The sequence below is a fragment of the Paroedura picta genome, chromosome 16, assembly GCF_049243985.1.
Source record: "Paroedura picta isolate Pp20150507F chromosome 16, Ppicta_v3.0, whole genome shotgun sequence".
Lineage (NCBI taxonomy): Eukaryota > Metazoa > Chordata > Lepidosauria > Squamata > Gekkonidae > Paroedura > Paroedura picta.
In genome coordinates this window covers 10647357-10717342 of record NC_135384.1, presented here as the reverse complement: position 1 = coordinate 10717342, position 69986 = coordinate 10647357, and the positions used below count along the sequence as shown (strand labels likewise).

Genomic DNA, 69986 nt, shown 5'->3' with positions numbered 1-69986 from the left:
AAAAAGGAATAAGGATCATAATAATACAGACAATACAAAAAGAAATAAGTGGCAAATTAGTAAACTGTGCAGTGACATCCAAATTATCCAATATGATCACTTTTTGCTAAAAAACGGAATCATTCCTTTCAATTCAGTAGTATTTTTAAAAATTTGGAGAAAAAAAAGGGTGAAAGATAGTAATTAATGGCAATTGTGGAAAGAAATAATTAAAAGAGATTAGTTGCTTGCCTTATCTATTTTTAATTATTTCTTTCCTCAATTCGGATATTGTCTGTCACAATTACTAACCTTGACACTTTTATTTCCCCAATGTTTTTGTGAAGATTCTCAGCACTCAAAACTTATGCATTGAATAAACCAACATTGATCTTAGAGATGCTACTGAACCCGAATTTTCTTCTGGTATTCAGACCAACATAGCAGTCCACTTGAATCTGTTTGAAATGCAATCTTTGAGAAGCAATTACCTGCCATGGTTGCACAGCACATATCTCCGGAATCTTCCCTTCTTCCATTCTTCTGCGTTTAAATGTGGATACATAGATGGCATGCAAAGAATGTGCTACAGCATAGACAGCATTGTAGACATTATAGCTGTGGCCAGTCATACTCATCTCAAACAAAATGTCTGGAATAGAATCTAGCTTCTCTGCTCCAGTGCACATTTCCTTGTTGTCCCCATGAATAGTGGAGAGTTTCAGGGTGCAACTGAATGCTTGCTCCCAGAAGTCCTGGATAAAACCGTCTCCTTTTGCCCAGGAAGGACTTACGGACTGCAGGAATCTGTTGAATCCTGGTGGTTGACTGGAGTGAACTGTAAAGGATAGGGCTCCATGGAAGGTTTCTATATCCCACACTCTTTGGACAGACACTGATGCAAAGTCCCAGTGGCATGTCACTATCCATACCTTATGCACGGGAGGAAATGAAAAGAAGGGACCTACAAGCAACACTATTCTCAAACTTATCATGGATGAGTCTTCTCCATACACAAACCACACATTAGCTTTGTTGTCAAAATAAGCAGCAAAAAACTCTTGGTGCCTTGAAAAATCATCCCCATCATTTGCAACATATTTCTGTGCTGGTAACCTTGCAATGAAGTCAACACAGATGTCATTTTCAGAGAGCATTGGCACCAAGACCTCCACGAATCTGTCTCCATTGTCATCTTCCTGAGCAAAGAGTGCAATCCAAGTCCATCTGAAGTGGTGAAATAGCCGGATGACCCCCATATATTGAGTGGCTTCATTGGGGACCATCTGATACATGGAAGGAAGCAGCAATTGGTTTCCTTGCTCTCGGGAAAATGATCCGTAAATGAGCTAAGGAAAATATATATAATTTTTGTTCAGAAAGAATGAAATATACTAATGAAGCATATGTCAAAGCAGTGGAATTTCCATAGCTCTGAACGGATGGCCTACCTGTGGGATTTTGTAAATGCTGAGTGTGGTGCCAATATGGGCAGATATTAGTGAAGTCAGTCCTCCAATGACTGCAATGAGAGTGTTCAATGCCCCACACTTGAAATTGGGGAGAAACTGGTGCTGTGAAGAAAGGAAGCTCAAGGTAGCTTTATAGGTCATCTTTGCATCGAAGTAGCTATTGAAGATACGAAAGCCCAAAGTGATGTTTGGTAAGAGGTTGGGGTCACCATTGATCTCCTTTAGGGCAAAAACTAAAGCCAAGTTATGCTGGTAATTCTTTGACACTGATCTACGAGGAGAATTATAGATGAGGTTGAAAGCATTTGTTGACCTTCATACTCCCTACCTTTCATGGCCTTGCATTACTGTACCCTGATATATCCTGCCTCTGTTGGTTATTTTTACACTGTCACAACAGAAACCATCCCCATCTTGCTCTTAATATAGATACTCCTATTAATATATTGTTCTCATTGCCTCTTTTTGCTTCTTCACCCCCAGAGTCATTTAAGCTTTACTCTGGCTTCAGATCCTTTTCTAAAATCCTCCTATTCTGTGAATATTTAGACATGACCTTTCAAATTAATACAAAGCCAAATCCAGATAATCTATATAAAAACTCATTCTTTCCCCTTTCTCTTTCACTTAGTGCCACCTCCCTCTGCTCCTTCTGCTGCCTCCATTTATCATATTAGAGATTTTGTTCTACAAGACAAAACGTAATTTTCACTTTCTTCTGAAAAAAAAACTTACCTTACACAAAGGGAGCATACTATAACAGATAAGTTCAAACTCTTGTCGGCTTCTTTGGTGCTGCTTTGATGAAATCTTAGCCTACACATTGATAGTTAGTGGAATAAAGAAAAGACATGAAGAGTTTGAAAGTGATACTTACAAAGGTTCAGAAATGAATAAATTGGTGGGCTCTTCGGTAAATGACGGGATACTGTATAAGTACATGACTTGAGAAACAATCTCACCCACAATCAGGTCACCTGGCTGATAAAATGCATGAGGAATTGGGAGAAGATCAACTGCTGTGGTGCACTGCATGGGATATTTCTTGCATGTCACATGGCACAGCAGTAAAAGCAGCAGCAACTTCCGTGAGAACATCTTTCCCTTAATTTCCTCCCTGGCTCATCAGCACCAGTTTTGTTCTGACTTTTCCTGGATCAGTAGATGTACGTATAACTTTGCTGGAGTTCGTTTAACCTATTTGGAAGTACAAACAGAAAGTTCAGGTAGTGGTTGCTTGTCTCTGTCCCTTGACCTTCATGGCTTTGTACAATAGGATCGCCATTCTCTCTCCTGTTCTCATCTCTTTGTCCAGACTGACACTAAAACAGCTGCATCCCAATCCCACAGCTGAAACTGATTCTCTTTCTTAAATGTAAATTTTAAAGCAAACCTTTGGTGATCTAAGCAGCAGATGAGTTGATGAAGGCCAAATTGTTGCAAAGAGTTACTACTCACTCTTCCAAAATTGCATAATATGCCACAGTTGGTGGGGAAACTGCCATGGTCCGTTTTCCCCCAAAATGAAGTGGATGAGAAAGGCAGAGGAGGAAAGAGAAGAGATCAGATGCTCAATCCCCCTTGTGTCTTTATTCAGTCTCATCTAGTTTCTTCTACACTTGAGCTTCCAGCTCACATGGCTTTTAGTCCTGGAGATGCCATGCCTCTGAACCTTTTGAAGGGTTAACATTGTGAGGCCATCAGCCTAAGACAATGTTGGTAGATAGTGCAGTTAAGCTGCACAAACACCCGAGAACCCCGCTGAGTTTTCAAGACAAGAACAGAGGTGTTCTACCATTTCCTTCCTCTGCAGAGCAATTGTGGACTATCTGGGTGGCCTCCCATCTAAGGAGTAACAAGGCAGAAGCTGATGAGCTTCTTAGAGATAATGACAGTGTTCTTGTCAGAACCATCCAGATCAGGGCAAGTGTGAAACTACCTCTTCTTAAAAACGTGTATTACGGATATCGATATAGAAGATTGACAGAACCCCCTCTATCCTTGCATCAGTACCCTGCTCATTGATGGGGATTGTAGAATGCACAATTTTTTTTAAATAGCCTCTGGCAATGTTTTGTCAAGCAAGAGAAAGAACTGTAATGACTGTGATGTGCCTTCCTAATTATGGTGGTGGCCTTGGTCTCAGATGGCCATTGAAATTGTCACAATTTAAATTGATATGTATGCCTGCAATTGTAATAATTGAAGGGAAAATCTGTGATGATATCAAGCCCATTCATTGTGGCTTGTTTAGGCAGCTTCTGGTTCTTCTGAGTTCCCCAAGTGACCCTTGGTCAATAATTGTAAATGAAGCAAGTCCTGTTAGGGATCAAAGCCAATGTCTGACAATGGAAAACTGAACTTCTGTGTTGAACTTGAGATATGACTTTACCAGAGGCGAAACCTTCAGTGATGATGCCGCTACATCCTATGATGTCATTTTCTGCATAATGCATAAAATAAGGTATAACCCTCCAACATCCGAAAAAGAATGATGCATATTGTCCTTGGAATTAATCAATCAATCATCACTTAGCAGCCTCTTTGCTTGATCTACATCATGATGTTCTGGCAACTTTTTAAGGAGTGGTTCAGTCAAGTCGCTATAAATGTCGACATAAGCAGGGCAATGGAACAATATATGCTCTAAAGAGACATCTCGCTTCACAATGAACCAATGGAAAACCAGAGAAAAGCCAGAAGTGATATCACGTTGTCATTAGCAGCCTTGACCAATGACACCGTCCAACCAGTTGCCCTCTGTTAAAATACTTGTGAGTTTTAAAACCAGAATGATTCTTATAGCTGGAATGTTTTTATCTTTTATAATATTTTAGTTATCAATGATTCTTTTATCTTGTTAATGCCAGATGTTTTTATGTACCTTGTAATTTGACTACTGGTCTATTACCGTAAAAACAAAGTCTTGACTTGACTTGACTTCCCTTAGGCATATGGAAGCTCCCAAGGGCCCATTATGCACGGTCGCCGAAACAGCGATTTTGGTTCACATGGAAAATGTGGAGGGGGAAGACGCGATGCACACCGGTTATGTACGGGGCGGGGCACAATGGCAGCAAAATCCAGAGTAACTGATTATGCACGCGGCGATCCGGGCGCTGCTTCTGGTTGCGCCCCGGTCACCCGGAAGCTGCGCTTTCTTCGCGAACGCGGCTTTTTCAGCAGCATGCACCGAAGCTGCGGCCTGTTGCAGCCGGCTCCATGCGTTATCAGTGATTTTAGTCGCCGCCACTCAATCCCGAATGTGTGCTATCCCCCCCCCCCCGGGCATAATGGGTCAAGGTGAAATTCATGGCACTGTAGATTTAGATACCTTTATTGGCATAAGATTTGATATACATAAAACAAAATTATGTATGCAATCGATGTACCAAAAATCAAATAAATAAATAAAGAGAAAAAGAGATAAGGAGATAGATAAAATATATATTGGAGAAATATTGTATTATTCAAATTTGTACTATATTGTTTTAATTATGCTTTGTAATGGCCCTTCGCTATATAGAATAAATGTTTCGTATCATATTGAGTGATTTGTAAGTCTTCTCCAGACAAGTAAAATTGGTTTCCATGGGGGATATGGAAACTTTGATGGTGAAATTCATGGCATTGTATTTCACTAAGGTCATGTGTGTCCACAAACTACACTGTCTCCAGGCTTTACCTTAAATCTACTGCCTCAGGAGGTGGTGAGCTCTATTTCACTGTAGCCTTCAAGCAGTGGTAAGACAGACAGTTGTCTTGGAAGCTTCAGGCTGATCGTAGATTAAACAGGGGGTGAACTGAGTGGCCTGTATGGCCCCTTCCAGGTCTAGAATTGTAAATCTGCAGGAATAACCCAACCCAGTGTTGGCTACAGTATTATGAAAGTAAAAATTATCTTCTATTCTTTTAACTTTCTTCTCCTTATTAATTGATCTCTGGTGTTTAGCTCTGGCCTCAGAACAATGATATAGCATTTAGGGGTAAAGATACAACCCAGTAAGCCAGTACTGGAGGCCAATATGGAAAAGATCTCCACAGCCACCATGAATTTCCCTTTGGTGCTCAAGTAGGTTGGAAGAAAGGACAACCAAACACTGCAAAAGACCAACATGCTGAAGGTGAGGAACTTGGCTTCATTGAAACTGTCCGGTAACTTCCTAGCAAAGAAAGCCACGGTGAAGCTGGCACTGGCCAGGAAGCCCATATAGCCCAAGACACAGTAAAACATGGTAGCAGAGCCCTCGTTACACTGCAGAATGATTTCCCTAGTAGCTGAATGCATGTCCACATCGTGGAATGGAGGGGAAGTACTTAGCCAAATAGTGCAAATGCCTGCTTGGATGAAGGAGCAGAAAAGGATCACAGAAGTTGCCATTTGCTTTCCAAACCATCTCCTTATCCTGAATCCTGGTTTGGTAGCCATGAAGGCCAAAACAACAGTGATGGTTTTGGCCAACACACTGGACAGGGCTACAGAGAAGACAATGCCAAATGCAGTTTGTCGGAGAAGACAGGTCAGTTGGGAAGGTCTTCCAATGAAGAGCAAGGAGCAGAGGAAGCAGAGAAGAAGGGAGACGAGGAGAATGTAGGTGAGGCTCCGATTATTTGCTTTGACAATGGGAGTCTCCTGGTGCTTGAAGAAAATCCCAAGCACCAAAGCTGTGATCACAGAGAAAGATATAGACAACAAAGCTAAGGCAATTCCTAATATTTCTTTGTAGGACAGGAAACTGAAGACTTTGGGGATGCATTGATCTTGCTTTATATTGGCATGCTGATCTTGTGGACATTTAATACAAGTGACCATATCTGAAAAAGAAGATTGATATTTCATGAATTCGATCAGTGATTATAGAATGGCAATATGTAACATATATATAACATCAAAGAGAACAACGATCAGTTAAGGATCCTAGTCGCTATTTGAATATACGTGTAATATAGGCATTATGTTTGCACAACTACTTCCTCTGATGACATGAAGTATTAAGATTTATAATTTAGAATTTATATTTGTCAGCTTCTGAGAAAAATCACAGATGGCATGATCTCACCTAGAAGTGACCACCTGCAATCTTCAAGGAAAGTTACACAATTTCTTGAGATAGGAGACTTTCTAGAGAGGAGATTGGGAGGATATATCACAGTCTCGCCAACAGCACTATCTTTGTGCAAGCTACACAAAACATTCGTCTTATAGTTCTCATGTACCAAAGATGAAAATCCACGTGTTGCCCCTTTCCACCCCTGTATATACAATCTGGAAGCACACATCCAAATATAGGGCAAGGGCTTCAGGGTATGAACTGGCTGTTTGGAGTCTTATGATCAGCACAGCTATGCAACTTTGGGAAAGAGGAAAAGATCAATAGGTTATAACATGCCCACATCCTGTGAGCACTTCTGAATTCTTGAAAAAACAACACAATCTCATTGTTCTAGGAGGAGAAAGTGTGGCTGATTGGCATTCCCATTCCTTCAATATCACAGAGCTATACAACTTCTCATTAAACCCATTTTGTGGAGCATACTCTTATGAAGGATATCTCCATCTGTTATGCTTCCTACCCTCATCCTGTGAAATGGTTCCTTCTGGACACGGAGCACAATCATAGCAGCAAAACGTCTTCCCTTCCTTCTTTTTCTTGCTATAGCCAGGAGGACAACGTTCATTGCAGACAGAAAGGGGCACCACCTGGCCATAATACAAAAGGATCATTAGTAACTTGTGCATCGACCCTTTTTACGATCTTTACCAGCATCTCAAGTCATACCTCTTAAACTCAAAAAGCCTCTGTCCTCAAACAGAAAAGTCAATGGTTCCCGAGATAAGTAGACCAAAGTGTGATGGAAAGAAATAAGCAGCAGAAACAACAATCACCTCAGAAAAAACCAACAATCTTTTCACCATGAAAGATTTTTGTGTTTATAACTATCTAGAGGGCCTCCTTGATCTAATAACTTGGGGTTGAATTGGCAGGCCTAAAATGGAAGATGTGCAAGATGAAAGGACTATACTAAAAACTAATATCACAGAGACTAGAAGATCAGGATACTCATATTCTGGGCTCCTCTAACAACAGTGTATGTTCTCCCCATTTCTGAGATATTCCCTTAACATACAAATCCATGCCCGTGTATCTCCAAATTTCGGAGACACACCAGTTAAGAAGAGCATTTCTAGTAGCTCGCTTAAACATCTTTCTCTCAAATGTTACTCGAGGTACATTTTTGACGATCCCTCCTCAGGACAGTTACTATTTACATGGATGTAGTGTCCCTGTCACATTGTACCATATACTTCTGGTGTGTCCTAAGTTTGAAGTAGATTGTCGCCCATTAGGGAATGATCTGAAGAAATTTAAATTCAGCTGTGTTAATGAGAAAGATCTTCTCACCAGAGAAAATTTTTATGTGTTTATAACTATCTAGAGGGCTTCTTTGATCTAATTAGTTGGAATTGATTTGGCAGGCCTAAAATGGACGATGTGTAAGTTCTTCTACACTTCATGCACTCAAGAATCTCCCTCTTTCTCTTACCTGGTTAAAGGTTCTGTGCCACACAATCTGATCATCATTAAGGGTCAGCTCATTGCCTGGAGTAGCCTGAGGATCCAGCCTTCCCACTTTCACTCTTGCAAAAGAGCCATTGGGGAATGTTACCCAGTTTGTAACGTCAAAACCAACATTCAGTTCTCCATTTTCATCAAAACTCACAGTGTCTCCAGCACTGTTGTTGAATTTGATGCTCCTTAGAAAATGATGCAGCTACCAGAGTACAAAATGGTCACAGAGAGGTACAACTGGTCACAACCATGCCTAGTGTTTTTTTTTACCCTGCCCCCAGCCTGGTGGAATGCTCTTTGAAGTGAGATCAGGACCTATAAAGTCCCATAATGCCTGTAAGACAGAGGTGTCCCACCAATGTTTTGGTTGAGGCCATCAAGTAGACCCTTGAGAACCCATCCAATTAATTGAAATCCATCCAACATGGATTACCTACCTGTTATTATTGGATTTAGAAAGGGGAGGTGATTTTAACAATAATTTTAATAATTATTGCTATTTAAAATCTTCTAAATATTAGAGGCCAGATTTTAAATAATAATAACAATAATAATAATAATATGTAGTAGTAGTAGTAGTAGTATGAGGAGTAGCAGGAGGAGGAGGAGGAGCAGGAGCAGCAGCAAAGATGGACAAGTATGAATAGATTATTCTGGCTAGTACATGTTAACCAAATCAGGGAATGGGTCATTGTCTGTGACCTGAGTGAAATTGTGGGGAATCTAAGATCATTGAATGTCATTAAAAATGATTTTCAATCTATGGATTACAATGGTAATTCAGTGATGATGAGACAATTTGGAACAAAAGATTTGGCCTTTTCGGAATTGGATTTCAGTCCTCCCGAAGGATTTTGTCTCCTATCTTGGAGGTGTAACTGGATTAAGCCTTTGTAGATAATCGTTCTCTTTATCAATTTTGATGAATTCTCGAGGTGCGATCCTGCCTGTAGAGCCTTCACTTGATCATGATTGTATAGACTTTGATTTATTGCAGGTTGGCTAGATATAGTGGCCAGATATTTCCTCTGTTCCCCAAAACTTAGTGGGACACTAGACATAGAGGATAAGAGGGATCTGCACTGGCTGAGATTGATTGAAGGAGAATATAATGGGCTGTTTTTCTTACCTATAAAACCCCCAGTTATCTAAGACCAGGTTATCCAAATAGTAGATTACCAAACACCTGAACATGATATTCCATCAACCTGACCCAGCCTTCCTACCTTGTCTCTTGCAAAAGATTAGTGGCCAGATCTGCAAGCCCTCAATGAAAGACTGAAGGGGGGGGACCCAGTTATCATTTCAAAGCATATTATTTCAGATCATTTCAAACAGACATGAAGAAATACTCAAAGAGAAATAATTAAATTATGATCAAGTGAAGTCTGCTTTTGAAATAGCAATTTACCTTTGAAATGCAATACAAAATCAGACTCCAAGAGTATCTTAAAGACCAACAAAGCTCACAATGGGAGCTTTCGAGTGCATGCACAATTCCTCAGACAAAATGAAACAAGCATCATAATAATGCAGACATAAGAAAAAGAAATTAGTGGCAAATTCGTAAACTGTGTCATAACTTCCAAATTATGCAAAAAGAAAATAGTTTGCTAAAAAAGTGAATCAGTCCTTTTGGTTTAGTTGTAGTTCACGAAAAAAATTGGAGAAATAAAGTGTGAAGGATAGTAATTAATGGCAGACATTATCCCAATTGTGGAGAGAAAAAATGTAAAGAGACTAGTTGCTCGCCTCTTCTATTTTTATTATTTCTTTCTTCAAATGGGACAGTGTCTGCCACAATGACTAACCTTGACATTTCTATTTTCCCAATGATTTTGTGAAGGTTTCCAGCACTCAAAAGTTCATGCCTTGAACAAACCAATGATCTTAAAGATGCCGTTGAACTCTACTTTTCTTGCAAACACAGCAATCCACTTGAATCTATTAGAAATGCAGAATTTCAGAAGCAATTACCTGCCATGGTTGCACATCAGAGAACTCTAGAATCCTCCCTTCTTCCATTCTTCTGTGTTTAAATACAGATACATACATGGCATGCAAAGCATGTGCCACAGCATAGACAGCATTGTAGACATTATAGCTGTGGCCAGTCATGCTCATCTCAAACAAAATGACTGGAATAGAATCTAGCTTCTCCTCTCCAGTGCACATTTCCTTGTTGTCCCCTTGAATGGTGGACAATTTCAGGGCGCAACTGAATGCTTGCTCCCAGAAGTCCTGGATAAAACCGTCTTCTTTTGCCCAGGAAGGACTTATGGACTGCAGGAATCTGTTGAATCCTGGTGGCTGACTGGAGTGAACTGTAAAGGATAGGGCACCATGGAAGGATTCTACATTCCACTCCCTTTGAACAGACACTGATGCAAAGTCCCAGTGGCATGTCACTATCCACACCTTATGCACAGGAGGAAATGAAAGGAAGGGACCTACAAGCAACAATATTCTCAAACTTAACATGGATGAGTCTTCTCCATATACAAACCACACATTAGCTTTGTTATCAAAATAAACAGCAAAAAACTCTTTGTGCCTTGAAAAGTCATCCCAATCATTTGCGACATATTTCTGTACTGGTAACCGTGCCGTGAAGTCAACACAGATGCCATTCTCAGAAAGCATTGGCACCAAGACCTCCAAGAACCTATCCCCACTGTCATCTTCCTGAGCAAAAAGTGCAATCCAAGTCCACCTGAAGTGGTGAAAGAGCCGGATAACTCCCAAATGTTGAGTGGCTTCATTGGGGACCATTTGATACATGGAAGGAAGCAACACCTGGTTTCCTTGCTCTCGGGAGAATGATCCGTAAGTGAACTAGAAAAATATATATTTTTTGTTCAGATTTAATGATATATAACATTGAAGTATATGTCAAAGGAGTGAAATGTCATAGCTCTGAATGGATGACTTACCTGTGGTACTTTATAAATGCTGAGTGTGGTGCCAATATGGGCAGATATTAGGGATGTCAGTCCTCCAATGACTGCAATGAGAGTGTTCAATGCCCCACATTTGAAATTGGGGAGAAACTGGTGCTGTGAAGAAAGCAAGCTCAAGGTAGCTTTATAGGTCATCTTTGCATCGAAGTAGCTATTGAAGATACGAAAGCCCAAAGTGATGTTTGGTAAGACGTTGGGGTCTTCATTGATCTCCTTTAGGGCAAAAACTAAGGCCAAGTTGTGCTGGTAATTCTTTGACAGCGATCTACAATGAGAGTTATAGATGAGGTTGAAAGCCCTCTTGACCTTCATATTCCCTACCTCTCATTAACCTGCATTACTGTATCCTGAAGTATCTTGCCTCTGGTGGATATTTTTACACAGTCACAACAGAAACCATCACACTGCCTTTTTAAAAATAGGTACCACTCTTAATATAGGGCTTCTACTCCCTCTGCTTCTCTGACTCGCCAGAGTGATGTCAGCTTTTTCACTTGCTTCAGATCTATCTCCAAAATCATCCTCTTCTGTGAAAATTTAGACATGACCCTTCAATTTAGACTAAGACCATTTACGCACTGGGAACCTTACTGCCCAAGCTCCTGTGCAGGAGCAGAAATAGGGGCAGATGAAGTACACCGGGCAAAATGCTCCCCTCTGTGGAGGCAGGAAGAGGTGGGACAACCTGCCATGACTACAGCCTGCAGCCTGGGATGAGACCTCCAGTGCAGAAACGGTCTAAGCCAAACCCAGATCATTGATAGAAAAACTCATCCTTCCTCCTTGCTCCTTCTCTCAGTTCCACCTCCCTCTGCTCCTTCTGCTGCCCTCCATTTATCATATTAAAGAATTTATTTTACAAGAAAATATGTAATTTTCACTTTATTCTGAAAAAAAACTCACCATACATAAAGGGAGCTTTCAATAGCAGATACGTTCAAACTCTTGTTGACTTCTTTGGTGCTGCTTTGCTGAAATCTAAGCCTACACATTGGTAGTTAGCTGAATAAAGAAAAGATACAGAGAGTTTGAAAGTGAGACTTACAGAGGTTCTGCAATGACCAAATTGGTGGGCTCTCCAGTAAATGACGGGATGCTGTATAAGTACATGACTTGAGAAACAATCGCACCCACAATCAGGTCACCTGGCTGATAAAATGCATGAGGAATTGGGAGAAGATCAGCTACTGTGGTGCACTGCATGGGATATTTCTTGCCCGTCGCATGGCACAGCAATAAAAGCAGCAGCAATTTCCTTGTGAACATCTTTTCCTTTATTTTCTCCCTGGCTTATCAATATGAGTCTGTTCTGAGTTTTCCTGGATCAGCAAATGTATGCACAACTTTGCTGGAGTTCGTTTAACCTATTTGGAAATACAAACAGAAAGTGGTTGCTTGTCTCTGTCCCTTTACCTTTATTACTTTGTACAATAGGATTGCCATTCTCTCTCCTGTTCTCATCCTTTTGTCCAGAATTATTCTAAAACAGCTGCATCCCAATCCCACGGTTGAACCTGATTCTTTTTCTAAAATGTAAATTGTAAAGCAAACCTTTGGTGGTCTAAGCAGCAGATGAGTTGACGAAGGCCCAAATGATGCAAAGTGTTTCTCCTCACTCTTCCAAAATTATAAAATATGCCACAGTTTGGGGGGTAAACTGTCCTTTTTCCCCAAAATGAAGTGGATGTGAAAGGCAGAGGAGGAAAGAGAAGAGATCATGTCTTCACTCAGTCTCACCGTTTCTTCTACACTTGAGCTTCCAGCTCACATGGCTTTTGGTCCTGGAGATGCCATGCCTCTGAACATTTTAAGAATTAACATCTGTGAGGCCATCAGCCTAAGACAATGGTGGTAAATGTTGGAGGACCCCCCCTGGTTTTCAGGAGAAGAACACAGGTGTTCTACCATTGCCTTCTTCTGCAGAGCAATTGTGGACTTTCTGATTGGCATACAATCTAAGGAGTAACAAAAGCCAAAAAAGGAGTAACTCTTTTAAGCTTCTCAGAACTAACGAGACTGTTCTAACCAGGGCCATCCAGATCAGGGCAAGTGGGAAACTACCTCTACTTAAAAACGTATATTACGTATAATGAAATAGAAGATTGACAGTACCCCAGTACCTCTATCCTTGCATCAGAACCCTGCTCATTGATGGGGATTTTATTATGCACGATATCTTTTAAATAGCCACTGGCAATGTTTTGTCAAGCAGGAGAAAGAACTGTAATGACTGTGATGTGCCTTCCTAATTATGGTGGTGGCCTTGGTCTCAGATGGCCATTGGGATTGTCACAATTAAAATTGATATGTATGCCTGCAATTGTAATAATTTAAGGGAAAACCTGGGATGCTATGAAATCCATTCCTTGTGGTATGTTTAGGCAGCTTCTGGTTCTTCTCAGTTCCCCAAATAACCCTTGGTCAGGAATTGTAAATGAAGCAGGTCCTGGGAGGGATCAAAGCCAATGACTGACAATGGAAAGCTGAACTTCTGTGTTGAACTGGAGATATGACTTTACCGGAGGCTAAACTGTCAGTGATGATGCCGCTACATCCTATGGTATCATTTTCTGCATAATCCATAAAATCATGTGTTAGAATTAAGTGGGAGCCCTTAACCCTCCAACAGCTGAAAAAGAATGATACATATTGTCCATGGAACTACGTTTCTACTCCAAGACAAAATAGGAAAGATTCCAACCAAACAAACAACACTCCCCCCAGTTACATGAGGTGGAGCATTTCCGTAGAGCATATATGTCCATTCACATTTGCCTATTGAATAACTGAGTCATTCTGCTGTTTTATATAGGTGCCAGGTTCATTTTAATTTTGAAACAAAAATGTATTTCAAGCCTAAAGGATCAGAAAACACAAAGTGACCCAAAGTTTGAACATAAAGATATTGTATTAATGGTACCAGAAGTTTCCTGCATATCAGTTTGTATTTCTAGCTGGAAGATTATATCCGGCTCTTCCTGCGTTGAGTGTACAACATGGAGTGGAAACACATTACACTATTGGTTTTTCACGCACAGCGGATGGTTGTCACATCTCTCTGGTCTGTACGTATACAAGGATCTACCTTTCCCATATATTAGGCATATATAATCAGAAATCGAAATTTTCAAAAATCATCAATGACAACATTGTGATGTCACTCTGGGGAAGGCTCTAAAGAGACAACTTGCTTCACAATGAACCATTGAAAACTCATAGATACAACCACAGTATGGTCACTGGTTACCAGAGAGAAAGGATCTCATGTCCAGAAACCCCAGAATGATGTCACAATGTCATTAGCAGCCATCACCAATGACACCGTCTAACTAGTTGCCCTCTGGTAACAGAACTGAGTCTGGCAACCAGTCACATTTTGAATTCAATCTTTCCTAAATCTCCCTGACCACCCAAATCTCATGTGGTTTTTGGTCCTGAAGAGCTTATGATACAGAGGAAAGATTTAGTGGGTGATCGAAAACGTTGCTCTCTTACTTCTCAGCAACAGAATGGGATATTTTTCATGATACTGAATGACTCTACTCAGGTAATAAAATGTATCCACCCCAATTTTTACAGGTCTCATATGGACCTATGATTTCTTGAGCTTTTGCACAAATAAGCCTGAAATAGGCCCATTATGCACGGCCGCCGAAATGGCGATTTCGGGTCACATGGAAAATGCGGAGGGGGAAGAAGCGAAGCAAACCGTTTATGCACGGGATGGGACGCACCGGGGGCAAAACCCAGAGTAACCAATTATGCACCCGGCGACTCCAGCGCCACTTCTGGTTGGGCCCCACTCACCCGGAAGCTGCACTTTCTTCCTTGTTTCACTAACGAGGCTTTTTTGGCGGCATGCACCGGATCTGTGGCTGGTTGCAGCTGGCACCGTGCGTTATCGGTGATTTTAGTTGCCGCCATTCCACCCCGAATGTGTGCTATCCACCCCGTGCATAATGGGCCATAGGGTTGCCAGCCTTTAGGGAACGGGCTGAAGAGATCCCTGATTTGTAAGTATTCTCCAGACAAGAAACATTAGTTCCCCGGGGGGGGGGGGAATGGCAGCTTTGAAGGTGGAATTCATGACATTGGGCCTCACTAAGGTCATGGATGTTCACAAACCATTCTGTACCCAGGCTCTACCTTAAATCTACTGCCTCAGGAGGTGGTGAATTCCCCTTCCCTGGCAGCCTTCAAGCTTGGATACTTAAGGCTGAACCTACATTGCACAGGCTGTAGACTAAGTGGTTTGTATGGCCCCTTTCCATGTCTAGGATTGTAAATCTGTCGGAATATCCCAACCCGAGTTGGATACCATATTATGAAAGTGAAAATAATTTTCTCCTTATTAATTGATCTCTGGTGTTTAGCTCAGGCCTGAGAACTATGATGTAGCATTTAGGGGTAAAGATACAGCCTAGTAAGCCAGCACTGGAGGCCAATATGGAAAAGATCTCCACAGCCACCATGAATTTCCCTTTGGTGCTCAGGTAGGTTGGAAGAAAGGACACCCATACACTGCAAAAGACTAACATGCTGAAGGTGAGGAACTTGGCTTCATTGAAACTGTCGGGTAACTTCCTAGCAAAGAAAGCCACGGTGAAGCTGGCACTGGCCAGGAAGCCCATATAGCCCAAAACACAGTAAAACATGGCCACAGAGCCCTCATTGCACTGCAGTATGATTTCCCTTGGAGTTGAATGCATGTCTATGTCATGGAAGGGAGGGGAAGTACTTAGCCAAAGCGTGCAAATGCCTGCTTGGATAGAAGAGCAGAAAAGGACCACAGAAGTTGCCATTCGCTTTCCAAACCATATCCTTATCCTGGATCCTGGTTTGGTAGCCATGAAGGCCAAAACAACAGTGATGGTTTTGGCCAACACACTGGAAAGGGCCACAGAGAAGACAATGCCAAAAGCAGTTTGTCGGAGAAGACAGGCCATTTGGGAAGGTCTTCCAATGAAGAGCAAGGAGCAGAGGAAGCAGAGAAGAAGGGAGATGAGGAGAGTGTAGGTGAGGCTCCGATTGTTTGCTTTGACGATGGGAGTCTCCCGGTGCTTGATGAAAATCCCAAGCACCAAAGCTGTGATCAGAGAGAATGAAATAGACAACAAAGCTAAGCCAATCCCTAATGTTTCTTTGTAGGACAGGAAACTGAAGTCTTTGGGGATGCATTGATCTTGCTTTTTGTTGGCATGCTGATCTTGTGGACATTTCATACAGGCAACCATATCTGAAAAAGAAGATTGAATATTTCACAAACTTGATCAGTAACTAAGAATGTCATTGGTTGTTGTTAGGTGCGAAGTTGTGTCCAACCCATCGCAACCCCACGAACAATGATCCTCCAGAGTGTTATTATATAACGTCAAAGAATTATCATTATAATTTCAAAATAGAATGAGGGCCTTCATTCAGATCTCATTTCTGTCCAGAATTTTCTATGCGGCCTTTGGACTGACATAATCTCAGCACTGCATCTCATGCACCAAAGCTGAAAATCCCCGTGTTTCTCCTTTCCATCCCCTGCATAAATAGTCTGGAAGCACACATCCAATTATAGAGCAAGGGCTTCAGGGTATGAACACCTGACTGACTGGTGCTGTATTGGAGTCTTATGATCAGCACAGCTATGCAAATTTGGGAAAGAGGAAAAGATCAATACCATAGGTTATAGCATGCCCATGTCCCATGAGCACCTCTGAATTCTTGAAAAAACATGACAATCTCAATGTTCAAGGAGGAGAAAGTGTGGCTGACTGGCATTCCCATTCCTTCAATATCACAGAGCTATAAAACTTCTCGTTATACCCATTTTGCAGAACAGACTCTTATGAAGGATATCTCCATGTTTTATGCTTCCTACCCTCATCCTGCGCAATGGTTCCTTCTGGACACAGAACACAATCATAGCAGCAGAACTTCTCCCCTTCCTTCTTTTCCTTGCTATAGCCAGGAGGACAACGTTCATTGCAGACAGAAAGGGGCACCACCTGGCCATAATACGAAAGCATCATTAGTAACATGTACATATTCACTGAGAACAAATGTTATTCTGGCCACCCTTACTGTCTAGATACAGAAAGATGACGATACAGTGTTCTAGTTGTAAAAAGGAGGTTCGCAGCACTTTCTTGACAATTATCAGAAAAGAGAATTGCATGAGTGATCAAATCTTGATACAGCAGCCATTGAAGTGTTCTGAGACTGGAATGTCAGCCAGCAGAATGGAATGTTATGCCCTAAGAGTAGCAAATGTGTTCTGGAGCTGGAATGACAGATCCCCATGTGGAATGACAATGTCTAAAATTCAAATCAGTGCAAGGTGCACCATAAGTTCTAGTGATAGAAATGTTATAAGTTCACCAAGCTTTCTTTATATTTTGCCATGATTCATTCATTGTAAACTGCCCTGAGCCGCAAGGGAGGGTGGCATGTAAATGAATAAATAAATAGGAAAATATTAAAAATTATGTTAAATTATGTTCTATTAAAATATATAAATTATGTTCTATTAAAAATTAAGTTAAATTATGTTCTATTTTTAAAAATGCCCCTTTTGGCCCTGTGGTGCAGCAAAGTGCTGAGTCAGCCATTTTTTTGTCCCTGCCAGCATGCTGTAGGCAGGGGGGAGCCAGGCTTAGAAGGCCTGGCTCTTTTGTGTTCACTCTGACCTGTGCCTGGCTTGGCCCCAATGGTCCTTGGAGTGGCTAAGGGGTGACGAAACATATCCATGTTCCCTTAACATTGGGCAACAGAACCCTAAAATGCACCAGAGACATTAAGTGACTTTAAATGAAGCCATTACTGGAGTCCTTACTCCTTTGAAGGCTATGACTTTTCTGTGGTTTGTTTGCTTCTGAAACTGTCCTAATTTGTTTAATAATATTAGTTGGAAAATATAAGAATCTGCCTTCTAGACTTCAAAAACTTTTTGACTTAGGAATGAATTAAGAAATTTTCCTTTGATAGTCATACAGCTGATTAAGGAGAAGCTGCCAAAATATCTCACCAAATGTTCACAGCACCCAGAGAGACTGAAGGAGATGGGGATTTTCCTTGCTTTGTATTTTGCTATAGCCTCATAACCCCCCTTTTAACATCAGACGTACTCAGACAGTCTCGAGAACAAGCTCCTTTAAAACTGGCCATAACTGACTAATCTAAAGATACATGGGAGATAAAAGTATCCAACAGCACATCATCATTATAGGATGACTTAGTTGAGGAAGACCTCCATCATTTGTTTGGAAACTTCCCTAAGTCTGAACAAACTGTAATTACTTCTTGACAGGAGCATCTTAGAGGTAAACTACTGGAAATAGGTAAGTGCAAAATAGACAGAGATTTGCATGATACAAAACCACATCAACCCTCTTTACGATCTTTACCTCCATCTCAAGTCATACCTCTTAATCTTGAAAAACCTCTGTCCTCAAACAGAAAAATCAATGGTTTCTGATTGAAAGAAATAAGTCAAGGCTTACATGGCACTATTGCATGCTCTTCCATAAATCAAGATCTCTCGATAACCAATCCTACTGTCTCAGAGCTAAAGCTGAATACCAGTCTCTTGTTGCCAAAAAAAAAAAAAAAAAATCCGAGTTCCACAATAGAAACTGGGAATCATTAAACAAAGCATTAAATTCATCTGATAACCGGATATTCTGGAGAACTGTGACCAATGCCTTAACAAATGAGTCAAATAAAACTGTATTTCCTATTCTAGCTTCCAAATGGATGGAACATTTTCCCACATTGTTCACATTACTGTCTTCACTAGACCCTCAACTGTCTATTGGACAATCCTCTTCCTTTCCCTGTTGGCCAAACATTGAACCTGCTGAGATTTCTGAACTGATAAAATCTCTAAAACCTCACAAGTCACCTGCTCCAGATGGGATTCCTCCAGACTTGATTAATCATTATGCTGATTGGTGGGCTGTGCCGCTAGCACATCTGTTTACAAAAATCAACCAAACAGGACTGATCCCAGATTCATGGTTAAATTCTAGCATAACCCCAATATATAAAAAAGGAAAAACTGACCTTCCTAGTAACTACCACCCCATCAGTTTATTGTCAGCTGTAGTTAAGCTCTTTGCAAAATATCTAGCCACTAAACTTATAAACTGAACATCCAACAATTACATCATAGGGCCAGAACAAATAGGGTTTAGGAAGGGATACACTACCTTAGATCATTGTACTATTTTAGCTTTTTTAAGCCAGAAATACGTCAAACCTAAGAGGGGTAAATTATTTGTTGCCTTTATTGATCTAAAAGCAGCCTTTGATTCAGTTTCCAGAGAGAAACTCTGGATAAAATTAGACAATCTATACATAGGCCAGTGTCTACTATTTGTATTCAAACAGCTCCATCGTAACAACCACTGCCAAGTCAAATATTCTGCTGAGGGAAATTTAACACCAAAAATCCAAATAAACATAGGAGTGAAACAAGGTTGTATTCTTGCCCCTCAGTTATTTAACCTTTTCTTAAGTGACTTACCCTTCTATTTTGACAAAGTTAATGGCCACCCCCCCCATTCTTGGCAAAATACCCACTCCACTTCTTTTATACACCAATGACAAAGTTATCTTATCTAGAATTTGACTTGGCCTTATACGCTATCTCCGGTCATTCAGTGATTACTGCAGTGACAATTAACTAAAAATAATCTTTGAAAGAACGAAGATCATGGTATTTGTAAAGACCCGATATAAGTTTCTCTGGATAATAAGTGGTAAACATATAGAACAAGTCAATCATTACAAGTATTTAGGCATAAAGTTTACTTATAATAACAGTTGGGCCAACCATAGTGAAAAAAACAATCAAATCTGCAAAAGGCCAGTTGTCCCTTTTAGCCAAGTTTATCATCAAAAAGGCAACAAAAAACTTCAAGCAGCCATTAAAATCTAAAATGCCAAAGTAATTCCTCAGATTCTTTATGGAACCCTAATATGGATGGATGCATTTAATAATAAATTAGAGAACATCCAATCTTTCTTTTTCTGAAATATACTAGGAGTCCCAAACTGTGTGGCAAATCATACACTTATCGCAGAACTTGGCCAACAGAGTCTAGAAGTCAGGCCTTGGTTTCAGTCCTTTAAATGCTGGTTAAAAATTCATTTCCATGTTCAAATGGGTAGTTGGTTAATTAGCATGCAAGATGAAAGGACTATACTAAAAACTAATATCACAGAGACTAGAATATCAGGATACCCAGATTCTGGGCTCCTTTAACAACAGTGTATGTTCTCCTCGCTTCTGGGATATTCTCTTAACATACAAATCCATGCCCATGTATCTCCAAATTTTATTCTATCAAAAATCTACCTCGAGTGACATTTGAGAGAAAGATGTTTAAGCGAACAACTAGAAATGCTCTTCTTAACTGGTGTATCTCCAAATCTCCAAAGAGCATTTCTAGTAGCTCGCTTAAACATCTTTCTCTCAAATGTCACTCGAGGTAGATTTTTGATGATCCCTCCTCAGGAGAGTTACTGTTTACATGGGTGTAGTGTCCCTGACACATTGTACCACATAGGCCCATTATGCACGGGGGGAATAACGCACATTCGGGGTGGAATGGCGGCGACTAAAATCACCAATAATGCACGGTGCCGGCTGCAACCGGCCGCAGCTTCGGTGTATGCCGCCGAAAAAGCCGCATTCGCAAAACGCGGAAGAAAGCGCAGCTTCCAGGTGACCAGGGCGAAACCAGAAGTGGCGCCAGGATCGCTGCGTACATAATCGGTTACTCTGGGTTTTGCCGCCGTCATGCCCCACCCCGTGCATAACCGGTGTGTGTCGCGTCTTCCCCCTCCGCGTTTTCCATGTGACCCGAAATCGCTGTTTTGGTGGCCGTGCATAATGGGCCATACTTCTGGTGTGTCCTAAGTTTGAAGTCGATCATCACCCATTAGGTAATTATCTGAAGAAATTTAAATTCAGCTGTGTTAATGAGAAACATTGAATTAAAATGATACTAAATATGAGGGAATCAGCAACTATTATAGAAATAGCAAAGTATTTGCTAGCAATTTTAAATGAAAATCTTTTAACGGTGGATTTTACATCTGGAACTGTTTGAAATTTTAATTTTATGCTTTGCAATTTGATGCCAATAAAGGTACTCTGAATCTGAATGAAATAAACAGCAGCAGAAACAACAATCACCTCAGGAAAAGCCAAAGATCTTCTCACCAGAGAAAAATGTATGTGTTTATAACAATCTAGAGGGCTTCTTTGATCTAATAATTGAGTTGATTTGGCAGGCCTAAAATGGATGATGTGTAAGTTCTTCTACACGCCATGAACTCAAGAATCTTCCCCTTTGTCTTACCTGGTTAAAGGTTCTGTGCCACACAATCTGATCATCATTAAGGGTCAGCTCATTTCCTGGAGTAGCCTGAGGATCCAGCCTTCCCACTTTCACTCTTGCAAAAGAGCCATTTGGGAATGTTACCCAGTTTGTTACATCAAAACCAACATTCAGTTCTCCATTTTCATTAAAACACACAGTGTCTCCAGCACTGTTGTTGAACTTGATGTTCCTAAGAAAATGATGAAGCTACCAGAGAAATAAATAGTCACAGAGAGGTACAACTGGTCTCAACCATGTCTAGTGTTTTTTTACCTGCCCCCAGCCAGATGGAATGCTCTTCCAAGTAAGATAAGGACCTGTAATGTCCCATAAGGCCTGTAAGATAGGGGTGTCCCACCAGGGTTTTGGTTGAAGCCATCAAGAAGACACCTGAGAACCCATCAAATTAATTGAAATCCATCCAACGTGGATTACCTGCCTGGGTATACTGCCCTGATCCCATTATTGAATTGTGTGATATAACAATAACAACAATAATAACAGCAGCAAAGATGGACAAGTATGAATAGATTATTCTGGCTAGTACATATTAACCAAACTTGGGAAATGATCATTGTTTGTGACATGAGTGTAATTGTGGGGAAGCTAAGATCATTGAAAGTCATTAAAAAAAAGATTTTCAATCTATGGATTACAATGGTAATTCAGTGATGATGAAACAATTTGGAACAAAAGATTTTGCCTTTTCAGAATTGGATTTCAGTCCTCCCCAAGGATTTTGTCTCCTATCTTGGATGTGTAACTGGATTAAGCCTTTGTAGTTCATCGTTCTCTTTATCAATTTTGATGAAATCTCGAGGTGTGACCCTGTCTGTAGAGCCTTCACTTGATCATGATTGTCTAGACTTTGATTTATTGCATGTTGGCTAGAAATAGTGACTAGATATTTCCTCTGCTCCCCAACAGTTAGTGGGACACTAGACATAGAGGATAAGAGGTATCTGCACTGGCTGAATTTGATTGACGTAGAATACAATGGGCTGTTATTAATTATCTGTAAAGCCCCCAGCTATATAAGACCAGGTTATCCAAATAGTAGATTACGAAACACCTGAACATGATATTCCATCAACCTGACCCAGCCTTCCTACCTTGGCTCTTGCAAAAGATTAGTGGCCTGATCTGCAAGCCCTCAATGGAAGACTGAAGGCTATTGATAAGGTTCCATATGATATTCTTGTTGGCAGTTATTTGTTCTTTTCTCATGTAGCTCCAGGCTCTGGCATTCCAGTGAAGAGAAACAGTCTTGGGAAAATGTTTCCAATCTTTTTAAAAGTAGCTAAAGACACACTCGTCACACTCTCTGAGATGAAAGTTATTTCTGGTGGGCTACTTTTAATGGATTTATTCTGCACAATAAAGAAAAGCTTCCTTTGTGATGTTTTAATTATTGCAGGAATTTGATTTTACTGTTGAATATGTATGCAGGTTTAACAGGTGCCCTGCTTTGATCAATTATTCTGGTTCAAGGTTTACATGCATATTGATGTGTTAACTGTTTCCTTGCTATTTATCATTCTTGTAGACCTTGTTTCAATGCTACTGTATTCTTATGAGACATGTATTTGGAAAATCATTTCAAATGGACATGAAGAAATACTCAAGATGAAATAAGAAGTGAACGGATTTAATTTATAACCAAATGAAGTCTGCTAAGGAAATAGCAAGGCTCCTCTGAAAAGCAATACAAAATTAGAGTCCAATTGCATCTTGAAGACCAACGAAGATGCATTCAAGGAATGATCTTTCGAGTGCATGCACAATTCCTCAGACAAAACAGAACCAGGATTATGAGAGTACAAGGCAAGAGCAAATTAGTGGCAGAATAGTAAACTGTGTCATAACATCCAAATTATGCCATATGATAATTGTTTGATAAAAAAGCAAATCAGTCCTTTTGGCTCAGTAGTCAGTCACAAGAAAATTGGAGAAATAAAAGTGTGAAGGATAATAATTAATGGCAGACACTTTCCCAATTGTGGAAAAAAATAATTGAAAGAGACTAGTTGCTTGCCTTATCTATTTTTAATTATTTCTTTCCTCAATTGGGACAGTGTCTGCCACAATTACTAACCTTGACACTTTTATTTCCCCAATGTTTTTGAAGATGTTCAGCACTCAAAAGCTGATGCCTTGAATATATCAATTGTTATCTTAAAGATGCTAATGAACCCTAATTTTCTTCTAGTATTTAGACCAACATGGCAATCCACTTGAATCTACTTGAAATGCAATCTTTGAGAAGCAATTACCTGCCACGGTTGCACGTCATAGAACTCGAGAATCCCGCCTTCTTCCATTTTTCTGTGTTTAACTATGGATACATAGATGGCATGCAAAGCATGTGCCACAGCATGGACAGCATTGTAGACATTATAGCTGTGTCCAATCATGTTCATCTCAAACAAAATGACTGGAATAGTATCTAGCTTCTCCGCTCCAGTGCACATTTCCTTGTTGTCCCCTTGAACAGTGGAGATTTTCAGGGCGCAACTGAATGCTTGCTCCCAGAAGTCCTGGATAAAACCATCTCCTTTGGCCCAGGAAGGGCTTACGGACTGCAGGAATCTGTTGAATCCAGGTGGCTGATTGGAATGAACTGTAAAGGATAGGGCACCATGGAAGGTTTCTATATCCCACACCCTTTGGATAGGAACTGATGCAAAGTCCCAGTGGCATGTCACTATCCACACCTTATGTATGGGAGGAAAAGAAATTAAGGGACCTACAAGCAACACTAGTCTCAAACTTAACATGGATGAGTCTTCTCCATATACAAAACATACATTAGATTTCTGATCAAAATAAGCAGCAAAAAGCTCTTCGTGCCTTGAAAAGTCATCCCCATCATTTGCAACATATCTCTGTGATGGTAACCTGGCAATGAAGTCAACACAGATGTCATTTTCAGAGAGCATTGGCACCAAGACCTCCACGAACCTATCCCCATTGTCATCTTCCTGAGCACAGAGTGCAATCCACGTCCATCTGAAGTGGTGAAATAGCCGGATGACCCCCATATATTGAGTGGCTTCATTGGGGACCATCTGATACATGGAAGGAAGCAGCAACTGGTATCCTTGCACTGGGGAAAATGATCCATAGGTGAGCTAGGAAAAAACATTTTTTTTGGTTCAGATAGAATAAAATATACCATTGAAGCATATGTCGAAGCAGTGGAATTTCCATAGTTCTGAACGGATGACCTACCTGTGGGATTTTATAAATGCTGAGTGTGGTGCCAATATGGGCAGATATTAGTGAAGTCAGCCCTCCAATGACTGCAACGAGAGTGTTCAGTGCCCCACACTTGAAATTGGGGAGAAACTGGTATGGTGAAGAAAGGAAGCTCAAGGTAGCTTTATAGGTCATCTTTGCATCGAAGTAGCTATTGAAGATACGAAAGCCCAAAGTGATGTTTGGTAAGAGGTTGGGATCTTCATTGATCTCCTTTAGGGCAAAAACTAATGCCAAGTTATGCTGGTAATTCTTTGACACTGATCTACAAAGAGAGTTATAAATGAGGTTGAAAGCCTTCTTGACCTTCATACTCTCTATTTTTCATTACCCTGCATTATTATTTCCTGATGTATCCTGCCTCTGGTTGATATTTTTATACTGTCACAATAGGAACCAACCCAATGTCTCTTGTCCCTTAGGTTATCATTCTTAATATAGTGATGTCAGCTTTTCACTGGCCTCAGATCCATCTCCAGAATCCTTCTCTTCTGTGAAGATTTAGACATGACCCTCCAAATCATTACTAAACCAAACCCAGATGATGGATAGAAAACTCATCCTTCCTCTTTACTCCTTCTCTCAGTTCTACCTCCCTCTGCTCTTTCTGCTGCTGTCCATGTAATGTATTAAAGATGTTATTCTATAAAACAAAACCTAATATTCCCATTCATTTTTTTAAAAACTCACCATACACGAAGGGAGCTTTCAAAAACATATACACTCAAACTCTTGTTGGCTTCTTTGGTACTGCTTTGATGAAATCTAAGCCTTGAATCTAAGCCACATTGATAGTTAGCTGAATAAAGAAAAGATACGGGGAGTTTGAAAGTGAGACTTACAGAGGTTCAGAAATGAATAAACTGGTGGGCTCTTCAGTAAATGACGGGATGCTGTATAAGTACATGACTTGAGAAACAATCTCACCCACAATCAGGTCACCTGGCTGATAAAATGCATGAGGAATGGGGAGAAGATCAGCTGCTGTGGCGCACTGCATGGGATATTTCTTGCACGTAGCATGACAAAGCAATAAAAGCAGCAGCACCTTCCTTGTGAACATCTTTTCCTTAATTTTCTCCCTGGGTTATCAGTATCAGTTTTGTTCTGACTTTTCCTGGATCAGTAGATGTATGTTCAACTTTGCTTGAGTTCGTTAACCTATTTGGAAGTACGAACAGAAAGTTCAGGTAGAGGTTGCTTGTTTCTGTCCCTCGACCTTCATTACTTTGTACAATAGGATTGCCATTCTCTTTCCTGTTCTCATCCCTTTGTCCAGACTGACTCTAAAACAGCTGCATCCCAAACCCAAGGCTGAACCTGATTCTCTTTCTAAAATGTAAATTGTAAAGCAAACCTTTGGTGGTCTAAGCAGCAGATGAGTTGACGAAGGCCAAAATGTTACAAAGTGTTTCTCCTCACTCTTCCAGAATTATAAAACATGCCACAGTTGGGGGGTAAACTCTCACAATCCTTTTTTACAAAATGAAGTAGATGTGAAAGGCAGAGGAGGAAAGAGAAGAGATCAGATGCTCAATCTTCTTTGCATCTTCACTCAGTCTCACTAGTTTCTTCTACACTTGAGCTTCCAGCTCACATGGCTTTTGGTCCTGGAGATGCCATGCCTCTGAACCTTTTGAAGGGTTAACATTTGTGAGGCCATCAGCCTAAGACAGGGTTGGTACATAGTGCTGTTAAGCTGCACAAACATCCGAGAAGCCCCCTGAGTTTTCAAGACAAGAACAGAGGTGTTCTACCATTGCTTACCTCTACAGAGCAATTGTGGACTTTCTGGCTGGCCTCCCATCTGAGGAGTAACAATAAGCAGAAGCTGATGGGTTTCTCAGAGCTAACGACAGTGTTCAAGTCTGGGCCATCCACAGCAGGGCCAGTGGGATACTATCTATAATAACAAACGTATATTCTGTGTAATGATACAAACCCCCTCCTATCCCTGCTTCGGAAACCTGCTCATCGATGGGAGATTATGCAGGGTTTTTTTTAAATAGCTGCTGAAGATGCTTTGCCAAGCAGAAGAAAGAACTGTAATGACTATGGCGTGCCTTTCTAATTACTGTGGTGGCCTTGGACTCAGATGGCCGTTGAAATTGTCACAAATTATATTGACATGTATGCCTGCAATTGTAATAATTCAAGGGCCATATGCAATGATATCAAACCCTTTCATTGTGGCTTGTTTAGGCTACGTCTGGTTTTTCTGCGCTCCCCAAGTGACCCTTGATCAGGAATTGTAAATGAAGCATGTCCTGGGAGGGATCAAAGCTAATGTCTGACAATGGAATACTGAACTTCTGTGTTGAACTTGAGATATGACTTTACCGGAAGCTAAACTCCAGTCAGCCTGGAGAAAAGGAGGCTGAGAGGGGACATGATAGCCCTCTTTAAGTATTTGAAAGGTTGTCACTTGGAGGAGGGCAGGATGCTGTTTCTGTTGGCTGCAGAGGAGAGGACACGCAGTAATGGGTTTAAACTTCAAGTACAACGATATAGGCCAGATATCAGGAAAAAAATTTTCACAGTCAGAGTAGTTCAGCAGTGGAATAGGCTGCCTAAGGAGGTGGTGAGCTCCCCCTCACTGGCAGTCTTCAAGCAAAGGTTGGATACACACTTTTCTTGGATGCTTTAGGATGCTTTGGGCTGATCCTGCGTTGAGCAGGGGGTTGGACTAGATGGCCTGAATGGCCCCTTCCAACTCTATGATTCTATGATTCTATGATGATGCCGCTATATCCTGTGATGTCATTTTCTGCATAATGCATAAAATAAGGTGTTACAATTAAGTGGAAGCCCTTGACCCTCCAACAACCAAGAAGGATGCCTATTGTCCTTGGAATTATATTTCTATTCCAAGACTATAAAGGAAAGATGCCAGCTGAACACACAACACTCCCCCCCTGTCACATGAGGTGGAATGTTTCTGTAGAGTATATATGTCCAGTCTGTCAGAACCCCAAGTTTGCCGCCATGATTTCGTATTGTACTTTTGAACCTGTGTGTAAATATTTTGAAATGTACTCTGTACTCCCGTTTGGCTGTCTGTATCGCTCTTAGAATTAGGCACTGCTCTCCAAGGTCATGGCTGCTGTTGGTTATCTTGTCTGGCTGGCCTCCCGGGCCTTGCACCTGCATCTCTAACGACTGTGTCTGGATGTAATGTGAATCTCAACAGGTCTGGGAAAGGCGGGAAACTGGTGGAATAAGAGCTGGGGGTTGACTTGTACTCATCAGATTCGTCTATGTGCATCCAGGGAGTTCTGCTTGAATAAACTACCATCTTTCACACAGTGGAGTTTTATTTTCAAGTCTGCAATCCTGACACATTGCCATTTGCGTATTGAATAACTGAGTCGTTCTGCTGTTTTATAAAGTGGCCAGGTTGATTTTCATTTGGAAACAAACATGTATTTCAAGCCTAAAGGATCAGAAAACACAAAGTGACCCAAAATTTAAACATAAAGATATTGTATTCATGGTACCAGATATTGCCTGCATATCAATTTGTATTTCTCGGGGAAACACATTACACAATGGTTTTTATAAGCAGAGTGGATGGTTGTCACTCTTCTCTGGTTTGTAAGTATACAAGGATCTATCTGTTCCCTGTAGCAGGCATGTATGATCAGAAAACCAAATTTTGAAAATTTTGTCATTGACGACATTGTGATGTCACTTCGGGGAAGGCTCTAAAGAGGTATATCGCTGCATAATCAACCATTGGAAACTCATAGATAAAACCACAGTATGATCACTGATTACTACAGAGACAGGATCTCATGTCCAGAAACCCCAGAATAATGTCACAATGCCATTAGCAGCCATCACTAATAACACTGTCCAACCAATCTAACTCAGGTAACAGAACTGAGTCTGGCAACCAGTCACATTTTGAATTCAATATTTCCTAAATCCTTTCTCCCTGACTACTCATATCTCATGTGATTTTTGGTCCTGAAGAACTTATGATACTCAGCAAAGATTTCGTATGTGATCAAAAACGTTGCTCTCTTATGTCTCAGCAACAGCAGGGGATATTTTTCATGATACTGAACCATTCCACCCAAGTAATAAAATGTATCCATGCCAGTTTTTACAAGTCTCATATGGACCTATGATTTCTTGAGCTCTTGCACAAATAAGCCTGAAATAGGGTTGCCAGCCTGTAGGTGGGGGCTGAAGACATCCCTGATTTGTAAGTATTCTATAGACAAGAAACATTAGTTCCCCAGGGGGGAAATGGCAGATTTGAAGGTGGAATTCGTGGCATTGTACCTCACTAAGGTCATGCATGTCCACAAACCACTCTGTACCCAGGCTTTACCTTAAATCTACTGCCTCAGGAGGTGGTGAGCTCCCCTTCCCTGGCAGCCTTCAAGCAGATACTTACCTTGGATGCTTTAGGCTGATCCTACATTGAACAGGGGATGGACTAAGTGATCTGTATGGTCCCGTTCCATGTCTAGCATTCTAAAGCTGTAGGAATTCCCCAACCTAGAGTTGGCTACCATACTATGAAAGTGAAAATAATTTTCTCCTTATTAATTGATCTCTGGTGTTTAGCTCAGGCCTGAGAACAATGATGTAGCATTTAGGGGTAAAGATACATCCTAGTAAGCCAGCACTGGAGGCCATTATGGAAAAGATCTCCACAGCCACCATGAATTTCCCTTTGGTGCTCAAGTAGGTTGGAAGAAAGGACACCCAAACACTGCAAAAGACCAACATGCTGAAGGTGAGGAACTTGGCTTCATTGAAACTGTCGGGTAACTTCCTAGCAAAGAAAGCCACGGTGAAGCTGGCACTGGCCAGGAGGCCCATATAGCCCAAGACAGAGTAAAACATGGTAGCAGAGCCCTCGTTACATTGCAGGATGATTTCCCCTGGAGTTGAATGCATGTCTATGTCATGGAAGGGAGGGGAAGTACTTAGCCAAAGAGTGCAAATGCCTGCTTGGATAGAGGAGCAGAAAAGGACCACAGAAGTTGCCATTCTGTTTCCAAACCATCTCCTTATCCTGGATCCTGGTTTGGTAGCCATGAAGGCCAAAACAACTGTGATGGTTTTGGCCAACACACTGGAAAGAGCCACAGAGAAGACAATGCCAAAAGCAGTTTGTCGGAGAAGGCAGATCACTTGGGAAGGTCTTCCAATGAAGAGCAAGGAGCAGAGGAAGCAGAGAAGAAGGGAGATCAGGAGAATGTATGTCAGGCTCCGATTGTTGGCTTTGACAATGGGAGTCTCCTGGTTCTTGATGAAAATCCCAAGCACCAAAGCTGTGATCACAGAGAAAAAAATAGACAACAAAGCTAAGGCAATCCCTAATATTTCTTTGTAGGACAGGAAACTGAAGACCTTGGGGATGCATTCATTTTTCTTGTTGTTGGCATGCTGATCTAGTGGACATTTCATACAGACAACCATATCTGAAAAAGAAGATTGAATATTTCACAAACTTGATCAGTAACTAAGAATCTTATTATATAACAAAAAAAATGAAGGCTTCATTCAGATCTCATTTTTTTTCCAGACTTTTTCTAACCAGCCTTTGGGTTGACATAATCTCGGCACTCCATCTGTAATATATGAGGGATCACCTCTCTGAATCTATTATCCAGAGAACTCTTTGATCATGTAACACCTAACAGTTAAGGATCCCAGGCCCTATATGAACACACTTGTAATATAGGCATTATGATTGCACCAAAACTACTTCCTCTGATGATGTGAACTATTAAGATGTATAATTTATAATTTAGGATTTACATTTTATAGCTTCTAAGAAAAATCACAGATGGCATGATGTCACCTACAGTTGAAGTCACACAATCTCTAGAGTGGAGATTGGGATGATATATCACAGTCTCACCAACAGCACTATCTTTGTGCATGCTACACAAAACATTCCTCTTTTAGGATTGAAGATCTCATGTACCGAAGCTGAAAATCCATGTATTTGCCCTTTCCATCTGCAAGCACAGATCCAAATATAGAGCAAGGGCTTCAGGGTACGAACACCTGAATGACTGTTGCTGTTTGGAGTCTTATGATCAGCACAGCTATGCAACTTTGGGAAAGAGGAAAAGATCAATACCATAGGTTATAGCATGCCCATGTCTCACGAGCACTTCTGAATTCTTGAAAAAACATGACAATCTCATTGTTCAAGGCTGAAAAAGTGTGTTTGACTGGCATTCCCATTCCTTCAATATCACAGAGCTATACAACTTCTCGTTATACCCATTTTGTGGAACACACTCTCTTGAAGGATATCTCCATGTGTTATGCTTCCTACCTTCATCCTGTGAAATGGTTCCTTCTGGACACGGAGCACAATCATAGCAGCAAAACTTCTCCCCTTCCTTCTTTTTCTTGCTATAGCCAGGAGGACAACGTTCATTGCAGACAGAAAGGGGCACCACCTGGCCATAATACAGAAGGACCATTAGGATCACATACATATTTACTGAGAACAAATATTATTCTGGCCACCCTTGCACTTTTCATATATTATTAAAACTAACAATATTTCTATGTGAAAGTGCATGAAACAGGTGATTCAAAAGGACATGATATACGTTATTGTTGATTTCAATGCCAGAGTTGGAAATCAACAAGAACAGGGCATCTGCAGTAGGTTTGACAAGATGAGCAAATTTAAACTGGTGACAGACTTATCCAGTTCTGTCATGAAAACAAATTCACTATCACTAACAACCTCTATGAACAATTGAAACACCATTTATACACCTGGACCTCTCCAGATGGCATACACTGCAAACAGATCAATTTTATCCTTTGCAGACAGAGATGGCGGAGCTCCATTCTAGCAATAAAAACATTTCTTAGAGCAGATTGTGGTTCTGAACTGTTGGTGTCCAAGTTGAAAGTCAGATTACGCAATATGAAGAAAAATGTACCCCCAAAGAAGTTTGATGTCACCAAGATTCCATAAGCATATGCCATAGAAGTGAAGAACAAATTCGAACTGCTGGAGAAGCTACCTGGGGAATTGTGGCAAGATTTTCAGTACAATTTCATAGAAGCTGCTTTAGAACATATACCATACAAAAAGCCAGAAAGAAGATGCATATAGTTACGATCTGACACCATCAAAGTTGCTGAAAAATGAAGAGCAGCAAAAGCTGCTGGCAAGAGAGATGAATTCATGAGGCTAAAAGCAGATTTTCCACTTGCTGCCAGACAAGATAAGGAATCGTATTAGCAGTAACAATGCAAGCATCTGGAAGAGGAGTGTCCTAGAGGCCAGACCAGAAGCCTCTTTGTTCAGGAGAAACAAGTCTGGCGTACCTTCACTGCTCGTAAAATGAGCATCAAAGGCAAGAATGAAAAGACTTGACTGACCAAGCCAACATCAAGGATTGATGGCAACAATATGCAGAAGAATTATATGCAAACACCAAGATGCCTCAGTCACAGCCAAAAACACCACATGTGAATTGGAAACACCTATACTGGAAGAAGTAATCTGGGCTCTGAAACAGCTCCCAAATAATACGTTCCCTGGCATAGATACCGTTCCAGTGGAACTACTCAGATCTGTTCCACCAGCAGCAATCATAGCATGCCAAAAAGTCTGGGAAACTGACACATGGCCTATAGACTGGAAAAAAGTCTCTTTTTATCCCATTACTAAAGAAAGGTGATGTTCACATTTGCTCAGACTATCAAACTATAGCCCTGATCTCTCATCCGAGTAAAATCTTATTGAAGATCATTCAGAATCATCTCAAATCAACCTCAGCTCAGCTACTGGATGTCCAGGCTGGCTTTTGACATGGTCATGGCACTCGAGACCACATTGCAAATTTGCAGTGGGTTCTTGAGAAAAAACCCATGAATATCAAAGGGCCATCTATCTATGCTTTATTGATTATTCTAAAGCATTTGACTGTGTTGATCACAAGAAGCTATGGGGTGCCTTGCATGAATTTGGAATGTTGTCCAACTTAACCAACCTTATCAGTTCATTGTACACCAACCAGTACGAACAACATATGGAGACACTGATTGGTTCAAGGTCAGCCAAGGAGTGAGACAAGAGTGTATCTTATCACCCTTTCTTTTTAACCTTTATACAGAGGTAATTATGCGAAAGCTTAATCTGGAAGAATCTATGATTGGAGTCAAAATTGGAGGTTGTAACATCAATAATATCCACTATGCAGATGATACAACGCTCCTTACTGAATCGGTGCATGATCCAAAGATCTTGATAAAGAGACTAAAAGAAGAAAGTGAGATGATGGGACTTTACCTAAATATCAAAAAGACCAAGGTCATGACAACTACTGGCAGTAGCACCAAAGTCTCAATTGACAACGATAACATTGAATGTATTGATGATTTCATCTTTCTTGGTCTCTGATCAATCAAAGTGGTGGATGGAGCCGTGAAATCAAACAGCGAATAACACTGGGCCGGAATGCAATCTTATGCATGAAACGAATATGGAAAAATAAAGATAACAGACTTAATACAAAGTGCCAGATAGTCAAAGCCATTGTCTTCCGCATAAAAAGCTATGGATGCGAAAGCTGGACCCTGGGGAAGGAAGACAGGAGGAGAATAGATGCTTTTGAATTACGGTGTTGGAGACGAATGCTGCGAATACTGTGGACAGCCAAAGTTACCAGCAAGATAGTTTTAGAGAGGAGCAAACCAACTATGTCATTAGAAGGCAAGATACTATGGCTAAAGCTCACTTAATTTGGACATATCATGCGATCTAACTCACTGGAAAAATCATTAATGCTCAGCATGGTCAGCGGCAAAAAATAACGTGGTCGCCAACGGATCCGTTGGCTCGAAATGATCAAAGCCCATACAGGGATGACCATGAACCAACTAAAAGAAGCAGTCATTGTCGGATGCATATGGAGAAAACTTTCCTTACGATCACCAAGGGTCGGACACAATTGAACGAATAACATCATCATCATAACAGTCTAGGGGGGCATCTTGATCTAATAACTTGGAATTGAATTGGCAGGCCTAAAATGGATGATGTGTAAGTTCTTCTACTCTTCCTGCACTCAAGAATCTGCCCCTTCGTCTTACCTGGTTAAAGGTTCTGTGCCATACAATCTGATAGTCATTAAGGGTCAGCTCTTTGCCTGGAGGAGCCCGAGGATCCAGCCTTCCCACTTTCACTCTTGCAAAAGAGCCATTGGGGAATGTTACCCAGTTTGTAACATCAAAACCAACATTCAGTTCTCCATTTTCATCAAAACACACAGTGTCTCCAGCAGTGTTGTTGAACTTGATGCTCCTTAGAAAATGATGCAGCTACCAGAGAAAGAAATGGTCACAGAGAGGTAAAACTGGGCCCAACCATGCCTAGGGTTTTTTGACCCTGCCCCCAGCCAGATGAAATGCTCTTCCAACTGAGATCAGGGCCTGTAATGTCCCATAAGGCCTGTAAGACAGAGGTGTATCACCAGAGTTTTGGTTGAGGCCAGGAAATAGCATCAAGTAGATGCTTGAGAACCCATCAAATTAATTGAAATCCATCCAACATAGACTACCTGCCTGGGTAATACCTAATTTACAGAGGTGGTTTTAAATATAATTTTAATAATTATTGTTATCTTTAAAACTTTTAAATTTTAGACTAGTTGCTTGCCTCTTCTATTTTTATTATTTCTTTCCACAACTCTGACAGTATCTGCTAAAATTACTAACCTTTACACTTTTATTTCCCCAAATGTTTTTGTGAAGAGTTCCAGCACTCAAAAGTTCATGCCTTGAACAAAACAATGTTCATCTTAAAGGTTCAACTGAGCTCTAATTTTCTTGCCAACACATCAATCCACTTGAATCTATTAGAAATGCAGAATGTCAGAAGCAATTACCTGCCATGGTTGCACGTTATAGAACTCTAGAATCCTCCATTTTCCCATACTTCTGTGTTTAAATGTGGATACATAGATGGCATGCAAAGCATGTGCCACAGCATAGACAGCATTGTAGACATTATAGCTGTGGCCAGTCATACTCATCTCAAACAAAATGACTGGAATAGAATCCAGCTTCTCCTCTCCAGTGCACATTTCCTTGTTGTCCCCTTGAACGGTAGACAATTTCAGGGCGCAACTGAATGCTTGCTCCCAGAAGTCCTGGATAAAACCATCTCCTTTTGCCCAGGAAGGACTTACGGACTGTAGGAATCTGTTGAATCCTGGTGGCTGATTGGAGTGAACTGCAATGGATAGAGCTCCATGGAAGGTTTCTATATCCCACAACCTTTGGCCAGACACTGATGCAAAGTCCCAGTGGCATGTCACAATCCACACCTTATGCACGGGAGGATATGAAAAGAAGGGCATTACAAGCAGCACTATCCTTAAACTTAACATGGATGAGTCTTCTCCATATACAAACCACACATTAGCTTTGTTGTCAAAATAAGTAGCAAAAAACTCTTTGTGCCTTAAAAAGTCATTCCCATCATTTGCAACATATTTCTGTGCTGGTAACCTTGCAGTGAAGGCAACACAGATGTCATTTTCAGAGAGCATTGGCACCAAGACCTCCATGAACCTGTCGCCACTGTCATCTTCCTGAGCACAGAGTGCAATCCACGTCCATCTGAAGTGGTGAACAAGCCGGATAACCCCAATATATTGAATGGCTTCATTGGGGACCATCTGATACATGGAAGGAAGCAGCAACTGGTTTCCTTGCACTGGAGAAAATGAGCCATAAGTGAGCTAGGGAAAAAATGTAATTTTGTTCAGATAGAACGAAATATACCATTGAAACATATGTTAAAACACTGAAATCTCCATAGCTCTGAAGGCCTACCTGTGGTATTTTATACATGCTGAGTCTGGTGCCAATATGGGCAGATATTTGTGAAGTCAGCCCTCCAATGACTGCTATGAGAGTGTTCAGTGCCCCACACTTGAAATTGGGGAGAAACTGGTGCTGTGAAGAAAGCAAGCTCAAGGTAGTTTTAGAGGTCATCTTTGCATCGCAGTAGCTATTAAAGATATGAAAGCCCAAAGAGATGTTTGGTAAGAGGTTGGGGTCCCCATTGATCTCCTTTAGGGCAAAAACTAGGGCCAAGTTGTGCTGGTAATTCTTTAGCACTGACCTACAATGAGAGTTATACATTAGGTTGAAAGCCTTCTTGACCTTCATACTCCCTACCTTTCATTACCCTGCATCATTATATCCTGATGTATCCTGCCCTTGGTAGATATTTTTAAACTGTCACAATAGGAACCATCCCAATGAAAGCCAGTTTGGTGTAGTGGTTAGGTGTGTGGACTTCCAATCTGGCATGCTGGGTTCGATTCTGCACTTCCCCACATGCAGCCATTTGGGTGATCTTGGGCTTGCCAGGGCACTGATAAAACTGTTCTGACCGAGCAGGAATATCAGGGCTCTCTCAGCCTCACTGACCTCACAGGGTGTCTGTTGTGGGAAGAGGAAAGGAAAGGTTTGGAGTCTCCTTTGTTTAGAGAAAAGCGGCATGTAAGAACCAACCCTCCTCCTCCTCCTCCTCCTCCTCCTCCTCCTCCTCCACCTCCTCCTCCTCCTCCTCCTCCTCCTCCTCCTTCTTCTTCTTCTTCTTCTTCTTCTTCTTCTTCTTCTTCTACGTCTCTTAGGTTTCCACTCTTAATATAGGGTTCCTGTTGCCTTTATCTGCTTCTCTGACCCCCAGAGTGATGTCAGCTCTTTCACTGGCCTCAGATCCATCTCCAAAATCTTCCTCTTAGGTGAAGTTTTAGACATGAACCTTCAAATCAATACTAAGCCAAACCCAGATCATGGATAGAAAACTCATACTTCCCCTTTCTCTTTCTCTCAGTCCCACTTCCCTCTGCTCTTTCTGCTGCCATACATTGATCATATTAGAGATTTTGTTCTACAAGAAACAACTTTATTTTCAATTTTTTTCTAAAAAAAAACCTCACACTAAGGGAACTTTCAGTAGCAGATATGTTCAAACTCTTGTTGACCTCTTTGCTGCTGTTTTTCTCAAATCTAAGCCTACTCATGGATATTTAGCTGAATAAAGAAAAGTTACAGAGAGTTTGAAAGTGAGACTTACATAGGTTCAGAAATGAATAAATCGGTGGGCTGACCAGTAAATGACGGGATGCTATATAAGTACATGACTTGAGAAACAATCGCACCCACAATCAGGTCACCTGGCTGATAAAATGCATGAGGAATTGGGAGAAGATCAACTGCTGTGGCGCACTGCATGGGATATTTCTTGCATGTCACATCGCACAGCAGTAAAAGCAGCAGCAACTTCCCTGTGAACATCTTTTCCTTAATTTTCTCCCTGGGTTATCAGTATCAGTTTTGTTCTGACTTTTCCTGGATCAGGAGATGTACGTATAACTTTGCTGGAGTTCGTTTAACCTATTTGGAAGTACGAACAGAAAGTTCAGGTATTGGTTGCTTGTCTCTGTCCCTAGACCTTCATTACTTTGTATGATTGCCTTTCCTGTTCTCATCCTTGGATGAACAAGCTGTTCCTCTGTCCAGACTGACTCTAAAACATCTGTATCCCAATCCCACGGCTGAAACTGATCCTCTTTCTAAAATGTATATTGTAAAGCATACCTTTGGTGGTCTAAGCTGCAGATGTGTTGACAAAGGCAGAAATGTTGCAATGTTTTTCTCACTCTTCCAAAATTACAAAATATGCCACTCTCGGGGGTCAACTGTCATGATTTTATTTTTTCCAAAATGCAGTGGATGTGAAAGGCAGCGGAGGAAAGAGAAGAGATCAGATGCTCAATCCTGCTCGGGTCTTCACTCAGACTCACCTAGTTTCTTCTACACTTGAGCTTCCAGGTCATGTGGCTTTTGGTCCTATTGATGCTATGCCTCTGAATATTTTGAAGTGTAAGCATTTGTGAGGCCATCAGCCTAAGACAATGTGGGTAGGTAGTGCAGTCAAGCTACACAAAATTCCGAGAACCCCCCTTGGTTTTCAAGACAAGAACAGAGGTATTCTATCATTGCCTTCCTCTGCAGAGCAATTGTGAACTTTCGGGACAGTATTCAATCCAAGGAGTAACTAAGGCCAACAAAGGAGTAACTCTTTTAAGCTTCTCAGAACTACTGACATTGTTCTTGTCAGGGCCATCCAGATCAGGGCAAATGGGAAACTACCTCTACTTAAAAACTTATATTACGTATAATGATATAGAAGATTGACAGTACCCCCTCTATCCTTGCATCAGAACCCTGCTCATTGATGGGGATTTTATTATGCACGTTTTTTTTTTAAATAACCGCTGGAAATGTTTTGTCAAGCAGAAGAAAGAACTGTAATGACTGTGATGCGCCTTCCTAATTACTGTGGTGGCCTTGGTCTCAGATGGCCATTGAAATTGTCACAATTTAAATTGATATGTATGCCTGCAATTGTAACAATGTAAGGGAAAACCTGGGATGCTATGAGACCCATTCATTGAGGCTTGTTTAGGGAACTTCTGTTTCTTCTGAGTTCCCCAAGTGACCCTTGGTCTGGAACTGTAAATGAAGCATGTCCTGGGAGGGATCAAAACCAATGTCTGACCTTGGTAAATTGAACTTCTATGTCGAACTTGAGATATGACTTTACCGGAGGCTAAAAATGCAGTGATGTTGCTGCTACATTTTATGAAGTCATTTTCTGCATAATCCATCAAATTAGGTGTTACAATTAAGTGGGAGCACTTAACCCTCCAACAGCTGAAAAGAGAAGGAGGCATATTGTCCTCGGGACTATGTTTCTACTTCAAGACAAAACAGGAAAGATCCCAACCAAACACATAACATATGAGGCAGAACCTTTCCGTAGAGGGCATATGTCCATTCCCATTTTCCTATTGAATAACTGAGTCATTCTGTTGTATTATAAAGGTGCCAGGTTCATTTTCATTTTGAAACAAACATATATTTCAAGCCTAAATAATGAAAAAACACAAAGTGATCCAAAATTTAAACATAAAGATATTGTATTAATGATACCAGAAGTTGCCTGCATATCATTTTGTATTTCTAGCTGCAAGATTATATTAGCTCTTCCTGTGTTGAGTGTATAGCATGGAGTGGAAACACATTACACTACTGGTTTTTCACACAGAGCGGATGGTTGTCATGGCTCTCTGGTCTGTATGTATACAAGGATCTACCTTTCCCATATAGTAGGCATATATGATCAGAAACCCAAATTTTGAAAAATCATCATTGACAACATTGTGATGTCACTTGGGGGAAGGCTATAAGAGACAACTTGATTCACAATGAACCATTGGAAACTCATAGATAAGACCACAGAATGGTCACTGATTAATAGAGAGAAAGGATCTCATGTCCAGAAACCCCAAAATGATGTCAAAATGTCATTAGCAGCCATCACCAATTACGCCGTCCAACTAGTCGCCCTCTGGTAACACAAGTGAGTCTGGCAACCAGTCACATTTTGAATTCAATCTTTCCTAAATCATAAATCTCCCTGACCACCCAAATCTCATGTGGTTTTTGGTCCTGAAGAGCTTATGATACACAGGAAAGATTTAGTGGGTGATCAAAAACGATGCTCTCTTACTTCTCAGCAACAGAAGGGGATACCGAATGACTCCACTCAGGTAATAAAGTGTATCCACCCCAATTTTTACAAGTCTCATATGGACCTATGATTTCTTGAGATTTTGCACAAATAAGCCAGAAATAGGGTTGCCAGCCTTTAGGTACGGGCTGAAGAGATCCCTGATTTGTAGCTATTCTCCAGACAAGAAACATTAGTTCCCCGGGGGATATAGCAGCTTTGAAGATGGAATTCATGGCATTGTACCTCACTAAGGTCATGCATGTCCACAAACCACCCAGTACCCAGGCTTTACATTAAATCTACTGCCTCAGGAGGGGGTGAGCTCCCCTTCCCTGGCAGCCTTCAAGTAGATACTTATCTTGGATGCTTTAGGCTGATCCTACATTGAACAGGGGGTGGACTAAGTAGTCTGTATGGTCCCTTTCCATGTCTAGCATTCTACATCTGTAGGAATTTACCAACATAGAGTTGGCTACCATACTATGAAAGTGAAAATAATTTTCTCCTTATTAATTGATCTCTGGTGTTTAGCTCAGGTCTCACAACTATGATGTAGCATTTAGGGGTAAAGATACAGCCTAGTAAGCCAGCGCTGGAGGCCAAGATGGAAAAGATCTCCACAGCCACCATGAATTTCCCTTTGGTGCTCAAGTAGGTTGGAAGAAAGGACACCCAAACACTGCAAAAGACCAACATGCTGAAGGTGAGGAACTTGGCTTCATTGAAACTGTCGGGTAACTTCCTAGCAAAGAAAGCCATGGTGAAGCTGGCACTGGCCAGGAAGCCCATATAGCCCAAGACACAGTAAAACATGGTAGCAGAGCCCTCATTGCACTGCAGTATGATTTCCCTTGGAGTTGAATGCATGTCCATGTCATGGAAGGGAGGGGAAGTACTTAGCCAAATAATGCAAATGCCTGCTTGCATAGAGGAGCAGAAAAGGACCACAGAAGTTGCCATTCTGTTTCCAAACCATCTCCTTATCCTGGATCCTGGTTTGGTAGCCATGAAGGCCAAAACAACAGTGATGGTTTTGGCCAACACACTGGAAAGGGCCACAGAGAAGACAATGCCAAAAGCAGTTTGTCGGAAAAGGCAGGTCAGTTGGGAAGGTCTTCCAATGAAGAGCAAGGAGCAGAGGAAGCAGAGAAGAAGGGAGATCAGGAGAATGTATGTCAGGCTCCGATTGTTGGCTTTGACGATGGGAGTCTCCTGGTTCTTGATGAAAATCCCAAGAACCAAGGCTGTGATCACAGAGAAAAAGATAGACAACAAAGCTAAGGCAATCCCTAATATTTCTTTGTAGGACAGGAAACTGAAGACCTTGGGGATGCATTCATTTTTCTTGTTGTTGGCATGCTGATCTAGTGGACATTTCATACAGACAACCATATCTGAAAAAGAAGATTGAAGATTTCACAAACTTGATCAGTAAATAAGAATCTTATTATATAACCAACAACAAAAATGAAGGCCTTCATTCAGGTCTCATTTTTTTCAAGGTTTTTCTAACCAGCCTTTGGGCTGACATAATCTCAGCACTCCATCTGTAAAAAAACATCTTCAATATAACATAATTTTAATTGAATGTCAACTTCAAGACATGTCATATTGTATTCTAAATATGATCTTTTGTGTGCATGCATACTTCTCCTGATAAAATGAAATGGGAATGACCATTGCACACCACTGGGCTGAGGTTGCACAATAAATTAGTAATAAATTAGTATAACATCTGTAATATAACATAATTTTAGTTGAATGGCAATGTTGTATGCCAGGTATAATATTTTGTGTGCATGCATACTTCTTCCGATACAATGAAATGGGAATGACCATTTCACACCAATGGGCTGAGGTTGCACAATAAATTAGGACATGGCATAATGAAGATTTTAAAGAGATTTCCAGGCTGCTCAGTAATACACTTGAGAAGAGGTGGATATGCATTAGAAACTGGCTTTATAAACTCCGTCCCATCCCAAGAAACACAGTCTGTGATTCTACAACATGGTGTTACATAACACCATGTCTGTCAACTGCATAGATACTCAAATCTATGTATATATGTATGACCATTAACAATAAGACCTCAACTCTACAAACCTATTTTAAAGAATAAAAGGTGGACCTATTGTGTTTAACAAAGACCTGGTTAAAAGAGAGTGAAACAATCACCCTCAAGGAGCTTGTTCCCCAGGATTCTCAGAGCTTCATCCATCAAATTTTCACCCTGATGGATGGTCTACCATTACTGATGGACCAAGGCAGGTCAGTGTTGGTGGTGGGCTTGACCTCACCAGCATTTGACAAAGAAGACCCTGAGGTTCTTACTCTTTGCTGGGAGAATACAAGAGCCTGTCCTTCAATGGGTTACCTCCTTTTTCCAGGGTCAGTCGGACAGGATCAGTCGCATTGCTACCAAGTACCTTGTGGGTTTCTGCAAGGCATTATTATCTCCTAGAGATTATTTAACATCTTCATGGGCCCTCTCACCCACCTAGGAGGGTTGTGTTTGGGCCTCACCAATATGTGGATGATACCCAGCTCTATCTCCTGATAGATGATTGGCCAGATGCCTCCCCTGATTGCATTGATACCTTCCTTGAGGGCCCTGATGGAGTGGCTTAATGCAAACCATCTTAAACTGATTCCTTCAAAGATGGAGATCCTGTGGCTGGGAACGGGTATCTAGAGCAGAAAAGGTATTTTTCCAGGCTCACAACTTCTCAGTTGACCAGGATTGTTGATATTTGATGCATCCTTAACAATGGAGGTTCAAGTCACTAAGGTAGCCCAGGATGTCGTTTTTCATCTACATCTAGATGGGCTACTAGCGCCCTATCTGGCCCCAGAATATTTAACCACCGTGATCCATTTAGCTGTCACCTCCAGACTTGTTTATTGTAATTCTCTGTGTGCCAGCCAATGCTAGAATCTGCTTTGGAAATGAAAAGCAATACTGGGGTTCTCACATGTACTCCATGGAGGGCCCAGATAATATCAGTGTTGTGGTAACTGCACTGACTTATTTTATTAATTCTAACTCTGGCTCAAGGATTTGGTCTTAACATTTAAAGGCTTACATGGTCTTGGTCCTGCATATATGAGGGATCACCTCTCTGAATCCATTCCCCAGAGAACTCTTTGATCATGTAACACCTAACAATTAAGGATCCCAGGCTCTATATGAACACATTTGTTATATAGGCATTATGATTGCACCAAAACTACTTCCTCTGATGATGTGAACTATTAAGATGTATAATTTATAATTTAGGATTTACATTTTACAGCTTCTAAGAAAAATCACAGATGGCACGATGTCACCTACAGTTGACGTCACACAATCTCTAGAGTGGAGATTGGGATGATATATCACAGTCTCACTAACAGCACTATCTTTGTGCATGCTACACAAAACATTTCTCTTTTAGGGTTGAAGATCTCATGTACCGAAGCTGAAAATCCACGTATTGGCCCTTTCCATCTGGAAGCACAGATCCAAATATAGAGCAAGGGCTTCAGGGTATGAACACCTGAATGACTGTTTCTGTTTGGAGTCTTATGATCAGCACAGCTATGCAACTTTGGGAAAGAGGAAAAGATCAATACTATAGGCTATAACAATACCCACGCCCCAGGAGCACTTCTGAATTCTTGAAAAAACATGACAATCTCATTGTTCAAGACAGAAAAAGTGTAGCTGACTGGCATTCCCATTCCTTCAATATCACAGAGCTATGCAACTTCTCGTTATACCCATTTTGCGGAACACACTCTCTTGAAGGATATCTCCATGCATTATGCTTCCTACCCTCATCCTGTGCAATGGTTCCTTCTGGACATGGAGCACAATCATAGCAGCAAAACTTCTCCCCTTCCTTCTTTTCCTTGCTATAGCCAGGAGGACAACGTTCATTGCAAACAGAAAGGGGCACCACCTGGCCATAACAGAAAAGGATCATTAGTAACATGTACATATTCACTGAGAACAAATGTTATTCTGGCCACCCTTACACTTTTAATATATTATTAAAAGTAAAAATATTTCTATGTGAAAGTGCATGAAACAGGTGCTTCAAAAGGACATGATATACATTATTGTTGATTTCAATGCCAGAGTTGGAAATCAACAAGAACAGGGCATTCGCAGTAGGTTTGACTAGATGAACAAATTTAAACTGGTGACAGACTTATCCAGTTCTGTCAAGAAAACAAATTCGCTATCACTAACAACCTCTATGAACAACCGAAACACCATTTATACACCTGGACATCTCCAGATGGCATACATTGTAATCAGATCAATTTTATCCTTTGCAGACAGAGATGGCGGGGCTCCATTCTAGCAATAAAAAAATTCTTAGAGCAGATTGTGGCTCTGAACTGTTGGCATCCAAGTTGAAAGGCAGATTACGCTACATCAAGAAAAATGTACCCCCAAAGAAGTTTCATGTCACCGAGATTCCGCAAGCATATGCCATAGAAGTGAAGAACAAATTCGAGCTGCTGGAGAAGCTACCTGAGGAATTGTGGCAAGATTTTCAGTCTAATGTCATAGAAGCTGCTTTAGAACATATACCATACAAAAAGCCAGAAAGAAGATGCAAATGGTTACGATCTGGCACCATCAAAGTTGCTGAAAAATGAAGAGCAGCAAAAGCTGCTGGCAAGAGAGATGAATTCAGGAGGCTAAAAGCAGATTTTCCACTTGCTGCCAGACAAGATAAGGAATCGTATTAGCAGTAACAATGCAAGCATCTGGAAGAGGAGTATCCTAGAGGCCAGACCAGAAGCCTCTTTTTTGAGGTGAAACAAGTCTGGCGTACCTTCACTGCTCGTAAAATGAGCATCAAAGACAAGAATGAAAAGACTTGACTGACCAAGCCATGGTCAGCGGTCAGCATGGTCAGCGGCAAAAGGAAACGTGGTCGCCAACGGATCCGCTGGCTCGAAACGATCAAAGCCCATACAGGGATGACCATGAACCAACTAAAAGAAGCAGTCATTGTCGGATGCATATGGAGAAAACTTTCCTTACGATCACCAAGGGTCGGACACAATTGAACGAATAACATCATCATCATAACAGTCTAGGGGGACATCTTGATCTAATAACTTGGAATTGAATTGGCAGGCCTAAAATGGATGATGTGTAAGTTCTTCTACTCTTCCTGCACTCAAGAATCTGCCCCTTAGTCTTACCTGGTTAAAGGTTCTGTGCCACACGATCTGATAGTCATTAAGGGTCAGCTCTTTGCCTGGAGGAGCCCGAGGATCCAGCCTTCCCACTTTCACTCTTGCAAAAGAGCCATTGGGGAATGTTACCCAGTTTGTAACATCAAAACCAACATTCAGTTCTCCATTTTCATCAAAACACACAGTGTCTCCAGCACTGTTGTTGAACTTGATGCTCCTTAGAAAATGATGCAGCTACCAGAGAAAGAAATGGTCACAGAGAGATACAACTGGGCCCAACCATGCCTAGGGCTTTTTGACCCTGCCCCCAGCCAGATGAAATGCTTTTCCAACTGAGATCAGGGCCCGTAATGTCCCATAAGGCCTGTAAGACAGAGGAGTATCACCAGGGTTTTGGTTGAGGCCAGGAAATAGCATCAAGTAGATGTCTGAGAACCCATCAAATTAATTGAAATCCATCCAACATAGACCACCTGCCTGTGTAATACCTAATTTACAAAGGGGAGGTGGTTTTAAATATAATTTTAGTAATTATTGTTATTTTAAAAACGTTTAAATTTTAGAATAGTTGCTTGCCTCTTCTATTTTCATTATTTCTTTCCACAACTCTGACAGTATCGGCTAAAATTACTAACCTTTACACTTTTATTTCCCCAAAGGTTTTTGTGAAGAGTTCCAGCACTCAAAAGCTCATGCCTTGAACAAAACAATGTTGATCTTAAAGGTTCAACTGAGCTCTAATTTTCTTGCCAACACATCAATCCACTTGAATATATTAGAAATGCAGAATTCCAGAAGCAATTACCTGCCATGGTTGCACGTTATAGAACTCTAGAATCCTCCATTTTCCCATACTTCTATGTTTAAATGTGGATACATAGATGGCATGCAAAGCATGTGCCACAGCATAGACAGCATTGTAGACATTATAGCTGTGGCCAGTCATGCTCATCTCAAACAAAATTACTGGAATAGAATCCAGCTTCTCCTCTCCAGTGCATATTTCCTTGTTGTCCCCTTGAATGGTGGACAATTTCAGGGCGCAACTGAATGCCTGCTCCCAGAAATCCTGGATAAAACCATCTCCTTTTGCCGAGGAAGGACTTACGGACTGTAGGAATCTGTTGAATCCTGGTGGCTGATTGGAGTGAACTGCAATGGATAGGGCTCCATGGAAGGTTTCTATATCCCACAACCTTTGGCCAGACACTGATGCAAAGTCCCAGTGGCATGTCACAATCCACACCTTATGCACGGGAGGATATGATAAGAAGGGCATTACAAGCAACACTATTCTTAAACTTAACATGGATGAGTCTTCTCCATATACAACCCACACATTAGCTTTGTTGTCAAAATAAGTAGCAAAAAACTCTTCGTGCCTTAAAAAATCATTCCCATCATTTGCAACATATTTCTGTACTGGCAACCTTGCAGTGAAGTCAACACAGATGTCATTTTCAGAGAGCATTGGCACCAAGACCTCCACGAACCTGTCGCCGCTGTCATCTTCCTGAGCAAAGAGTGCAATCCATGTCCATCTGAAGTGGTGAAAGAGCCGGACAACTCCCATGTATTGGGTGGCTTCATTGGGGACCATTTGATACATGGAAGGAAGCACCAACTGGTTTCCTTGCACTGGCGAGAATGAGCCATAAGTGAGCTAGGGAAAAAATGTAATTTTGTTCAGATAGAACTAAATATACCATTGAAACATATGTCAAAGCAGTGAAACTCCCATAGCTCTGAACGGATGGCCTACCTGTGCTATTTTATAAATGCTAATTCTGGTGCCAATATGGGCAGAGATTTGTGAAGTCAGCCCTCCAATGACTGCAATGAGAGTGTTCAATGCTCCACACTTGAAATTGGGGAGAAACTGGTGCAGTGAAGAAAGCAAACTCAAGGTAGTTTTAGAGGTCATCTTTGCATCAAAGTAGCTATTGAAGATATGAAAGCCCAAAGAGATGTTTGGTAAGACATTGGGGTCCCCATCGATCTCCTTTAGGGCAAAAACTAGGGCCAAGTTGTGCTGGTAATTCTTTAGCACTGACCTACAATGAGAATTATAAATTAGGTTGAAAGCTTTCTTGACCTTCATACTCCCTACCTCTCATTATTATATCCTGATGTATCCTGCCCTTTGACTGGGGAAGGCACTGGCAAACCACCCCGTATTGAGTCTGCCATGAAAACGCTGGAGGGCGTCACCCCAAGGGTCAGACATGACTCAGTGCTTGCACAGGGGATACCTTTACCTTTATCTTTATCCTGCCCTTGGTAGATATTTTTAAACTGTCACAATAGGAACCATCCCAATGAAAGCCAGTTTGGTGTAGTGGTTAGGTGTGTGGACTTCCAATCTGGCATGCTGGGTTCAATTCTGCACTTCCCCACATGCAGCCATCTGGGTGATCTGATAAAACTGTTCTGACCGAGCAGGAATATCAGAGCTCTCTCAGCCTCACCCACGTCACAGGGTGTCTGTTGTGGGGAGAGGAAAGGAAATGCTTGGAGTCTCCTTTGGGTAGAGAAAAGCGGCATATAAGAACCAACCCTCCTCCTCCTCCTCCTCCTCCTCCTCCTCCTCCTTCTTCTTATGTCTCTTGTCCCTTAGGTTACCACCCTTAATATAGGCCTCCTGTTGCCTGTATCTGCTTCTCTGACCCCCAGAGTGATATCAGCTCTTTCACTGGCTTCAGATCCATCTCCAAAATCCTCCTCTTCGATGAAGATTTAGACATGAACCTTCAAATCATTACTAAGCCAAACCCAGATCATGGATAGAAAATTCATACTTCCCCCTTTCTCTTTCCCTCAGTCCCACTTCCCTCTGCTCTTTCTGCTGCCATACATTGATCATATTAGAGATTTTGTTCTACAAGACACAACTTTATTTTCCCTTTTTTTCAAAAAAAAAAAAACCTCACACTAAGGGAGCTTTCAATAGCAGATATGTTCAAACTCTTGTTGACCTCTTTGCTGCTGTTTTTCTTAAATCTAAGCCTACTCATGGATATTTAGCTGAATAAAGAAAAGTTACAGAGAGTTTGAAAGTGAGACTTACATAGGTTCAGAAATGAATAAATTGGTGGGCTCTTCGGTAAATGACGGGATGCTGTATAAGTACATGACTTGAGAAACAATCTCACCCACAATCAGGTCACCTGGCTGATAAAATGCATGAGGAATTGGGAGAAGATCAGCTGCTGTGGAGCACTGCATGGGATACGTCTTACATGTCACATGGCACAGTGATAAAAGCAACAGCAACTTCCCTGTGATAATCTTTCCCCTCATTTTCTCCCTGGGTTATCAGTACCAGTTCTGTTCTGACTTTTCCTCGATCAGTAGATGGATGTACAACTTTGCTAGAGTTAATTTAACCTATTTGGAAAAACGAATAGAAAGTTCAGGTAGTGGTTGATTGTCTCTGTCCCTTGAACCTCATTACTTTGTACAATATTTATTTATTTATTATTATATTTATATTCTGCCCTCCCCAAGGGCTCAGGTGGTTTACAGAAAACAGGAAAAGGTACAGATAACATATGGTAACAGGTGATAACAGTAATAACATTATAACCATAATAACTTAACAAGATCATAACAATAACATTATAAAATAGAAATTTCAAGAGACTCAGCTCAACTCTTACTGGGAGCCAGTTAGCGTCAGTCGTAGTGGGGGGGGGGAGGCTTGGGGGCCAATTGGAAATGGTGGTTTGGGTCGACCTCAACCAAATACCTGGCGGAGGAGCTCCCTTTTGCAGGCCCTGTGGAAATGATTAGGTTCTGTCAGGGCCCTGATCTCCTCTGGGAGCTTGTTCCACCAGGTGGGGCCAGAATGGAGAAAGCTCTGGCCCTGGTTGAGGGTCATACCAATATGATTGGAATGTTCTCTCCTGTTCTCATCCCTGGCTGGAGAAGCAGTTCCTTCCTCCGGATTCACTCTAAAAACCTGCATCCCAAACCCATGGCTGAAACTGATTCCCAGGGGAAGTGGGAAACTACCTCTCTACTTATACGCATATATTATGTTTAAATTAAATTGTAAAGTAAACCTTTGGTGGTCTCAGCAATATGATTGCTATGCTCCCTCTTGTTCCTTTGACCAGACTCACTCTAAAACAGCTGCATCCCAAACCCAAGGTTGAACCTGATTCTCTTTCTAAAATGTAAATTGTAAAACAAACCTTTGGTGGTCTAAGCAGCAGATGAGTTGATGAAGTTTTTCTCCTCACTTTCTCCTCCCAAAATTACAAAATATGCCACCGTTGGTGGGTAAACTGTCATAATCATATTTTTTTCCAAAATGAAGTGGATGTGAAAGGCAGAGGAGAAAAGAGAAGAGACCAGCTGATGAAATTTGCTCGTGTCTTCACTCAGTCTCACCTAGTTTCTTCTACACTTGAGCTTCCTGCTCACATGGCTTTTGGTCCTGAAGATGCTATGCCCCTGAACCTTTTGAAGGGTTAACATTTGTGAGGCAATCAGCCTAAGACAATGTTAGTAAATGTTGGAGAACCCCCTGCATTTTCAGGACAAGAACAGAGGTGTTCTACCATTGCCTTCCTCTGCAGAGCAATTGCGGACTTTCTGGGTGGCCTCCCATCTAAGGAGTAACAATGGCAGAAGCTGATGAGCTTCTCAGAACTAACGAGACTGTTCTACTCAGGGCCATCCAGATCAGGGCAAGTGGGAAACTACCACTGTTTAAAAATGTATATTACGTATAATGATAATATAGAAGATTAACAGAACCCTCTATCCGTGCAACGGAACCCTGCTCATTGACGGGGATTATATTGTGCATGAGTTTTTTTAAATAGCCGCTGGGAATGCTTTGTCAAGCAGAAGAAAGAACTGTAATGACTGTGGCGTGCCCTCCTAATTACGGTGGTGGCCTTGGCCTCAGATGGCCACTGAAATTGTCACAATTTAAATAGATATGTATGCCTGTAATTGTAATTGTAAGGGAAAAACTGTGATGATATGAAACGTATTCATTGTGGCTTGTTTAGGCAGCTTCTGGTTTTTCTGGTCAGGAATTGTAAATGAAGCATGTCCTGGTAGGGATCAAAGCCAATGTCTGACAATGGAAAACTGAACTTCTGTGTTGAACTTGAGATATGACTTTACCGGAGGCTAAACTGTCAGTGATGATGCCGCTACATGCTGTGATGTCATTTTCTGCATAATCGTTCCTCCTTCATAATTTGCTAAGGGCAGTGTGGTCGGACCGGTCTGGGCGAGGAGCCAATCGGTAGGCACGAAGTGCCTTCCGATATGCCCGTCACACAACTGGCTACAGTTCCCACAATTCAGGAGGCGCAAAGCGCCACCCAACGTGCGCACACTCCAAGCCCCAGGAGAGCATTGCGTGACCTCCATGTTGGCCACAGAGCCAGCAGGGGCGGTGCTGAGCGGCTCGCTCTAGCCCCCCCAGGACACAGGTTAGTGCCCTGGGGTGGGGGCAGCCATGACGCATCATGGGGGGGCATGGAGGATTCTGGGGAACTCTTCCCCGGCCTCGCAGAGCATGCCTGCCACCTCCACAGAGCCCCCCCTTTCAAAGCCCACTCTAACGATCGAGCATTGAACCCTAGTGTAGTAGTAGTAGTATTCTTTATTACGGTCATAGACCAGCAAAATCAAAACAGTTTCACAGTTACATAAATAATATGGCTAAAACACAGTTTTACTCCTAAAATAGCATTATGTTAAACACTTAGACTATGAGTCTGCTAAAATATAAATTAGAATTAAATGGAGATATAGGAAATTGTTCTAATTGCTCTCAGGGTCTGTTAAGTTTTAGTCAACTTCTGCCGCCTTTTCATGGCTGCAGCACAAAACCTGGCGACACTATATGTGATGGAACAATTTGTGTCTGTGAGCAGCAGGGAGATATAAAATTGTCCTGAGCACCCTGGGACTCTATGTAGCCATGGTGTGATAAATATGGAACGCATGTCATCATAAAACTGACAATACAAAAGGATATGTTCCAATGTTTCTATCTGACCAGAGCCACAGGGGCACTTCCTTTCACCATAGGGAGTTTTCTTGTATCTCCCTTCAAGTACAGCTGAGGGAAGGGCATTGCAACGAGCTAAAGTGAAGGCCCTCCGGTCGCTAGGCACCTCAAGATTCTTTAAATAAGCCAAGGGAGCTGTGACATACCTGTAGCCTTCACTAACAATGAAGGCAGAGATATTCGCTAGATCATGTTGGCGTTCTATATCCACTACTCGCTGTTTGATAACCTCTTTAGCTTGGTCATAGGCCATCCGAACCAGAAATTCTGGAGAAAATCCCAAAGCTGCGATTTTCCCCCTCACCGATTGTTTCCATGAAGACTGGAAGTCATCCTTCATTATCAAAGAAGCTAATCCACAGGGGAAAAAGAGATTTTAAGCCAGAAATTGAGAATGTTTAACCATACTCTTGCCTCCACCTTCATAAGGCCAGTCTCAAGTCGCAAGGCGGCACTGGAGACACATCTCAGGACTTGGATGGCTGCTCTTAGGAATTTGGATTGTACAGATTCCAATAATGCAAAATTGGAAGAAGGACCTAGCTGCGCACCATATAGCAGTTGTGCCATTGACTTAGCTTCAAACAATTTTAGAGCTGCGGGGATATAATGACCTCCTTTCAGCCTAAGGAATCTGAGGATGGCATTTGCACTTTTTTGTGCCTTTCCAGCGACATAAGCCCCATGGGCTAACCTGCGGCGAACCCTAGTGTATATAATAAGGTGTTAAAATTAAGTAGTTGCCCTTAACCCTCCAACAACTGAAAAAGGATGATGCATATTGCCCTTGGAATTATAATTCTTCTTGAAGACAAGATAGGAAAGATCCCAGCTAAACAAACAACACTCCCCCGGTCACGTGAGGTGGAATTTATTTGCAGAGTGCATATGTCCATTCCAATTTGCCTATTGAATAACTGAGTCATTCTGCTGTTTCATAAAGCTGCCAGGTTCATTTTCATTTTGAAACAAACGTATATTTCAAGCCTAGAGAATCAAAAAACACAAAGTGACCCAAAGTTTAAACATAAAGATAGTGTATTAATGGTGCTAGGTGTTGCTTGCATATCAGTTTGCATTTCTAGCTGGAAGATTATATCCAGCTCTTCCTTTGCTGAGTGTACAGCATGCAGTAGAAACACATTACACTATGGGTATTGCCTGCAGAGCAGACGGTTGTCATGCCTCTCTGGTCTGTACGTATACAAGGACCTACCTTTCCCATATATTAGGCATATATGATCAGAAATTTTGAAAAATCATCAATGACAACATTGTGATGTCACTTCGGGGAAGGCTTTAAAGAGACAACTTGCTTCAAATTGAACCATTAGACACTCATAGATAAAACCACAATATGGTCACTGATTACTAGAGAGAAAGGATCTCATGTCCAGAAACCCCAGAATGATGTCACAATTTCATTAGCAGCCATCACCAATGACACCGTCTAACTAGTTGCCCTCTGGTAACAGAACTGAGTCTGGCAACCTTTTGAATTCACTCTTTCCTAAATCCTAACTCCCTGACCATCCAAATGGTCAGTTTTTACAAGTCTCATATGGACCTATGATTTCTTGAGCTTTTGCACAAATAAGCCTGAAATAGGGTTGCCAGCCTCTTTTTGAGAGCTGAAGAGCTCCCTGGTTTGTAACTGTTCTCCAGACAAGAAACATTAGTTCACCTGGTGCAAATGGCTGCTTTGAAGGTAGAATTAATGGTATTGTACCTCACTAAGGTCATGCATGTCCACAAACCACTCTGTACCCAGGCTTTACATTAAATCTACTGCCTCAGGAGGTGGTGAGCTCCCCTTCCCTGGCAACCTTCAAGCAGATACTTATCATGGATGCTTTAGGCTGATCCTACATTGAACAGGGGGTGGACTAATTGGTCTGCATGGCCCCTTTCCACGTCTAGCATTCTAAATATGTAGGAATTTCCCTAAACCAGAGTTGGCTACTGTATTATGAAAGTGAAAATAATGTTCTCCTTATTAATTGATCTCTGGTGTTTAGCTCTGGCCTCAGAACAATGATGTAGCATTTAGGGGTAAAGATACAACCCAGTAAGCCAGCACTGGAGGCCAAGATGGAAAAGATTTCCACAGCCACCATGAATTTCCCTTTGGTGCTCAGGTAGGTTGGAAGAAAGGACACCCAAACACTGCAAAAGACCAACATGCTGAAGGTGAGGAACTTGGCTTCATTGAAACTGTCCGGTAACTTCCTAGCAAAGAAAGCCACGGTGAAGCTGGCAGTGGCCAGGAGGCCCATATAGCCCAAGACAGAGTAAAACATGGTAGCAGAGCCCTCGTTACACTGCAATATGATTTCCCCTGCGATTGAATGCGTGTCCATGTCATGGAAGGGAGGGGAAGTACTTAGCCAAAGAGTGCAAATGCCTGCTTGGATAGAGGAGCAGAAAAGGACCACAGAAGTTGCCATTCTGTTTCCAAACCATCTCCTTATCCTGGATCCTGGTTTGGTAGCCATGAAGGCTAAAACAACAGTGATGGTTTTGGCCAACACACTGGAAAGGGCCACAGAGAAGACAATGCCAAAAGCAGTTTGTCGGAGAAGGCAGGTCAGTTGGGAAGGTTTTCCAATGAAGAGCAAGGAGCAAAGGAAGCAGAGAAGAAGGGAGATCAGGAGAATGTATGTCAGGCTCCGATTGTTGGCTTTGACAATGGGAGTCTCCTGGTTCTTGATGAAAATCCCAAGCACCAAAGCTGTGATCACAGAGAAAAAAATAGACAACAAAGCTAAGGCAATCCCTAATATTTCTTTGTAGGACAGGAAACTGAAGACCTTGGAGATGCATTCCTTTTTCTTGTTGTTGGCATGCTGATCTTGTGGACATTTCATACAAGCAACCATGTCTGAAAAAGAAGATTGAGCATTTCACAAACTTGATCAGTAACTAAGAATGCTATTATATAACATCCAAGAATACTCATTACAATTTCCCCCATAAAAATGAAGGCCTTCATTCAGATCTCATTTCTTTCAAGCATTTTCTAAGTGACCTTTTGACTGGCATAATATCAGAAATCCATTTGTAATATATGTGGAATATAACAAAATCTTTAGTTGAATGTCATCTTAAAAACAAACCACATTTTATTCCAGGTATAATATTTTTTGTGCCTGCATACTTCTTCTGATACAGTGAAATGGGAATGACCATTTCACACCGTTGGGCTGAGGTTGCACAATAAATTATTACACAGCATAATGAAGATATTTAACAGATTCCCAGGCTATACAGTAATACACTTGTTAAGAGGTGGTTACACATTAGGAACTGTCTATATACACTCTGTCCCATCCCAAGAAACACAGTGTGTGAAGCTGCAACATGGTGTTACACAACACCATGACCATCAACTCCATAGATACTAGAATTTATGTATGTATGTATGTATGGCCATCAACAATAAAACCTCAACTCTATAAAGGTGGACCTAGTGTGTGTAACAAAGACCTGGTTAAAAGAGAGTGAAACATTCACCCTCAAGGAGCTTATTCCACAGGATTCTCAGTGCTTCATCTTTTCAGGCTCACAACTTCTTAGTTGGCCAGGATTCTGGGAGTGATATTTTATGCATCCTTAGCAATGGAGCTTTAAATCACTAAAGTAGCCTAGGTTTTTCATCTACACCTAGATGTGCTACCGGTGCCCTATCTGACCCTGGAATACTGAACCACTGTGATCCATTTAGGTGTCACCTCCAGACTTGATTACTGTATTTTTCCATATGCTGGCATATGCTAGTTCTTGCTTCAGAAATGAAATGCAGCTACCAGGGTTCTCACATGGAGGGCCCAGATAATGCCAATGTTGTGGCAACAGCACTGGCTTCCCTTTTAATTCTGGCTCTGGCTCAAGGATTTGGCCTTAGCACTTAAGGCCTTACATGGTCTTGGCCCTTCTCTGTTCCCCAGAGAACTCTTTGATCAAGTAACACAGATGAGTTAAGGAGCCCAAGCCCTATATGAATACATTTGTTATATAGGCATTATGATTGCAGCAAAACTACTTCCTCTGATGACATGAAGTATTAAGATGGATTATTTAGGATTTTCTAGCTTCTAAGAAAATCACAGATGGCATGATGTCACTTACAGGTGACCACCTACAATCTTCACGGAAAGTCACACCATCTCTTGAGATAGGGAGACTTTCTAGAGTGGAGATTGAGAGGATATATCACAGTCTCACTAACAGCACTCTCTTTGCGCATGCTACACAAAACATTCTTTTAGGATTTAAGTTCTCATGTACTGAAAACATGATAATCTAAATGTTCAAGGAGGAGAAAGTTTGGCTGACTGGCTTTCCCATTCCTTCAATATCACAGAGCCGTACAGCTTCTCATTATAACCATTTTGTGGAACATACTCTTTTGAAGGGTATCTTCATGTGTTATGCTTCCTACCCTCATCCTGTGCAATTGTTCCTTCTGGACACGGAGCACAATCATAGCAGCAAAACTTCTCTCCTTCCTTCTTTTTCTTGCTATAGCCAGGAGGACAACGTTCATTGCAGACAGAAAGGGGCACCAGCTGGCCATAACACAAAAGGATCATTAGTAACATATGCATCAACCCTCTTTACGATCTTTACCACCATCTCGTCAAAACTCCTAATCTCGGAAAGCCTCTGTCCTCAAACAGAAATGTCAATGTTTCCCAGAGAAAAGTAGACCAAAGTCTGATGGAAAGAAATAAGCAGCAGTAACAACAATCACCTCAGGAAAAAAGTCAACAATCTCTTCACCAGAGAAAAATGTATGTGTTTATAACTATCTAGAGGGCCTCCTTTATCTAATAACTTGGAATTGAATTGGCAGGCCGAAAATGGATGATGTGTAAATTCTTCCTCATGCACTCAAGAATCTGCCACTTAGTCTTACCTGGTTAAAGGTTCTGTGCCACACAATCTGATCATCATGAAGGGTCAACTCATTTCCTGGAGGAGCCTGAGGATCCAGCCTTCCCACTTTCACTCTTGCAAAAGAGCCATTGGGGAATGTTACCCAGTTTGTAACGTCAAAACCAACATTCAGTTCTCCATTTTCATCAAAACACACAGTATCTCCAGCAGTGTTGTTGAACTTGATGTTCCTTAGAAAATGATGCAGCTACCAGAGAAAGAAATGGTCACAGAGAGGTACAACGTGGCCCAACCATGCCTAGGGTTTTTTGACCCTGCCCCCAGCCAGATGAAATGCTCTTCCAACTGAGATCAGAGCCCGTAATGTCCCATAAGGCCTTTAAGACAGAGGAGTATCACCAGGGTTTTGGTTGAGGCCAGGAAATAGCATCAAGTAGATGCTTGAGAACCCATCCAATTAATAGAAATCCATCCAACATAGACTACCTGCCTGGGTAATACCTAATTTACACAGGGGAGGTGGTTTTAAATATAATTTTAATAATTATTGTTATCTTAAAAACGTTTAAATTTTAGACTAGTTGCTTGCCTCTTCTATTTTTATTATTTCTTTCCACAACCCTGACAGTGTCTGCTAAAATTACTAACCTTTACACTTTTATTTCCCCAAAGGTTTTTGTGAAGAATTCCAGCACTCAAAAGCTCATGCCTTGAACAAAATAATGTTGATCTTAAAGGTTCAACTGAGCTCTAATTTTCTTGCCAACACATCAATCCACTTGAATCTATTAGAAATGCAGAATGTCAGAAGCAATTACCTGCCATGGTTGCACGTTATAGAACTCTAGAATCCTCCATTTTCCCATACTTCTGTGTTTGAATGTGGATACATAGATGGCATGCAAAGAATGTGCCACAGCATGGACAGCATTGTAGACATTATAGCTGTGGCCAGTCATGCTCATCTCAAACAAAATCCCAGGAAGGCTTTCCAGCTTCTCCTCTCCAGTGCACATTTCCTTGTCCCCTTGAATGGTAGACAATTTCAGGGCGCAACGGAATGCTTGCTCCCAGAAGTCCTGGATAAAACCATCTCCTTTTGCCGAGGAAGGACTTACGGACTGCAGGAATCTGTTGAATCCTGGTGGCTGATTGGAGTGAACTGCAATGGATAGGGCTCCATGGAAGGTTTCTATATCCCACAACCTTTGGCCAGCCACTGATGCAAAGTCCCAGTGGCATGTCACAATCCACACCTTATGCACGGGAGGATATGAAAAGAAGGGTCCCAGAAGCAACACTATTCTTAAACTTAACATGGATGAGTCTTCTCCATATACAAACCACACATTAGCTTTGTTGTCAAAATAAGTAGCAAAAAACTCTTCGTGCCTTAAAAAGTCATTCCCATCATTTGCAACATATTTCTGTGCTGGTAACCTTGCAGTGAAGTCAACACAGATGTCATTTTCAGAGAGCATTGGCACCAAGACCTCCATGAACCTGTCGCCACTGTCATCTTCCTGAGCAAAGAGTGCAATCCACGTCCATCTGAAGTGGTGAAATAGCCGGATAACCCCCATATATTGAGTGGCTTCATTGGGGACCATTTGATACATGGAAGGAATCAGCAACTGGTTTCCTTGCACTGGAGAAAATGAGCCATAAGTGAGCTAGGGAAAAAATGTAATTTTGTTCAGATAGAACGAAATATACCATTAAAACTTATGTCAAAACAGTGAAATTTCCATAGCTCTGAATGGAAGGCCTACCTGTGGTATTTTATACATGCTGAGTCTGGTGCCAATATGGGCAGAGATTTGTGAAGTCAGCCCTCCTATGACTGCAATGAGAGTGTTCAATGCTTCACACTTGAAATTGGGGAGAAACTGGTGCTTTGAAGACAGCAAGCTCAAGGTAGTTTTAGAGGTCATCTTTGCATCGAAGTAGCTATTGAAGATACGAAAGCCCAAAGAGATGTTTGGTAAGAGGTTGGGGTCCCCATTGATCTCCTTTAGGGCAAAAACTAGGGCCAAGTTGTGCTGATAATTCTTTAGCACTGACCTACAATGAGAGTTATAAATTAGGTAAAAAGCCTTCTTGACCTTCATACTCCCTACCTCTCATTACCCTGCATTATTATATCCTGATGTTTCCTGCCTTTGGTGGATATTTTTAAACTGTCACAATAGGAACCATCCCAATGAAAGCCAATTTGGTGTAGTAGTTAGGAGTGCGGACTTCTAATCTGGCATGCTGGCTTTGATTCTGCACTCCCCCACATGCTCGCCACGGCACTGATAAAAGTGTTCTGACCGAGCAGGAATATCAGGGCTCTCTCAGCCTCACTGACCTCACAGGGTGTCTGTTGTGGGGAGAGGAAAGGAAAGGTTTGGAGTCTCCTTTGTTTAGAGAAAAGCGGCATGTAAGAACCAACCCTCCTCCTCCTCCTCCTCCTCCTCCTCCTCCTCCTCCTCCTCCTCCTCCTCCTCCTTCTTCTTCTTCTTCTTCTTCTTCTTCTTCTTCTTCTTCTTCTTCTTCTTCTTCTTCTTCTATGTCTCTTAGGTTACCACCCTTAATATAGGGCTCCTGTTGCCTTTATCTGCTTCTCTGACCCCCAGAGTGATGTCAGCTCTTTCACTGGCCTCAGATCCATCTCCAAAATCTTCCTCTTAGGTGAAGTTTTAGACATGAACCTTCAAATCAATACTAAGCCAAACCCAGATCATGGATAGAAAACTCATACTTCCCCCTTCTCTTTCTCTCTCAGCCTCACCCACCTCACAGGGTGTCTGTTGTGGGGAGAGGAAAGGGAAGGCGACTGTAAGCCACTTGGAGCCTCCTTTGGGTAGAGAAAAGCGGCATATAAGAAGCCTTCTTCTTCTTCTTCTTCTTCTTCTTCTTCTTCTTCTTCTTCTTCTTCTTCTTCTTCTTCTTCTTCTTCTTCTTCTTCTTCTTCTTCTTCTTCTTCTTCTTCTTCTTCTTCTTCTATGTCTCTTAGGTTTCCACTCTTAATATAGGGTTCCTGTTGCCTGTATCTGCTTCTCTGACCCCCAGAGTGATGTCAGCTCTTTCACTGGCTTCAGATCCATCTCCAAAATCCACCTCTTCGATGAAGATTTAGACATGAACCCTCAAATCATTACTAACCCAAACCCAGATCATGGATAGAAAACTCATTCTTCCCTTTTCTCTTTCTCTCAGTCCCACTTCTCTCTGCTCTTTCTGCTGCCATACATTGATCATATTAGAGATTTTGTTCTACAAGACACAACTTTATTTTTTTCTAAAAAAAAACTCACACTAAGGGAGCTTTCAATAGCAGATATGTTCAAACTCTTGTTGACCTCTTTGCTGCTGTTTTTCTCAAATCTAAGCCTACTCATGGATATTTAGCTGAATAAAGAAAAGTTACAGAGAGTTTGAAAGTGAGACTTACATAGGTTCAGAAATGAATAAATTGGTGGGCTCTTCGGTAAATGACGGGATGCTGTATAAGTACATGACTTGAGAAACAATCGCACCCACAATCAGGTCACCTGGCTGATAAAATGCATGAGGAATTGGGAGAAGATCAGCTGCTGTGGTGCACTGCATGGGATACTTCTTGCATGTCACATGGCACAGTGATAAAAGCAACAGCAACTTCCCTGTGATAATCTTTCCCCTCATTTTCTCCCTGGGTTATCAGTACCAGTTCTGTTCTGACTTTTCCTCGATCAGTAGATGGATGTACAACTTTGCTAGAGTTAATTTAACCTATTTGGAAAAACGAATAGAAAGTTCAGGTAGTGGTTGATTGTCTCTGTCCATTGAACCTCATTACTTTGTACAATATTTATTTATTTATTATTATATTTATATTCTGCCCTCCCCAAGTGCTCAGGTGGTTTACAGAAAACAGGAAAAGGTACAGATAACATATGGTAACAGGTGATAACAGTAATAACATTATAACCATAATAACTTAACAAGATCATAACAATAATATTATAAAATAGAAATTGCAAGAGCCTCAGCTCAACTCTTACTAGGACCCAGTGGGTAAGGCCAATTAGTGTCCGTCATAGTGGGGGGGGGGAGCTTGAGGGCCAACTGGAAGCGGTGGTTTGGGTCGACCTCAACCAAATGCCTGGCGGAGGAGCTCCCTTTTGCAGGCCCTGTGGAAATGTTTAGGTTCTGTCAGGGCCCTGACAGAACCTGGAGCTCGTTCCACCAGGTGAGGGCCAGAATGGAGAAAGCTCTGGCCCTGGTTGAGGGTCATACCAATATGATTGGAATGTTCTCTCCTGTTCTCATCCCTCACTGGAGAAGCAGTTCCTTTCTCCGGATTCACTCTAAAAACCTTCATCCCAAACCCATGGCTGAAACTGATTCCCAGGGGAAGTGGGAAACTACCTCTCTACTTCTACACATATACTATGTTTAAATTAAATCGTAAAGTAAACCTTTGGTGGTCTCAGCAATATGATTGCTATGCTCCCTCTTGTTCCTTTGTCCAGACTCACTCTAAAACAGCTGCTTCCCAAACCCAAGGTTGAACCTGACTCTCTTTCTAAAATGTAAATTGTAAAACAAACCTTTGGTGGTCTAAGCAGCAGATGAGCTGACAAAGGTCAAAATGTTGCAAAGTTTTTCTCCTCACTTTTCCAAAATTGCAAAATATGCCACCGTTGGGGGGTAAACTGTCATAATCATAATTTTTTCCAAAATGAAGTGGATGTGAAAGGCAGAGGAGGAAAGAGAAGAGACCAGCTGATGAAATTTACTCGTGTCTTCACTCAGTCTCACCTAGTTTCTTCTACACTTGAACTTCCAGCTCGCATGGGTTTTGGTCCTGGAGGTGCCATGCCTCTGAGCCTTTTGAAGGGTTAACATTTGTGAGGCCATCAGCTTAAGGCAATGTGGGTAGAGAACCCGAGAACCACCCTGAGTTTTCAGGACAAGAACAGAGGTGTTCTATCATTGCCTTCCTCTGCAGAGCAATTGTGGACTTTCTGGGTGGCCTCCCATCTAAGGAGTAACAATGGCAGAAGCTGATGAGCTTCTCAGAACTAACAAGACTGTTCTAGTCAGGGCCATTCAGATCAGGGCAAGTGGGAAACTACCATCTTCTTATGAACGTATATTACGTATAATGATGATATAGAAGATTAACAGAACCCTCTATCCGTGCAACGGAACCCTGCTCATTGACGGGGATTATATTGTGCACGAGTTTTTTTAAATAGCCACTGGAAATGATTTGTCAAGCAGAAGAAAGAACTGTAATGACTGTGGCGTGCCCTCCTAATTACGGTGGTGGCCTTGGCCTCAGATGGCCACTGAAATTGTCACAATTTAAATAGATATGTATGCCTGTAATTGTAATTGTAAGGGAAAAACTGTGATGATATGAAACGTATTCATTGTGGCTTGTTTAGGCAGCTTCTGGTTTTTCTGGTCAGGAATTGTAAATGAAGCATGTCCTGGTAGGGATCAAAGCCAATGTCTGACAATGGAAAACTGAACTTCTGTGTTGAACTTGAGATATGACTTTACCGGAGGCTAAACTGTCAGTGATGATGCCGCTACATGCTGTGATGTCATTTCCTGCATAATCGTTCCTCCTTCATAATTTGCTAAGGGCAGTGTGGTCGGGACCGGTCTGGGTGAGGGGCCAATCGGAAGGCACGCAGTGCCTTCCGATATGCCCGTCACACGACTGGCTACAGTTCCCACAATTTAGGAGGCGCAAAGCGCCACCCGACATGCGCACACTCCAAGCCCCAGGAGAGCATTGCGCGACCTCCATGTTGGCCACAGAGCCAGCAGGGGCGGTGCTGAGCGGCTCGCTCTAGCCCCCCCAGGACACATGTTAGTGCCCTGGGGTGGGGGCAGCCATGACGCATCATGGGGGGGCATGGAGGGTTCTGGGGAACTCTTCCACGGCCTCGCAGAGCATGCCTGCCACCTCCACAGAGCCCCCCCTTTCAAAGCCCACTCTAACGATCGAGCATTGAACCCTAGTGCATAAAATAAGGTGTTAAAATTAAGTAGTTGCCCTTAACCCTCCAACAACTGAAAAAGGATGATGCATATTGCCCTTGGAATTATAATTCTTCTTGAAGACAAGATAGGAAAGATCCCAGCTAAACAAACAACACTCCCCCGGTCACATGAGGTGGAATTTATTTGTAGAGTGAATATGTCCAATCCCATTTGCCTATTGAATAACTGAATCATTCTGCTGTTTCATAAAGCTGCCAGGTTCATTTTCATTTTGAAACAAACATATATTTCAAGCCTAGAGAATCAAAAAACACAAAGTGACCCAAAGTTTAAACATAAAGATAGTGTATTAATGGTGCTAGGTGTTGCTTGCATATCAGTTTGTATTTCTAGCTGGAAGATTATATCCGGCTCTTACTTTGCTGAGTGTACAGCATGCAGTAGAAACACATTACACTATGGGTTTTGCCTGCAGAGCAGATGGTTGTCATGCCTCTCTGGTCTGTACGCATACAAGGACCTACCTTTCCCATATATTAGGCATATATGATCAGAAATCAAAATTTTGAAAAATCATCAATGACAACATTGTGATGTCACTTCGGGGAAAGCTCTAAAGAGACAACTTGCTTCACAATGAACCATTGGAAACTCATAGATACAACCACAGTATGGTCACTGATTACTAGAGAGAAAGGATCTCATGTCCGGAAACCCCAAAATGATATCACAAAGTCATTAGCAGCCATCACCAATGACACCGTCTAACTAGTTGCCCTCTGGTAACAGAACTGAGTCTGGCAGCCTTTTGAATTCACTCTTTCCTAAATCCTAACTCCCTGACCATCCAAATGGTCAGTTTTTACAAGTCTCATATAGACCTATGATTTCTTGAGCTTTTGCACAAATAAGCCTGAAAAAGGGTTGCCAGCCTCTTTTTGAGAGCTGAAGAGCTCCCTGGTTTGTAACTGTTCTCCAGACAAGAAACATTAGTTCACCTGGTGACAATGGCTGCTTTGAAGGTAGAATTAATGGTATTGTACCTCACTAAGGTCATGCATGTCCACAAACCACTCTGTACCCAGGCTTTACATTAAATCTACTGCCTCAGGAGGTGTTGAACTCCCCTTCCCTGGCAACCTTCAAGCAGATACTTATCATGGATGCTTTAGGGTGATCCTACATTGAAATGGGGGTGGACGAAGTGGTCTGTATGGTCCCTTTCCAGGTCTAGCATTCTAAATATGTAGGAATTTCCCAAACCAGAGTTGGCTACTGTACTATGAAAGTGAAAATAATTTTCTCCTTATTAATTGATCTCTGGTGTTTAGCTCTGGCCTCAGAACAATGATGTAGCATTTAGGGGTAAAGATACAACCCAGTAAGCCAGCACTGGAGGCCAAGATGGAAAAGATCTCCACAGCCACCATGAATTTCCCTTTGGTGCTCAGGTAGGTTGGAAGAAAGGACACCCAAACACTGCAAAAGACCAACATGCTGAAGGTGAGGAACTTGGCTTCATTGAAACTGTCCGGTAACTTCCTAGCAAAGAAAGCCACGGTGAAGCTGGCAGTGGCCAGGAGGCCCATATAGCCCAAGACAGAGTAAAACATGGTAGCAGAGCCCTCGTTACACTGCAATATGATTTCCCCTGCGATTGAATGCGTGTCCATGTCATGGAAGGGAGGGGAAGTACTTAGCCAAAGAGTGCAAATGCCTGCTTGGATAGAGGAGCAGAAAAGCACCACAGAAGTTGCCATTCTGTTTCCAAACCATCTCCTTATCCTGGATCCTGGTTTGGTAGCCATGAAGGCCAAAACAACTGTGATGGTTTTGGCCAACACACTGGACAGGGCCACCGAGAAAACAATGCCAAAAGCAGTTTGTCGGAGAAGGCAGGTCACTTGGGAAGCTCTTCCAATGAAGAGCAAGGAGCAGAGAAAGCAGAGAAGAAGGGAGATGAGGAGAATGTAGGTGAGGCTACGATTGTTGGCTTTGACGATGGGAGTCTCCTGGTACTTTATGAAAATCCCAAGCACCAAAGCTGTGGTCACAGAGAAAGATATAGACAACAAAGCTAAGGTGATTCCTAATATTTCTTTGTAGGACAGGAAACTTAAGTCTTTGGGGATGCATTGATCTTGCTTTTTGTTGGCATGCTGATCTTGTGGACATTTCATACAAGCAACCATGTCTGAAAAAGAAGATTGAGCATTTCACAAACTTGATCAGTAACTAAGAATGCTATTATATAACATCAAAGAATACTCATTACAATTTCCCCCATAACAATGAAGGCCTTCATTCAGATCTCATTTCTTTCAAGCATTTTCCAAGTGACCTTTTGACTGGCATAATCTCAGAACTCCATTTCTAATATATGTGGAATATAACAAAATCTTTAGTTGAATGTCATCTTAAAAACAAACCACATTTTATTCCAGGTATAATCTTTTGTGTGCCTGCATACTTCTCCTGATACAGTGAAATGGGAATGACCATTTCACACCGTTGGGCTGAGGTTGCACAATAAATTATTACACAGCATAATGAAGATATTTAACAGATTCCCAGGCTATACAGTAATACACTTGTTAAGAGGTGGTTACACATTAGGAACTGCCTATATACACTCTGTCCCATCCCAAGAAACACAGTGTGTGAAGCTGCAACATGGTGTTACACAACACCATGACCATCAACTCCATAGATACTAGAATTTATGTATGTATGTATGGCCATCAACAATAAAACCTCAACTCTACAAAGGTGGACCTAGTGTGTGTAACAAAGACCTGGTTAAAAGAGAGTGAAACATTCACCCTCAAGGAGCTTATTCCACAGGATTCTCAGTGCTTCATCTTTTCAGGCTCACAACATCTTAGTTGGCCAGGATTCTGGGAGGGATATTTCATGCATCCTTAGCAATGGAGGTTTAAGTCACTAAAGTAGCCTAGGTTTTTCATCTACACCTAGATGTGCTACCGTTGCCCCATCTGACCCTGGAATACTGAACCACTGTGATCCATTTAGGTGTCATCTCCAGACTTGATTACTGTATTTTTCCATATGCTGGCATATGCTAGTTTTTGCTTCAGAAATGAAATGCAGCTACCAGGGTTCTCACATGGACTCCGTGGAGGGCCCAGATAATGCCAATGTTGTGGCAACAGCACTGGCTTCCCTTTTAATTCTGGCTCTGGCTCAAGGATTTGGCCTCAGCACTTAAGGCCTTACATGGTCTTGGCCCTTCTCTGTTCCCCAGAGAACTCTTTGATCAAGTAACACAGATGAGTTAAGGAGCCCAAGCCCTATATGAATACATTTGTTATATAGGCATTATGATTGCAGCAAAACTACTTCCTCTGATGACATGAAGTATTAAGATGGATTATTTAGGATTTTCCAGCTTCTAAGAAAATCACAGATGGCATGATGTCACTTACAGGTGACCACCTACAATCTTCACGGAGAGTCACACCATCTCTTGAGATAGGGAGACTTTCTAGAGTGGAGATTGAGAGGATATATCACAGTCTCACTAACAGCACTATCATTGTGCATGCTACACAAAACATTCTTTTAGGATTTAAGTCCTCATGTACCGAAAACATGATAATCTTATTGTTCAAGGAGGAGAAAGTTTGGCTGACTGGCTTTCCCATTCCTTCAATATCACAGAGCTGTTCAACTTCTCATTATAACCATTTTGTGGAACATACTCTTTTGAAGGGTATCTTCATGTGTTATGCTTCCTACCATCATCCTGCGCAATGGTCTCTTCTGGACACGGAGCACAATCATAGCAGCAAAACTTCTCTCCTTCCTTCTTTTTCTTGCTATAGCCAGGAGGACAACGTTCATTGCAGACAGAAAGGGGCACCAGCTGGCCATAACACAAAAGGATCATTAGTAACATGTGCATCAACCCTCTTTACGATCTTTACCACCATCTCGTCAAAACTCCTAATCTCGGAAAGCCTCTGTCCTCAAACAGAAATGTCAATGTTTCCCAGAGAAAAGTAGACCAAAGTCTGATGGAAAGAAATAAGCAGCAGTAACAACAATCACCTCAGGAAAAAAGTCAACAATCTTTTCACCAGAGAAAAATGTATGTGTTTATAACTACCTAGAGGGCCTCCTTTATCTAATAGCTTGGAATTGAATTGGCAGGCCGAAAATGGATGATGTGTAAATTCTTCTTCATGCACTCAAGAATCTGCCCCTTTGTCTTACCTGGTTAAAGGTTCTGTGCCACACAATCTGATCATCATGAAGGGTCAGCTCATCGCCTGGAGGAGCCTGAGGATCCAGCCTTCCCACTTTCACTCTTGCAAACGAGCCATTGGGGAATGTTACCCAGTTTGTAACATCAAAACCAACATTCAGTTCTCCATTTTCATCAAAACTCACAGTGTCTCCAGCAGTGTTATTGAACTTGATGTTCCTAAGAAAATGATGCAGCTACCAGAGTACAAAATAGTCACAGAGAGGTACAACTGGGCCCAACCATGCCTAGGGCTTTTTGACCCTGCCCCCAACCAGATGGAATGTTCTTCCAAGTGAGATGAGGGCCTGTAATGTCCTATAATGCCTGTAAGACAGAGGTTTCCCACCAGGGTTTTGGTTGAGGCAATCAAGTAGACACTTGAGAACCCATCCAATTAATTGACATCCATCCAGCATGGATTTAGAAAGGGAAGGTGATTTTAAAAATAATTTTAATAATTATTGTTATTTAAAATCTTTTAAATTTTGGAGGCCAGAGTTTAAATAATTTTAAATAATAGTAGTAGTATCACCAGCCGCAGCAGCAGCAGCAAAGATGGACAAGTATGAATAGATTATTCCGACTAGTACATCTTAACCAAATCAGGGAAAGGGTAATTGTCTGTGACCTGAGTGAAATTGTGGGGAATCTAAGATAATTGAATGTCATTAAAAATGATTTTCAATCTATTGATTACAAAGGTAATTCAGTGAGGATCAGATAATTTGTACCAAAGGATTTGGCCTTTTTAGAATTCAGTCCTCCCCTAGGACTTTTTCTCCTATCTTATGTCTAACTGCATTAAGCCTTAGAAGTCCGTAATTCATCATTCTCTTTATCAGTTTTGATGAATTCTCCTGATGTTGAGGGTTCACTTGGTCATGATTGTCTAGACTTTGATTTTTTGCAGGTTGGCTAGATATAGTGGCCAGATATTTTCTCTGCTCCCAAAAGCTAATGGGACACTAGACATAGAGGATAAGAGGGATCTGCATTGGCTGAGTTTGACTGAAGTAGAATACAATGGACTGTTTTTTCTTACCTATAGAGCACCCAGTTAACTAAGACTAGGTTATCCAAACAGTAGATTACCAAACATCTGAACATGATATTCCATCAACCTGACCCAGACTTCCTACCTTGGCTCTTGTAAAAGAGTAATGGCCTGAATGTGGCCAGATCTCCAAGCCCTTAATGGAAAATTAAAGGGGGGGGGACCCAGTTATTGGTTCTTTTCTCATGTAGCGCCAGGCTCTGGCATTCCAGTGAGGAGAAACAGTCTTGGGGAAATAATTCCAATCTTTTAGAAAGTAGCTAAAGAGACACTCCTTGTCTCATTCTCTCAGTTAAAAGCTTTTCCTGATAGGCTGTTTTTAATGGATTTATCCTGCACAATGAAGAAAAGCTTTTTTTGGATTCAATACTGATGTTTTAATGATTGCAGGAATTTGATTTTACTATTGAATAGGCATGCAGCTTTAACAGTTGGCCAGCGCTGAATAATTATTCAGGTTAAAGGTTTTAAGCATATTGATATGTTGACTATTTTTTTGCACTCTCTTTCTATGCTGCTATATGTTTATCAGGTATGTATTAGGAAAATCATTTTAAATAGACATAAAGAAATACCACCCTCCCTGGGGATTATCTGTTTGTCTGCTACTATATGTTTACAAGGTATGTATTAGGAAAATCATTTCAAATGTACATGAAGAAATATGCAAAGTGAAATAATAAAATTATAATCAAGTGAAGTCTGCTGTTGAAATAGTAATTTGCCTTTAATACAAAATCAGATTCCAAGAGCACCTTAAAGACTAACAAAAATTCATTCATGATGGGAGCTTTCGAGTGCATGCACAATTCTTCAGATAAAATGGAACAAGGTTCATAATAATAAAGACATAAGACAAAAAGAAATTAGTGGCAAATTCGTAAACTGTGTTGTAACATCCAAATTATGCAAAAAGAAAACAATTTGCTAAAAAAGTGAATCAGTCCTTTGGGTTTAGTTGTAGTTCACAAAAAAAATTGGAGAAATAAAGTGTGAAGGATAGTAATTAATGGCAGACATTATCCCAATTGTGGGGAGAAATAATTTAAAGAGACTAGGTGCTTGACACTTCTATTTTTATTCTCTCTTTCCACAACTTGGAAAGTGTCTGCCACAATGACTAACCTTGACACTTTTATTTTCCCAATGCTTTTGTGAATGTTTACAGCACTTGAAAGCTCATGCCTTGAACAAACCAACATTGATCTTAAAGAGGATACTAAACTCTAATTTTCTTGCCAACACAGCAATCTACTTGAATCTATTAGAAATGCAGAATTTCAGAAGCAATTACCTGCCATGGTTGCACATCATAGAACTCTAGAATCTTCCCTTCATCCATTCTTCTATGCTTAAATATGGATACATAGATGGTATGCAAAGCATGTGCCACAGCATAGACAGCATTGTAGACATTATAGCTGTGGCCTGTCATGCTCATCTCAAACAAAATGAATGGAATAGAATCTAGCATCTCCTCTCCAGTGCACATTTCCTTGTTGTCCCCATGAATGGTGGACAATTTCAGGGCGCAACTGAATACCTGCTCCCAGAAGTCCTGGATAAAACCGTCTCCTTTTGCCAAGGAAGGACTTACAGACTGTAGGAACCTGTTGAATCCTGGTGGCTGATTGGAGTGAACTGCAAAGGACAGGGCACCATGGAAGGTTTCTACATTCCACTCCCTTTGGACAGACACTGATGCAAAGTCCCAGTGGCATGTCACAATCCACACCTTATGCACAGGAGGATATGAAAAGAAGGGAGCAACAAGCAACAATATTCTCAAACTTAACATGGAAGAGTCTTCTCCATATACAAACCACACATTAGCTTTGTTGTCAAAATAATCAGCAAAAAACTCTTCGTGCCTTGAAAAGTCATCCCCATCATTTGCAACATATTTCTGTACTGGTAACCTTGCAGTGAAGTCAACACAGATGCCATTCTCAGAGAGCATTGGCACCAAGACCTCCATGAACCTATCCCCACAGTCATCTTCTTGAGCAAAGAGTGCAATCCACGTCCATCTGAAGTGGTGAAAGAGCCGGACGACTCCCATGTATTGGGTGGCTTCATTGGGGACCATTTGATACATGGAAGGAAGCAGCAACTGGTTTCCTTGCATTGGGGAAAATGATCCGTAAGTGAACTAGAAAAAGTATATTTTTTGTTCAGATAGATTGATATATACCATTGAAACATATGTCAAAGCAGTGAAATTTCCATAGCTCTGAATGGATGGCCTACCTGTGGGATTTTATAAATGCTGAGTGTGGTGCCAATATGGGCAGATATTTGTGAAGTCAGTCCTCCAATAACTGCAATTAGAGTGTTCAATGCCCCACACTTGAAATTGGGGAAAAACTGGTGCTTTGAAGACAGCAAGCTCAAGGTAGCTTTATAGGTCATCTTTGCATCAAAGTAGCTATTGAAGATATGAAAGCCCAAAGTGATGTTCGGTAAGAGGTTGGGGTCTTCATTGATCTCCTTTAGGGCAAAAACCAAAGCCAAGTTGTGCTGGTAATTCTTTGACACTGACCTACAATGAGAGTTATAAATTAGGTAAAAAGCCTTCTTGACCTTCATATTCCCTACCTCTCAATAACCTGCATTACTGTATCCTGACGTATCCTGTCTCTGGTGGATATTTTTACACTGTCACAACAGGAACCATCCCACTGTCTCTCTTAATATAGGTGCCACTCATAATATCGTGCTCCTATTGGCTCTGCTTCTCTGACCCCCCCCCCCCCCAGAGTGATGTAAGCTCTTTCACTTGCTTCAGATCTATCTCCAAAATCCTCCTCTTCTGTGAAGATTTAGACATGACCCTTCAAATCATGAACAGGACTGTTTATGCACTGGGAACTCCACTGCCCAAGCTCCTGTGCAGGAGCAGAAATAGGGGCAGATGAAGTGCACCGGGCCAAATGCTCCCCTCTGTGGGACAGGAAGAGGTGGGACAACATGCCAAGACTAAAACTCCAACCTGCAGCCTGGCATGAAACCCTCAGTGCGTAAACGGTCTAAGCCAAACCCAGATCACTGATAGAACTGATCCTTCCCCCTTGCTCCTTCTTTCAGTTCGACCCCCCTCTGCTCTTTCTGCTGCCCTCCATTTATCATATTAGAGATTTTATTCTACAAGAAAATATGTAATTTTGACCTTCTTTAGAAAAAACTCACCGTACACAAAGGGAGCTTTCAATAGCAGATATGTTCAAACTCTTGTTGGCTTCTTTGGTGCTTCTTTGCTGAAACCTAAGCTTACACATTGGTAGTTAGCAAAATAAAGAAAAGAGAGT

The 69986-nt window shown here is 41.5% G+C and overlaps 7 protein-coding genes and 1 long non-coding RNA gene across 8 annotated transcripts in view; 1 reads left to right on the top strand and 7 right to left on the bottom strand.

The window, feature by feature from the left end:
* The window catches only part of LOC143825187 (vomeronasal type-2 receptor 26-like), a 7443-nt gene extending 4487 nt beyond the window's left edge, over positions 1-2956 (bottom strand). Inside the window, exons 1-4 of the mRNA XM_077313212.1 lie at positions 2910-2956; positions 2187-2267; positions 1431-1722; positions 471-1328 (exon numbers count right to left, since the gene is read on the bottom strand). Of these exons, the coding sequence (XP_077169327.1) occupies positions 471-1328; positions 1431-1722; positions 2187-2267; positions 2910-2956 (1278 nt within the window). The remainder of the gene's footprint in view (positions 1-470; positions 1329-1430; positions 1723-2186; positions 2268-2909) is intronic.
* A 2399-nt stretch (positions 2957-5355) lies between these two features.
* Positions 5356-11295, bottom strand: LOC143825186 (vomeronasal type-2 receptor 26-like). The gene is made up of 5 exons (XM_077313211.1): positions 10957-11295; positions 10001-10858; positions 7998-8225; positions 7026-7152; positions 5356-6266 (listed from the first exon to the last, which is right to left on the bottom strand). The coding sequence occupies exons 1-5, from the start codon at positions 11293-11295 to the stop codon at positions 5356-5358; spliced, it is 2463 nt and encodes an 820-aa protein (XP_077169326.1).
* Positions 11296-14195: 2900 nt separating this feature from the next.
* LOC143826349 (uncharacterized) lies at positions 14196-24360 on the top strand. Its single transcript, XR_013227048.1, has 3 exons — positions 14196-14530; positions 21129-21213; positions 23572-24360. It is a non-coding gene; the product is annotated as an uncharacterized LOC143826349 (long non-coding RNA).
* Positions 15306-17018, bottom strand: LOC143826497 (vomeronasal type-2 receptor 26-like). The gene is made up of 2 exons (XM_077315333.1): positions 16853-17018; positions 15306-16219 (listed from the first exon to the last, which is right to left on the bottom strand). The coding sequence occupies exons 1-2, from the start codon at positions 17016-17018 to the stop codon at positions 15306-15308; spliced, it is 1080 nt and encodes a 359-aa protein (XP_077171448.1).
* A 4787-nt stretch (positions 24361-29147) lies between the features above and the next one.
* LOC143825185 (vomeronasal type-2 receptor 26-like) lies at positions 29148-39479 on the bottom strand. The gene is made up of 6 exons (XM_077313210.1): positions 39220-39479; positions 35463-35754; positions 34511-35368; positions 33717-33944; positions 30931-31057; positions 29148-30061 (listed from the first exon to the last, which is right to left on the bottom strand). The coding sequence occupies exons 1-6, from the start codon at positions 39477-39479 to the stop codon at positions 29148-29150; spliced, it is 2679 nt and encodes an 892-aa protein (XP_077169325.1).
* Positions 39480-39702: 223 nt separating this feature from the next.
* LOC143825184 (vomeronasal type-2 receptor 26-like) lies at positions 39703-49818 on the bottom strand. The gene is made up of 7 exons (XM_077313209.1): positions 49600-49818; positions 47747-47811; positions 46187-46478; positions 45230-46087; positions 44431-44658; positions 43040-43166; positions 39703-40616 (listed from the first exon to the last, which is right to left on the bottom strand). Exons 1-7 carry the CDS (start codon positions 49816-49818, stop codon positions 39703-39705), a joined length of 2703 nt encoding a protein of 900 aa, XP_077169324.1.
* Positions 49819-52431: 2613 nt separating this feature from the next.
* On the bottom strand, positions 52432-60213 carry LOC143825183 (vomeronasal type-2 receptor 26-like). Its single transcript, XM_077313208.1, has 6 exons — positions 60155-60213; positions 57136-57427; positions 56182-57036; positions 55383-55610; positions 54906-55032; positions 52432-53345 (listed from the first exon to the last, which is right to left on the bottom strand). Exons 1-6 carry the CDS (start codon positions 60211-60213, stop codon positions 52432-52434), a joined length of 2475 nt encoding a protein of 824 aa, XP_077169323.1.
* Positions 60214-62634: 2421 nt separating this feature from the next.
* Positions 62635-69956, bottom strand: LOC143825182 (vomeronasal type-2 receptor 26-like). The gene is made up of 6 exons (XM_077313207.1): positions 69868-69956; positions 68929-69220; positions 68222-68830; positions 65591-65818; positions 65114-65240; positions 62635-63548 (listed from the first exon to the last, which is right to left on the bottom strand). Exons 1-6 carry the CDS (start codon positions 69954-69956, stop codon positions 62635-62637), a joined length of 2259 nt encoding a protein of 752 aa, XP_077169322.1.
* Between the last annotated feature and the right edge of the window lie 30 nt (positions 69957-69986).

What these genes read in the sequence shown, in the direction of transcription:
- LOC143825186 (XM_077313211.1), bottom strand. Translation starts at nt 11,295, where the DNA reads ATGAAGGTCAAGAGGGCTTTCAACCTCATCTATAACTCTCATTGTAGA. An exon ending in GCATTTATAAAGTACCACAG is followed by an intron (nt 10,859 to 10,956) that starts GTAAGTCATCCA and finishes ATATTTTTCTAG; the next exon opens with TTCACTTACGGATCATTCTC. An exon ending in AACCATTTCACAGGATGAGG is followed by an intron (nt 6,267 to 7,025) that starts GTAGGAAGCATA and finishes CTTCTTTTTCAG; the next exon opens with ATATGGTCACTTGTATTAAA.
- LOC143826497 (XM_077315333.1), bottom strand. Translation starts at nt 17,018, where the DNA reads ATGTACATGTTACTAATGATGCTTTCGTATTATGGCCAGGTGGTGCCC. An exon ending in AACCATTGCGCAGGATGAGG is followed by an intron (nt 16,220 to 16,852) that starts GTAGGAAGCATA and finishes CTTCTTTTTCAG; the next exon opens with ATATGGTTGCCTGTATGAAA.
- LOC143825185 (XM_077313210.1), bottom strand. Translation starts at nt 39,479, where the DNA reads ATGACCTTAGTGAGGTACAATGCCATGAATTCCATCTTCAAAGCTGCT. An exon ending in TCCCCTTCTGTTGCTGAGAA is followed by an intron (nt 35,755 to 39,219) that starts GTAAGAGAGCAT and finishes CTCTCATTGTAG; the next exon opens with GTCAGTGCTAAAGAATTACC. An exon ending in ATAACGTGCAACCATGGCAG is followed by an intron (nt 33,945 to 34,510) that starts GTAATTGCTTCT and finishes TTTCTCTGGTAG; the next exon opens with CTGCATCATTTTCTAAGGAG.
- LOC143825184 (XM_077313209.1), bottom strand. Translation starts at nt 49,818, where the DNA reads ATGGAGGTCACGCAATGCTCTCCTGGGGCTTGGAGTGTGCGCACGTTG. An exon ending in GAAAAGTCAGAACAGAACTG is followed by an intron (nt 46,479 to 47,746) that starts GTACTGATAACC and finishes TTCTCATTGTAG; the next exon opens with GTCAGTGCTAAAGAATTACC. An exon ending in GGCACAGAACCTTTAACCAG is followed by an intron (nt 43,167 to 44,430) that starts GTAAGACTAAGG and finishes TGTTATGGCCAG; the next exon opens with GTGGTGCCCCTTTCTGTTTG.
- LOC143825183 (XM_077313208.1), bottom strand. Translation starts at nt 60,213, where the DNA reads ATGGCACCTCCAGGACCAAAACCCATGCGAGCTGGAAGTTCAAGTGTA. An exon ending in TCAAGTGTAGAAGAAACTAG is followed by an intron (nt 57,428 to 60,154) that starts GTGAGACTGAGT and finishes CTCTCATTGTAG; the next exon opens with GTCAGTGCTAAAGAATTATC. An exon ending in GCATGTATAAAATACCACAG is followed by an intron (nt 57,037 to 57,135) that starts GTAGGCCTTCCA and finishes TTTTTTCCCTAG; the next exon opens with CTCACTTATGGCTCATTTTC.
- LOC143825182 (XM_077313207.1), bottom strand. Translation starts at nt 69,956, where the DNA reads ATGTGTAAGCTTAGGTTTCAGCAAAGAAGCACCAAAGAAGCCAACAAG. An exon ending in GAAAGCTCCCTTTGTGTACG is followed by an intron (nt 69,221 to 69,867) that starts GTGAGTTTTTTC and finishes CTCTCATTGTAG; the next exon opens with GTCAGTGTCAAAGAATTACC. An exon ending in GGCACAGAACCTTTAACCAG is followed by an intron (nt 65,241 to 65,590) that starts GTAAGACAAAGG and finishes TGTTATGGCCAG; the next exon opens with CTGGTGCCCCTTTCTGTCTG.